Source organism: Nannobrachium achirus (assembly GCF_963921795.1).
Source record: "Nannobrachium achirus genome assembly, chromosome: 12".
NCBI lineage: Eukaryota > Metazoa > Chordata > Actinopteri > Myctophiformes > Myctophidae > Nannobrachium > Nannobrachium achirus.
Genome location: NC_137832.1, coordinates 61,324,835 through 61,395,284, shown reverse-complemented (window position 1 = coordinate 61,395,284; position 70,450 = coordinate 61,324,835). Strand labels below are relative to the sequence as shown.

The 70,450-nt window shown below is 41.5% G+C and overlaps 4 protein-coding genes and 1 pseudogene across 7 annotated transcripts in view; 2 read left to right on the top strand and 3 right to left on the bottom strand.

Moving 5' to 3' along the window:
• The window catches only part of pomt1 (protein-O-mannosyltransferase 1), a 16,493-nt gene extending 7,871 nt beyond the window's left edge, over positions 1-8,622 (bottom strand). The window contains exons 1-10 of the mRNA XM_080738935.1: positions 8,507-8,622; positions 5,758-5,894; positions 5,117-5,223; positions 4,958-5,008; positions 4,002-4,148; positions 2,608-2,716; positions 2,420-2,467; positions 2,191-2,284; positions 1,635-1,790; positions 663-793 (exon numbers count right to left, since the gene is read on the bottom strand). Of these exons, the coding sequence (XP_080595061.1) occupies positions 663-793; positions 1,635-1,790; positions 2,191-2,284; positions 2,420-2,467; positions 2,608-2,716; positions 4,002-4,148; positions 4,958-5,008; positions 5,117-5,223; positions 5,758-5,885 (971 nt within the window). The 5' untranslated portion in view covers positions 5,886-5,894; positions 8,507-8,622. The remainder of the gene's footprint in view (positions 1-662; positions 794-1,634; positions 1,791-2,190; positions 2,285-2,419; positions 2,468-2,607; positions 2,717-4,001; positions 4,149-4,957; positions 5,009-5,116; positions 5,224-5,757; positions 5,895-8,506) is intronic.
• A 2,243-nt stretch (positions 8,623-10,865) lies between these two features.
• On the bottom strand, positions 10,866-27,069 carry LOC308295212 (uncharacterized protein). Its single transcript, XM_080738215.1, has 12 exons — positions 27,017-27,069; positions 21,320-22,580; positions 20,324-20,426; positions 18,683-18,801; positions 17,556-17,744; positions 16,529-16,607; positions 15,405-15,529; positions 13,490-13,697; positions 12,919-13,014; positions 12,264-12,329; positions 11,721-11,806; positions 10,866-11,551 (listed from the first exon to the last, which is right to left on the bottom strand). The coding sequence occupies exons 2-12, from the start codon at positions 22,380-22,382 to the stop codon at positions 11,397-11,399; spliced, it is 2,289 nt and encodes a 762-aa protein (XP_080594341.1). The 5' UTR covers positions 22,383-22,580; positions 27,017-27,069; the 3' UTR covers positions 10,866-11,396.
• Positions 27,070-41,348: 14,279 nt separating this feature from the next.
• LOC308295345 (general transcription and DNA repair factor IIH helicase/translocase subunit XPB-like) lies at positions 41,349-43,710 on the top strand (annotated as a pseudogene). The gene has a single exon. The product of its transcript is annotated as a general transcription and DNA repair factor IIH helicase/translocase subunit XPB-like (transcript).
• A 6,202-nt stretch (positions 43,711-49,912) lies between these two features.
• Positions 49,913-58,102, top strand: LOC308295772 (barH-like 1 homeobox protein; the record flags this gene model as incomplete). Its single annotated transcript, XM_080738819.1, has 3 exons — positions 49,913-50,378; positions 53,923-54,124; positions 57,814-58,102. The coding sequence occupies 3 exons, from the start codon at positions 49,913-49,915 to the stop codon at positions 58,100-58,102; spliced, it is 957 nt and encodes a 318-aa protein (XP_080594945.1).
• Positions 58,103-65,100: 6,998 nt separating this feature from the next.
• Positions 65,101-70,450, bottom strand: part of ddx31 (DEAD (Asp-Glu-Ala-Asp) box polypeptide 31) — a 26,227-nt gene continuing 20,877 nt past the window's right edge. For all 3 annotated transcript variants that reach the window (XM_080738914.1, XM_080738915.1, XM_080738916.1), the window contains one exon: positions 65,101-65,937. In XM_080738914.1, coding sequence (XP_080595040.1) covers positions 65,799-65,937 — 139 coding nt within the window. In that variant the 3' untranslated portion in view covers positions 65,101-65,798. The remainder of the gene's footprint in view (positions 65,938-70,450) is intronic.

Below are 70,450 nucleotides of genomic sequence, written 5' to 3'. Positions count from 1 at the left end.
TTTAGTAGTTACTTAGTTACCTATTCACACTATTTTTAAATGTATTGCTGAAAGGAGGAGATCAATGTCAATGCAAATTAGCCTGCCCAGCACAGCTCCCGGTAGGCGGCACTTTGGATTTAGTTACTTTTCACAGAAGGTAACACTGTAACGTAACGGATTACTTTTTAAAACACATCTACTGTCAAACATGAGTTTCCCCGAGTCCCCGACTTTACATGAGTGCCGAAGTGCCCCGAACATAGTGCTTCCGGGTCTGGGCCGGAAACGGAAAATGATTCTCCATTGACTCCTATTCTAATGCTTGCAGGAAAACACCCATTTCTCTCTTTCACCTTCCTGCCAGACCGCTTCGCTAGGAAATCATGCTAATTCGCTAGCTTGTAGCTCAGGGCCGGTTGGAAATATGAAGATGTCGCTTTTTCTCAGCGGACACGGACATGCACGCGGATCTAGCGATCATGCATGATGGACATGCACATTAAAAGGTAAGAAAATCATAAAATAGCATGGCAGGGTAGACCATTATCGATTATTTATCGTGGCAGTAAATGTGTTATAAATAAAGCTGTAACGTAACGAGTTACTTTTAAAAGTAACATCACCCAACACTGGTTATAGATAACCAGAAGGTTGTCCAGGACCCGGTTAGAGAGCAGTACCTGATTGGGTAGTTGGCCTTGTGGGAGTGTAGCCAGCAGGGGATTGGCTGGGAGGCGGAGCTTCTTAAAGTCACCTGACTGCCATAGACCACTTCTAATGGCTGACCCTGAGTTATTCTGGACAAACCACCCTACAACACACACAATGGGGCTTTTAAGCCGGGACATCATTTTGTAGTCAGACCTCCAAGCAGATTTATTGGAGCTGTGTGGAACACAAGCTCCCTATACGTGGCCGTGTGTGTCTGTGGGTGGGTGGGTCTGTCTGTCTGTCTGTCTGTATGTAGCCTCTGGTGTAGCCTGACTACCCTGGGTGACCAGAGAGGTGCTGTTGAGTCTAGCCTGCCCTGAGCATCAACTGCAATACACACACACACACACACACACCCACCCCCCCCCCCCCCCACCCCCCACACACACACAGGCACCCCTCCCCCCCCCCCCCCCCCCCCACGACCACCGCTCAGTTCACACACACACACACACACACACACACACACACACACACACACACACACACACACACACACACACACACACACACACACACACACACACACACACACACACACACACACACACACACACACACACACACACAGCTCCACTTCGAACAGAGGTTCGATTTATTGTCAATATGGGCAGTGCTGTGTCCCTCGCTATTTCAACAGATCCGAGACAAAAATAACGACTAAAGTATAATTCTACCACTTTCCTGTCAACAAGAAAGAGAAGAAACAATTGTAAATCGTAAAAATAGTAAAAAGATTCAAGGGCGCTGTTGCCATTTGGCACCAAAAGTTCTCCTCTGCCTACAAAATGATGTCAGACTTAAAAGCCCCATAGCAGCACAAGTCGTTATTCCTGAAGTTTGTATCTGCATATAATTATCTTTACGTCTAGTGTGTGTGTGTGTGTGTGTGTGTGTGTGTGTGTGTGTGTGTGTGTGTGCGTGTGTGTGTGTGTGTGTACCTCCAGACTAGCCTGAAACGCGCTGCTCATCAGCTGGTCATGTGGTCCACTGCGGTGCAGAATTGACAGGTGCACATAGAAACACACAACGTACAGCACAACAGGTACAACCAACAGACACACACCCCTGTACACACACTGACCAAACACACTGGCCTACAACACACACACACACACACACACACACACACACACACACACACACACACACACACACACACACACACACACACACACACACACACACACACACACACACACACACACACACACACACACACACACACAGTTTATACATAGAACTCCTTCACTTCCTGTTTTTGAGCGGTGCTAACCGCTCCTACGTCGGGCTTTGTGTGTATGTTTACATTGTACAAGTGTCCGTATGAGCACGGAACTCCATGTAAGGAGATAAGTGACGTCACAGACAGAACGGCACATACAAGGAGAAATGCACGTGTGTCTTGTTTGATACTATGCGAAGTGAGACTAGTGCGGTCTGAGTTCATGTGTAGACTGAAATACTACTGTGATCTGATTGGTGGGGCAGACTCACATGACTGACAGCTCTGTCTCCAATCAGCTGCCAGGTGTGATAGCCAGCCATGCCCAGCAGAAGCAGGTAGGAGAACAGACCCATGTACTTTACCCTGAAAACACACAATGCACCGTTTAACACACACACACACACACACACACACACACGCACGCACGCACGCACACACGCGCACACACACACACAGTCTCTCTCTATCCCTCCCTCTCTCACTCCCTCTATAACTCACCCTACAGCTCCAGCACAGGAAAGTCCAGACAACAGCAAATAGCCAAACCTGAGGAAAGGAGAAGTGAGGAGCTGTAATCTTCCTCATTAGTTGTAAAATGTATATAGTACAAATGCTGTAATAATTGACGTGAATTTCTCCGCTTCCACATGTGTTCTGCAGACTGCAGAATAGTGTTTAGTGTTTACCTGTTAGGAGAGTTGTGGAAGCGCAGGTAGGAGAAGAACGCCAACAGCAGGAAGAAAATGAGAACAGACTCCAGTAACATGAAACGTGACTGGACGATCAGCGAGTTCTCTGGTGGACAACAAACAGTAACATGAAACGTGACTGGACGATCAGCGAGTTCTCTGGTGAACAACAAACAAGCTGTGTTCAAACATATGAACATTCACAGAACAATTGCTTCCATTATAGCATGTTAGCTTTCCACGAATACAAAGCCTGACGTTTCTATTACTGTAGCTTGGATTCCCCATCGTTATCGATGATGTCACTAGTAGGCAGTTTTCTGAATAATTTTTACAATTTTATTACAATCATTGAGGACCAATTATATGAAAACAGGTTGAAAATGGGTGAAGCCGACCTTTAAATAACAGTTAACTGATCATAAATCCTTTTAACAATTGATTATTACTTTCATCTTCTCCCCATTTTAGTTGTGGTCATTGTGCACTGTGGCCCCTGTCCCTTCCAACCCCCACAGGTGGAGGACGAAGACAACCACATGTCTGATCTGATCCACATAATACACACCAGACACTTCTTCTCACCTGACAGTGAGGAGTATTACCAGGAGAACGTAACTAGAGCTGGCCGATACATCATTATTTGACTCCTCGGATCGTGATGTGATCGGCTATTTTTTAAATGTACAGAATAAGGCTTAAAGGAGCTATAGTCAACTTTTTCATTGTAGGGCCGACACTTTGTTTACATACTAGTCTATAGACTAGAATGTAAACAAAGTGTCCGTCTGACAATGGCCAAAATGATTATTTTATCATTATTTTACGCTTTTTGTGGTCATTTTTGAATAGAAACACATATATGAAGCTTATTTTTTTAATAAAATATTTCCGAAACATTATTTTTATTTTAGCATCCGTTTTTCAAGAAAAGGTTGACTATAGCTCCTTTAAGTGGTTCAATAAGATACATTAGAGTTTGTGTCTATTTTATATTTACTGGTTTTCTTGTTCATCAAATATCGGTCAAAACATTGCCAAAATATCTGTGGTCTAGGAGGACTCTCAAAATCGGGATCGGCATCCAACCGAATCATCTGACATCGGCTGTGCTCTAAGCGTAGCGTGCCAGGCGGTTCACACACCATACGTCCCCCAGACCCCCACCCACTTTAGATTTCTTGGACTGGGCGGTGCATTGTGTTGTGAGTACGTACCCAACAGAGCCAGCAGCAATGCCCCCAGGGCAGCATAGTGAGAACAGCCCATACGTACCCAACAGAGCCAGCAGCGCTGCCCCCAGGGCAGCATAGTGAGAACAGCCCATACGTACCCAGCAGAGTCAGCAGTGCTGCCCCTAGGGCAGCATAGTGAGAACAGCCCATACGTACCCAGCAGAGCCAGCAGCGCTGCGCCCAGGGCAGCATAGTGAGAACAGCCCAGCTCCAGCAGCAGTAGGTAGACCAGCGGGACGCACAGAGAGCCACACACTGCTGGCACCAACCGCAGGCTCCACACACACACACTGCTGGGGTACTCTGGAACACAAAACAAACACACGCAGAGTTCTACAGAAATATCAAACTTGGTAATGTACATCAGGGCTGCCACGATTATGACATTTTACATGACGATTAATTGTCACTCTAATAATTGTGATTAACGATTTAATTGAGTTTTTGTCGTTGACAATTACATTTCTGTTTGGCTTGTAGGCTTTGAAGTTGCACATGGCAGATATGACACATAACCTAAATATACAAAGAAATGACTGAAATATTTGACAACTTTATACTTAAAAAAGAACATCGATAGTGGAAATTATGCGAAGCGTTGTGAGCTTGTAGATCTATTTCCACTATTTCTGAAAATGTTTGAAAATATGAAAGCTTTTCAACATGTAAACGATTTTGAGGATTATGACAAAATAATTGCGATTAGACGATTATGTAATAATTGCGACTGCTCTAACTGTACATGTTAATAACATATAAATGTGTAACATCCCAAACTGTCAGTAATGTCATAAAGCCAACTGATTAGGGTTGGGATCTGCAAACAGATGAAACTGAGGAACCCGATATCCAACATTGAGTTTGGTAATGTGTTGATGTGTTCATAACATGGCAATAATGTGGCAATATCAAAAAGAAGGACAAACATCATGCTACTCCACCACTACTCGACACAAAACACATTTTCCACCACAAGTTTGGTCTTCATCAGGTCCTGTTGGGTGGATTTCTCTTTCCTTTTGGTACCTTATTTACCTTATTTGGGCCTAGACCATCGCTAATATGGATGTGCATAATATTCCGTGAGACAGCAGAATGTTTGTTTTTCATACCTGCTCCAATCCTGTTCCACATGAAGTTCCCATCAAAACCTCCAAGATATGCTGGAACACACAAAAAATAACAGACTATGTTAGGGCAACTCAGTGTGTGTGTGTGTGTGTGTGTGTGTGTGTGTGTGTGTGTGTGTGTGTGTGTGTGGTAAAACTGACCTCCGAAGGCTAGGATCATGTGACCGAGAGGGGGACCACTCTCATCGATGAAGAACACTCTCTTCATGTAGAGAGACACAAACTGACCGTAATACACCTCATCAAACCTACACACATACACACACACACATAGAACGGGGACATGAATCAGCTTGTAGATCGGCTATTTCCACTATTCATAAAAAGTACAAGTGTAATAAAGTTATTAAGTTATGTAGTAGTTATTTGTCATATCTGCCCTGTGCAACTTTTGATTATGAAGCCTAAAAGCCAAACAGAAATCTATTTTGTATTCATAATGTTCCAATAATGTTCAACGACAGAAATACAAATTAATTACAATTATTTGAGCAACAATTAATCGTCAAGTAAAATGTCATAATCGGGACAGCCGTGTGTGCGTGTGCGTGTGCGTGTGCGTGTGTGTGTGTGCGCGCGCGCGCGCGCGCGCGCGCGTGCGTGCGTGCGTGCGTGCGTGCGTGCGTGCGTGCGTGCGCGTGCGTGTGTGTGTGCGCGCGCGTGTGTGTGCATGCGTACGTGCGTGCGTGCGTGCGTGCGTGTGTGTGTGTGTGCGTGTGTGTGTGTGTGTGTGTGTGTGCGTGCGTGTGTGTGTGTGTGCGCGCGTGTGCGTGCATGCGTACACCACTGCTCTGGGGAAGGCCAGGTTGGTCATCCTGGTCCAGAATGACAGCACGGTGACCAGCAGCAGAACCACGTTGATCTCTGCTCTGACCACCAGAGGGAGTTTCAGCCAGCTGACACCCAACATGGCTCCACCCTGGAGGAGGACCAGTGCGTTAAAGTACATCTTATATTTACAATTGGCTTAAAGCCGCAGCCCACTTTGGCACAGGGCACAGGACACAGGGCAGTCCACAGTCAACGGACATGTGTGAAGCCTGCAGCAACATTCCAACAATCCCCCAGAGAGAGAGAGAGAGAGAGAGAGAGAGGGAGAGGGAGGAGAGAAGCGCGCACACTTGGGGGGAGAGAGGGGGGCAATGCACATAGAGAGACAGAGAGACAGCAGAGAGAGAGAAAGAGTGAGAGAGACAGCAGAGAGACAGAAAGAGAGAGAGAGAGAGAGAGAGAGAGAGAGAGAGAGAGAGAGAGAGAGAGAAAGACAGACAGGGTTTAGCTCACACTTGGATCACACTTTCTACTTAGCCTAACTGTTTCACCTCAACCGCGCCAATTATCATTAATGTCCTTTTTTATATGCAAATCGCTATTGCAGTATCATGTATTTGAGTGTTTTCTTTGTTGAAAGGTGTAAGTCATAGTGTTCTCTCTCTCTCTCTCTCTCTCTCTCTCTCTCTCTCTCTCTCACACCCCCCCAACTGACACAGTGGGAATGTTACTATTTTGTCTGGATAAACTCCAGTCCCATGCACATACAGTCAACAGTACACATACACTCCATGTATTGAAGAGATAGTCACATTTAAGTAATTAGTGCTTATTATTAAACATAACTCTTTTGCTTCAGTCATCACATCGATTTCAGTAGGCTTACTTTTAGCTAAGTGAAATAATAATATTAGTATTACTAATAATAATAAATAATGTTAATTAATGACACACACACACACACACACACACACACACACACACACACACACACACACACACACACACACACACACACACACACACACACTCAAAATACATGAAGAAACAGTGCTTTTTGTGGGCAACATGGCTTGGAGCAGTTGTGCGTGTGTGCATGTGAGCACGCGAAGCGTGCGAACACTAGGATTCGCCCGCCAAAGGCGGGCGATATTCTAGTAAATATAGATTATGACTAGGGTTGGGATCCGGAACCGGAGGAAACGGATCCAACACTGAGGAACCGGAATCGGTATCACACTGTTAAGGCCCCTTTCCACTGACATGGCCCAACACCACACCATTCCACACCGCCCACTTGTGCCAGGTTTTCCACTACAAGGACCTGGGTAGAGTGGTGGTGTGAAAGTGGTACTAAACGTACTAAAAAGTATCCAATCCAGAGTAGGTCTGAGCTAGGCCAAACAGGGCCAAACGCACCAAACACGATTACTCACTGACTTTCCATTTAGCCCACCAGGATATATTTGTAATACATGATAATATATTCTATTGTGTTATAATCACTGTTATACTCTATTATAGTGTATTATAATTATCATAGTAATAGATTATAATAATTTATAATGTATCATAATCACAGTTATAATCCCATTATATAGGCTAATAATTAGGATAGTTGTAATACAAATATTGTATAATGATATTGTATTATAATCAAAGTTAAAAGGGTCAATTTGTTTCTTACCGATAGGGGAACTTTTGTGTAATGGAAAATTAAGATATTTTTATGTGGTGCGGTGTGGTGTGGTGTAATGTAGTGTCGTGTAGTGTGGTGCTAAAGCTGAAGTGGAAAGGGGGCTTTAGAGCTGGTGAAGGACAGACATCTACAAGTCATTTATGACTCTCTACATCAGAATGATGTTCAGGTACTAGATCAGCAACATCAACAATCAACTAAACGTGGGCCTCTTATCTTTTAAATAAGGATAACATGCCCACTTAACTCCACCTTTTGTTTTGTCCATTTTATTTGTATTTTTGTTCAAACCAAAAGTATTTCAGACACAATCATCAAACAAAAAAGCCTCTTTATCTTATATTTTTATTTTATTTTTGGTCTCTGTATAGTAGTATATATTTTGTTGTTGTGTAGGTGATGGGTTTTTGCACTTAAAAAAAATGTGCTTTTTGGAAGATATGTTACATGTTGAATGACTTTAAAGTATAAAAAAAATAAAACAATCAACTAAACGTTGTAAATAATACAATAATACATACATTAATCAACTAATAGGAATGAAATAATCTGATCCTAGATCACTAACAGGATATGTAAGGGGGATGGATGTGTATAAGAAAGTGGAAATTTAATTAGGAAAATGTTTATCACATTAAAACAAGGGACGTCACCTGGTTATTTGTGCATCTCATACTAAAATTGTTGTACTTTTTTAACATCAAATGGAAATACAGTATTCCAGATAACCAAAATAACATAACATAATCCAAATATACATAAAATGCAATAAAATACTAAACGAATTAACAAAAACACTACCATAACAGCAACAGTGATCATAATGTAGGGGTTGGGTGACTGGGAGGAGGGGGTTATTTTATTATGTTCTTATTTAAAATATGCATAGCAGATGGCACAAGTGAATTATTGTACCCTTAAACTACATTGTGTAATCTACCCCCTCTCTACAATGCACACTGTTAGCTGCGGCTAAAAACACATGGCTAGTCGTGTAGCCTACATGTATTTTAATCATACCTGTCCCAACAGCAATGTTCTGTATTTAAATGTGTCCTTACCTCTGTTCTGGTTGTTGTTCTACTAATTAGACATCATTACGGAGGTGTTTGGTTAACTTGTTTATGCTTCTGATGAGGATTTCTGTGGTTTGGTTTAGCAGAGCCTGACATGGATCGATGCTTTCTGGGTTGACTGGTACAGTCTGGAATCTCTGGATCCAGTCTGGATTAGTCGGCACTCGGCTAGAAAGCCTGTTGTCACGGAAACGGGTAGCCATAAATCATAACTCTTGTAGAGTGCTTTTATTTTGGGACGTTTTCTCTCTCCCAAAATAAAAGCACTCTACAAGAGTTATGATTTATGGCTAGGAAACAGGTAGCCTTATCCAGACAGAGCCTTGTAAGAGAGTTCTGCATTTATTTACACTTTCGCCAGCCAACCAAAAAGTAAAACAATACAAAAAGCAGATTACATGATTGCTTTGCACAATAAATAAATACAATAAGTAGACTATAGTTTACATTTTGTCAGTAACTGGCTGGAACAAAATGTGTTGGCTAATATTAATAAGGTGGGAAAACATGTTTTCTGTGATTACCGGTAATAACAAAGGTCTCAACAATGGTCACCACAAATTGAGTCCCTATCGAATCTCGTCTGTATTCTACTACATTTCCTTTTTCTTAAGTGGTCTAATAACCATGGTCCAGATAATGATCCAACAGAACTGCCTTCAGCTCCCCCTTCACCACGGCACCTGGGCTCCATACTTCATGGTAGCTATGTGGGACCTTTCCTGTTAGATTGTTAACATCACCTCACCTGTCCCTGAGCTTAAAACCAGGTGTAGATAGATAGATACCTTTATTATCCCAAGGGGGAAATTCAGTTGTCCAGTTGTAGCATAGCAGTATACAGTATTTACAAAGTTACAGAGAAGTAAGAAAAAAGATAGATAAGAGTAAAAGGGAAAAAAAAGAGCAGTACAGTACCAATAAAGAGAAGGTGCATCAATAGACCACAGTGTGCAAAGGACTTTGTTTTAGCTACCTACTGTGGGACTGAAATGGACCTAATAATGTAGACATGTAAATCTAACTTGCAAATGGATCAAAAACATTGAGAATGTACTTTTTATTGTATTTACAATACTTTGCATAGATTTGTAAGATACAAATTGTAACTGCCAAAAATATGACTGGGTGTGAAATAAATGTGTCTCGTCGTTCTGCCTGCTCAAATAGAAGTTGCAATTCATTCATTCTTAATACGATTCCTACAACTGCATGTTAATGTACAGTCAGGTTGTGGAACAGATTATTCACTTTGAACGATAATAGGCTAACAAAGAAAGTATTTAATTGGGACAGACAGCAGAACGGACCCTGGATAGAGGACATGCATGCTATGTTTTGTAAATATGGAGTGGAAGACGTGTTCCTCAGATTAGAACAAGTTGATGTTGTTGCTCTAAAGGAGATGATTTTTGATCAGAACAAACATACCTGGGCAGAGGAGATTTGGAGTAAACCAAAATTGCGTACATACAGAGAAATTAAGTATGATTATTATACAGAAAAATATGTTTTATTTAACCTGCCAAAGAAAAAAAGGTCACTCTGTGCTCAGATTAGAGGAGGTATTCTGCCACTCCATATTGAAACAGGTCGTTATGTTGGGTTAGATGAAGAAGAACGTATCTGTCAATTGTGTGATCTTAATGAAATAGAAAATGAGTATCATTTTGTTCTGTATTGTCCCTTCTATTCAAGACCCAGAGAAGAGTTGTTTAATAATATTGACTATATTTTGGATGTCAGTGACTCACAACTTATTAACTGTCTATTTGAAAAACATGTATTTAAACTGGCAAACTACTTTGAGAAAGCTTGGGACTTGAGAAAAAAAGCATTGTACAACCAGTAGGGGTTAAGTACCATAATGCTCTGTTTTGCTTTATTTTTCTTTACTTTTCCCCCCCCGCTGGTATCTATATTGTAGCCTATACTGGTAACGGATGTATAGAAAAAAGAAAAAAAAAATAATGTACTTAAGAAAATTGTAACCTTGTTTGAAAAGGTGTCATATAATCCCATAAGGGATGGGCCACGAGGTGGCATGACACTCAAATAAAATCATTCATTCATTCATTCATTTATTTTTCCCACAATTTCCCTTAATTTATTTTCTTCTTACAACCAATTTGCAATATGTATATGTTCATGTATTTATGTTTTGTGCATGTAATTTCTAAAGGTATCCGATGTATAAATGTATCATCAATAACCTATCTTTCAATTATCCCATCACTTCACCAGGTGGGGCTGTTTCCTCATTGTTTTATTATTCACAAAATAGTTCAAACATACAGAAACCAAAATAGTGAACTTATTCTGGATGTCATAACAAAGGCAGTTATAGGCTCTCACTCGAATCCTCCAAGGGAAGTGTCCACATTCAGCTATAATAGATCTAGTTGAGCTTGTAGATCTGCTATTTTAAGCAAAGGTATTTGGTGTAAAGGGAAACATTTATGTGGTCTATTAAAGATCCCAGGAGGACTCAGGTCAGTGGTGGTAAAATACAAATTTCTTAATAATGAATTGCTTTTTAGCTATTTTCTAAGTACTCAAAGCCTTTTACAATGGTTCATTCATTCATATTGTATGTTGGGAAATGAAGCGGCAAGCAGTGGACGACAGCGTCCTCACTTCACACCAATGGTGGCAAGCTACCACAGACCGACTCAATGTGGGGTTCAGTGTCTTGCCCATGGACACTTCCACATGTGGACAGGAGGAGCCGGATTCGAACCGCCGACCCACGGATCATCTTAAGTTAAAGTATCAACACTGCAATGTAGAAATACCGTATTAACATGTAAAAGTAAAAAGAAAAAAAAAAAGGTTATGTTGGTAGAAAGGGGGCCTCTGTGGACTGATGTTCTCACTAGGCCACAGTGAGACCAGAGTCCTCCTCGCCTGACGAGAAGATGTGGGAGAGGTAGTACTTCTCTGGCGGGGCGTCTGTGTCTGTCTCTCCTGCCTCTTTCAGATGCTCCTCCAACTTGGGGAGAACCTTCTCTTGCAGGAAATCGATGATCTCTACAGGAGGTAGGATGAAGAGAAGAGGAAATTCGACTGTTCAGTTGAGAGGTGTACTATGTGCAAATGTAGGCCACACACTGTACGATATAGGCTGCAAAGCACCTCATAAAGTTGAACCAGCAAAAAAGGTGAAGACGTGACGTGAGTGCATAAAGTGTATACTGACCAGGGTAAGACAACTCAGACCACCTGGGGACAGATGTAACCTTGAGTCTGTGGAAACTCCTCTGGACGTAACGGTCATTCACTTCACTGGAAAATAATACTTCACATCAATACTACAGTACATAGTACTACAATACACTGCATATTAATACTAAAACATGAAATACTGCCTAGTATTACACAACACCACTTCAGTCCCTGCCTCCCCTACGTAATATTTTGTTGCTGTCGGGCAGAAACTCTCATCTCAATATTCAAACTTTGTTTTGAATATATATATATATATATATATATATATATATATATATATATATATATATATATATATTTCTTTTTTTTTTTTTTTTTTTTCATAAATGAATAACTACTAAGGCCTACTTGATCATACTACAGAATCACACAAAATAAAGGCATCAAAAGTAGAAGATCTGCAAGTAACAGATTTTAGCTTGCGGATCTGGATTCTCTCAAAACAGAAAATCGGCGGCAGCGCCTGTATTGTGTACTGTATGTATTTACTGGGTCAGTGAATGAGTTAAGTTACCCGATAGTGAAGCCGACCTCATCCCAGTCGATGAGAGCTGGATCCTCTACGTCCATGTTGTACAACCTAGAAGATAAATCATACATGTTTAGTGCAGCATTGTTAGCATCGTCACGATCATCAACTTGTTTCTGTTACCACCGCGCTCTGCCTCTTCTGGTGCGTTGTCCAAATATTTATTTTATTTCCTCATTATACCTTATATCACAAACGCTTCGGCTATCCAGCATTACTCAGTGACACTGACTGACACACAACATGCAAGCTCAGAACCTTCTAGCAAATACTGTGTAGTCGTACATACTTTGCAGCCTAGTACATACTAGGCTGCTTTATACTGGTTAATGGTCATTCACACCAGGCAAGATACAAAAAAAAATAACATTCTCAATTTTTTATCTTGCCCGGTGGGAATGACCTTAAGTCGAGTGTCAAGAAACACATCACAATGTGATGGGAGACATCTCCATGGTAACAAACCCAATGCTGCCAGCTAGTTTGAGTACAATAAGGAAAATATGGCCACTTTAACTCTCTTTAACAGTTAAGTTCAAAAGACTCCAATGAATGAGTGTGAGGTTGGAGTAGCCTGGTGCAGTGTGAGGTTGGTGTAGCCTGGTGCAGTGTGAGGTTGGTGCTATTCAGATGGCCATACACGTTAATGAGCCTGACTTTAGCCCGGATGGCTTTCACTCCTCCACTGAATGCCGGACATTGGTCGGAAGCCATCTTCTTTGTTAATATTTTAGACCTGGGGAGACAGACAGATGGGATAATGTGAGACAGACAGACCAATGCTAACTGGATAGTAGTCTCGTGTATCCAGCCCTACTTTTTCACTCTACTCTTTGCACTATATTTTCGTCCATGCCTTACCCCTCATCCCTAAAATTCTTTGCCTTTTTTTTTTTTTTACTATTTTGAAAAACATTTTAAAATACTTCAAATAGCCGATCTACATCGAAACGTTGTGAGCTTGTAGATCAGCTATTTGAAATATTTAAAAAAAAAAAAGTAAAAAAAAAAGGCAAAGAAGTTTAGGGATAAGGGGACGAAAATAGGGCCCCAAATCTTGGAAAATGTACAAGGCAAGCCCACAACGTGTCGCAACGTTGCAGCCTTGTAGATGTTCTATTTTTGGTGAATGCCCCCCCCCCCCCCCCAATAATGAAGATGGCAGGGCTCAAGCCGTTACACAACTCATTTTTAAATAATTGTTAACTGACCATTTCTCTCTGCACTGAGTCCAGCATCGTGTCTGGACCTTCTTGCTGAGTCTTGTCCAGGGCAGGTTCTTAAACAGCTGCCCACTGGTCAGCCAGGGACCTGAAGCAGAGCCCGTCTGGTGTGGACCCACCCGCCTCTTCAGTATAGGCCGGATGGCCTTCTTCAGCCTCTCCTCCTCGTCACTCTCCCAGACACCATGCTTCTCAGCTGATACAGACAAATAGAAAGGGACAAGACAGCTGTACGCATTAATAACATTTTTTATTTTTATTTTTTTTTACGACCAAGCAGATTAATTATCTATATTAAACTCAATGAGTGCCAATCACGAGATATCTCGGGATATATCATCGCATCCCATAGTGCCAATCACGAGATATCTCGTGATTAAAAAAAAAAAGAAAAAAAAAGAAAAAAAAATTTTTTTGAATTTTTTTTTTTTGAAATTTTTTTTTTGGACCCCATCAAATCTAGTGAACATGATTTCAATCGCGATTTTGCATGTTCCACCCCCATACAACCCCATCTAACATACAGGGCGGCCATGTTTGTTTACATAACATGTAAAACATAATGGCTATTATCTCAAGAATGCCTGAACGGATTTCCAATCGGATTTTTTTTGTTTGAAAGCTGTGAACAAACTGCACAAATCCACTCCAATGCAATCCAGGATTGCATTGGATTTTTTAGAGCTCATTCTTCTCTGTTTTTTTCCCATGCATGAGGTGTGCAAGGTTTAATCATGGCTAAGTTGACGAAAATAAGGCTTTTAAAATGCTTGGTAGCCAATAGCTAACTTCAAGCTAACTTCATCCTCTTCCTGTACATGCACAAAGGAAAGTGTTCAGGCAAGTCATGGCTGCAGGGCTTCTGCATATACCAGCATATCTCTATGGGATTGTCTATGGCACTCTGGGCACCCTCTAGTGGTGAAAGGGTGGCATTAAATGAGTTAACATTACATAGGTGTGTTGTTGTATACAATATGAGTTTTTTTTAAATATATTTATGGGGCCTTTATAGATAGATATACAGTAGACTGACAGGAAATTGAGAGAGAGATAGGGGGGTGACACGCAGTAAAGGTCGGAGGGATCGGGATAATAACTCAACTACTTTAATGGGGTCTCCAAAAATAATCCCTCAAAATATGGGGTCGTGCTAGAAAAAGGTTTGAGAACCCCTGCCTTAACGCTATGTCACCCGCAGGAAAGGCTGTGCACCCTCTCGTCTGTAGTAAAAAAATAAAAGATACCGCTACACACCAAAACAAAGATGGCTTTAGGGGCTTTCAATATCTTACACATTTCTGTGTCTTTGTTTTGATGAGTAGCGAAAGTGTATTTTTTATTCTTACTGAGCCTGGGCTACCATGGCTGTGACATGGTAGCAAAGTGACAAAAACCCCACACCAAAGTGACAAAAACTTTTAAAAATGTTTTACTTAAGGAGTCAGCTTAGGTGGTTCGGGCATCTAGTACGGATGCCCCTCGAGCGCCTTCCTAGGAAGGTCCTCGATGCACGTCCCACTGGGAGGAGACCCCGTGGCAGACCAAAGACCAGATGGAAGGATTATATCTCCAAACTGGCTTGGGAACGCCTCGGTATACTCCCTGAGGGAGTGGAGGAAGTTGCTCGGGATAAGGAAATCTGGAGGTCTCAGTTGGAACTGTTAACCCCGCGACCCGATTCCGGATAAGCGGTTGAAGATGGATGGATGGATGGATAGTTTAGAGAAGCCAATCATTTGTTTACCCTACGTTTTCCTACCTGGTTTAGTGGTTATGCCAATTGATTCCTCCCCACACACATTTCTGTGTTGTCACTGTTGTGTGTGGTGTGTGTGTGTGTGTGTGTGTGTGTGTGTGTGTGTGTGTGTGTGTGTGTGTGTGTGTGTGTGTGTGTCATTACCGATGTGAGCGAATCGTTTCTGCAGAGCGTAAACACTCCGGTTCATGCTCTTTGAGATCTCTCGCCAGTTGTTACCATGGCGAGTTTGGAGCCTCTGCAGCATGTGAACTTCCTCCTCGTCAAACCTTTCATGGCAATGGAAACAGAGCAATAGAAAATAAAAGATCCTTCCATTAGGGCCATAGCTAGTAAGAGAGCTGAGAGAGAGAGAGACAGTGTAGGTGAGAGAGACAATAGGACAGCAGAGAGACAGACAGTGTGAGAAAAAGACAGAAAATAGTGTAGGAGACAGCAGGGGCTTATATGGGGGAGATTTATAGACTTGTAAGAACACAATGTAATGCAAATATATACATGATATATATTTAATATATATAATGACTAAGATGGTGTATATTGTTGCTGTTTGGCAGAAAACCTCCATATTTAAACTTAAACGTTGAAGTAAGGAAAATAGCCCCTGTACAAAATACAATACAACACATTGTAGCCACGATTTGTTTTGTCTCTCCGCATCACAGTCTGGAAATGATTCTGTTGACTCGTATTTCTGAATGTCCGTTGTGACGTAACGAGGTCGTTACTGATTGGGTGTTGTTCCAACGAATCAGAGTAGGGTTAAGGTTAGCTACGTCATCATTTGTCCCGCCCCGCACCACAGACCAATCGGAAGCCGCGGTGGCTGGAAAGCCACGTACTACTGTATGTCCCATCTCCCCCTGGAGATACGAGGCTTTCCAGACTGTAATGCGGAGAAATAAAACAAATTGTGGAACGGAGCGAACAGGCTGGCACCCAGGCTAGGCACATTGTGAGCTTGTGATTGTGTCTTTTCACTATTTAATTATTATTATTATTATTATTAGTTAACGTGGTTAAGTGTGTCTGTAAAATATGAAAAGTATTAAAACGAGCTAGTGACTAAATAATAACTACAATGGATCCTTTGGAATACAGTTCCTGTAGAAAGAAAAATTAGTCACAGAGCTACAGTTACAGTGGTTCTGTGAGATGGAGAGTATTGTCATTAAATTGTTCTTGTTCAGCACTTTGGTTGGATCTTGGTCGTTGGATATGTGCCATATGAATAAACTTTGATTGAAATGACGGAGATGACCTCTGACCTGCCCAAGTGGTTGAGCTCGTCAATCATCTTCTTGGCTAGGGTATAAACCTGAAAACATGACCTGTAAAGACCCTCCGCTGGAGAGAGAGAGAGAGAGAGACAAAGTCAAATATCTCATGTCTGAAAGTGTATTGATAATGTTTAGGTATTATCATTCTAAAGGCCCATTCCCACTGGGCCAGATACAGATAAAAAAATATCTGTGACAGATATTTTGTATCTGTATCTTACCATCCACTTGAATGGAGACAGATATTTTGTATCTGTTTATCTGGCCCAGTGGGAATGGGCCTTAAACCTTATGTTGCTGCTGTTCAACTTTGAGCCTGGGGTCCCTATTTTAGGCCTGTCATTATAGGTATAACTTTTCTAAAATAATAAAACATTGTGAAAATAGCAGATCTGAAAGGCAAATTGTCTCGAAGCGTCACTTCGAGCCTGGTTCCTTAATGGAAAGTCACTTCAAGGGAGCTTCAAGGGAGCTACAGTGTGAGGTCCTGTTTGAAAATAGCAGATCTACAAGCTCATAGCTCTGAGCTTGTAGATTCGCTATTTTTACATGTGTCTTAACTCATTTGCTTTGCTGTCCTTTAAAAAGTGCCACTTTGAGGCTGAACTGCCAAATTCTCCATATACTTCCATGCAATCCATAGTGTGCACGCCGTTCACAGCTTTAAAAAAAAAAAAAAAAAAACATTTGGAAATCCGCTGCCATGTTTGAAAGATGAGGTTGGTCTGGGGATCAAACATGCAATTTCGCGCTTGCGATCATGTGTAGTAGATAATAGGAAGTTAAAAAGAAATTCAAATTCAAATTCGGCTCCAACTCGGTAAACTCGAGCGTTGCGGTGTCAAACAACGGGAATAACTCAGGAAACTCGTGACAGAGCAGTCAATGAGACAAGGTATATATGGCTTAAGTGGTTAAACATTTTTCATGTGATAAAGGTGGATATAAAGACAGTGATTTAACTATTAAATGTACCGAATGTCTGTCGACAGTGATACTTGTGTAAGCATCTTACCCATCGTCTGCATGAAGTTGTGCTGGATTCGGAGCTTCTTTATGGCTTTAGCCCGCTCATGGTTGGTCCGCTGGGGGAAGAACAGGTCCTGCGTTGAGGAGATGCCGGTCAGAACCAAGAGGTCATTGATATTCCTCCTGATCAGCTGCTTCTCCGCAACCGTGCACCTTCCCCTTCGCAACGAGATCCCTGTGGAGGAGAAGGTGGGTGTGTGGTGGGGATGGATTGGGGTGGAAAAAGAAAGAAGAGCCATTTACAGAATTGGTTATTTATTAAGGGTGTAACGATACATTTAAATACGATACGCATCACGATACATGGTTGACGATACGATACATGGACGATAGTGGTTCATGTCAATAGTGCAGAGTTTTAAAGGGAACATTTATTATTATGGATATAAATAAATAAACACTTTCATTCTCTAGCAAATACAAGGACATTACATTTCAACACATACATGTATGGACAAATCCGTACCTTGACATGAACACACAGATTGCACGCATTTATCGATAGACCAAGAGTAGCTATATGGAATGGAAAAGTAATTAGAACTCCTTTTTTAATTTTTCTTCTTAAAATTGCTAAATACAAGTCAGAAGTACTTCTTCAATAGATTTGATCATTTGCATTGTAAAACGATACGATATTTAGCTGTTTGATTATCGATATAGTAGATCGTTGCAAATTAAAATTAATTTTTCGGTTCAGTTACTATATGGTTACACTGCCATTATTTATCATTCCAGAGTGACTTGATTATAGGGCATAGCAGTTTGCAGCCATATTGTGGTTCCACAAATTAAAAGCCCATTCATTTTTCCCACAGAGATTTCTGAAAATGTTATTATATTAATATAATATAATATAATAACATATTAATTATTTCAACAGTACATTTGGCTCATGTTAATCACATTTACTAACTACTTGGTTCAAGGTTTACGTTTCTTTATCGTTATGCCTTAGGAGTAAAATATATTTTAGTTTGGCTCCTCCGGTTTACTTTTTCTGTAGTCTGTCTTTGCTTTGCTTTAATTTAGTTATTAGTAATTGTTGTCTGTCAGTTTTCTGTGTCATTAGTTTGTATCTGTCAGTAATCTGTCAGTTTTCTGTGTCAGTACCTTGTTTCTTGAACTCTCGGAAACGGTGCAGGTCATATCTAAGGAGTCTTTTGATCACTATGCGAGATCTGACGCCAGGGTAATATTCCAGGACTTCCTTCACATCCGGGTCATTTAATCTAGACAGTAGAGACATAGAGAAGAATTATAGCAATACAAACACAATATTCATATTAATAATAACTGATATGTTCAGTTTATTGGCCAACATGTTCACATACTGTTCAGGGCATTTTGTCTTGGTGCATTGCTCTCTGACACAAAACTTAATTATTTGCAGTAAACAAATCAAAAAGTACAAAATATAAGCGTAAGACATAAGATTAAAAAATATATATATTATATATATTTAAGTGTAAGTACAAAAAATAGGAAAATCAGGAACATTACCAAAACAGTTACATTTCATGGTTTCAAATAAAAAAATAACAAAAAGTAGCAGATCTATAAGCTCAAAACGTGTCGCTTTGTACCGCACTTTGAGCTTGCAGATCTGCTACTTTTGATGCGTTCGTGTGATAGTATTGACTGTAGTATGATCAAGTAGAGCATTAATTTACTCAAAAAGTTAGAAGTTAAGAGACAAGGTATATCATCACTACAGAGTAAAGTATTCAGGGTTCCCACACCTTTTTACCAATTAATTTCCAAAACCTTTCCAAAACATTTTGTACATGTTATACCTGTACATGTTTTCGAAAATGTTTTTAATTATTAAAATCAATAGTCAAAAACTATGAATAGTTGAATACCTTGATCAATCCCCAAACTTTTCCAGAGCTGGAAAAATATTTTTCTAATTTCAAAATATTTCATGACCGTGGGAACCCTGAGTATTTTATACAAGGTATTTCATGGGGTGGCAGTGGCACTGGATGTAGAGAGGCTGCTTAGGAAACAGAAGGCTCCCGGTTCGATCCCCGGGTCTCCCCATGGGTTTGTGTCAAAGAGTCCTTGAGCAAGAAGACACCAATGCTCCCGATGAGCAGGTTGTGCCTTGCATGGTTTCCTCTGCCGTTGGTGTGTGAATGTGAGTGCACATTGTAAAGCACTTTGGATAAAAGCACTAGCACTATTTACCATTTTAACCAATCCATAGGCCAGTTAGAAATATAGCAACACAATTGCACACTGAATGTAGTGCAGGTATTAGATTAGGGTGGCCAAAACTGAACGGGTACAGAAGCTGACACGGAAGCCAAAGGTCAACACATATGCTCCTTCCAACGTTTCGGATGGGCTTCAACTCTGACCTTGCCCTACCGCTGACCTTTGAAAGCATCAGGTGCCACAAGTATCACTGTATTCATCCCAGAATAGGAATGCTAGGGTTTATGTGGTTCAAAATTTGAATAACAATGATGAATTAACAAATATGAAATAAATAAAGAATAATAATAATATTGATAACAATAATCATTATGAATTCAGTTCCATTTACAGTCCTCCGTGTTGTTTTGCTATTTTAGTTATCTTTTATGTTGGAAATGGTACATCTTGTACATCTGCTATTTTTTAAATTGTTTTTTTAACAAACTTCTTCTGGGGGTCCCTTGCACAAACAAATGTCAGATGGGGGACCGTGGCCAAATACATATCAATGTGTTTCTCAAAAGGTTTGAGAACCACTGGTCTACTCACAGGTCTTCTGGCAGGTCTGTGGGGTCTATCTTCTGGTCTACCTTCTCACGTGGCTTCCTCTGTCCTCTGTCTGTCTTCTTCTTCTTCTTCTTCTTCTTCGCCTCTGAAATGGAGATAGACTGCTAGGATCAGAACAACATAGACTTTATCACAGCATAAGATTCATTTCATTTTAATGAATGCCTCAACTCATAAAGATTGGCGATCCGAATGCAGATTCTTCCCAATTCAATCAACAGAAGTAGTATTTTTTTTATTTAAAACAATTTATATTACATATTCTCAGAATGTCCTTTGTCTGTGTTTGTTAATATGTGCTAAAAGTATGACTTTGAGACCTCTTTCACTGTGCAATATGAGTTAATGGGGAGAATTTGTAATCAATATCAATAGACCCTCGAAATAGCCGGATGCACCACAGTGGATTGGAACCCCCAGACTTTGCGGTGGTGGGGCAGTTACTTTACCACTGCGCCACAAGTACGCCCGTAAATCTCATCAACAGAGGATCTCTACTAGTGACCGATATATCGGCCACCGATATGACCTTTTTGGCTATATCGGTATGCACCGATATGCGACCATATGCACCGATATGCGACCGATATGACCGATATAACCGATATGTGACCGATATTCGACCGATATAACTTTTTTTAGGGGCTAGTGAAAGTTACAAGTATGGTTTGTGCGATGTGAAAAGTGATAATCACAGTAATCCTTAATCATATTCCAACATATTCAAGGGCTTTAGGAGAGAAATGAGACTCCAGTCCAGTTAGAGCACAGCAGATTGGAGGTCTGTGGCTCTTTAATAAAGACTAAAAGGCCTGTTTTATATATATGTATATATCGGTATCGTATCGGTATCGGTGATGGCTCCCCTCTCTAGAATCGGTATTGTATCGGATCACAAAAAAGTCTATCGGTCGGTCACTAATCTCTACAGTACAGACTCATTTTGTGGTGCCTTGCTCAAAGACACATGGAAATCACCTTGTGTTGTTCCAGTCTTCTTCTCTCCACCAAGCTCCACCACTCCTCTTCTACTCTCTGCCGGTTTTACAACCTTCTTCTTTTTCTTTTTCCCGTCTGCGTTCACCAGGCTCTCCTCTACCCCCTCTATCGTTTCCACTGCTACTTTTTTATTTTTCTTCTTCTTTTTTTCCTCCCCTCCGTTCACCAGGTTCTCCTCTACCCCCTCTATCGTTTCCACTGCTACTTTTTTATTTTTCTTCTTTTTTTCCTCCCCTCCGGTCACCACGTTCTCCTCTACCACTTCTATCGTTTCCTCCACTACTTTTTTCTTTTTTTTCTTCTTCTTTTTTTCCTCCCCTCCGTCCACCAGGCTCTCCTCTACCACTTCTATCGTTTCCTCCACTACTTTTTTTTTCTTCTTCTTTTTTTCCTCCCCTCCGTTCACCAGTCTCTCCTCTACCACTTCTATCGTTTCCTCCACTACTTTTTTCTTTTTCTTCTTCTTCTTTCTTTCCTCCCCTCCGTTCACCACGTTCTCCTCTACCACTGCCATGGTTTCCTCTACTATTTTCTTATTTTTCTCCTCTCCGTTCACCACATCCTCCCGCACCCCTTCTATCGTTTGCTCTCCTAGGTTATTCTTTTTCTTTTTCTTCTTCTTCTTCTTCTCCTCTCCGTCTTCTTTCACCATGGCCTCCTCTACCCCCTCCTGAGTCCTTTCCTCTCCTAGCTTCTTCATTTTCTTTTTCTTCTTCTTGTCCCCTTCCGTCACAACATCCTCCTCCACCCCCTCTCCTCCTTTCCTCCTCTTCGTCTCTCTCTCCGGCACTTCAGCTCCCTCCACTTCCACACTTCTTTTCCTCTTTGTCGTCTCCTTGTTTACGTCCACCTGGGAGACCTCCTCCTGTCCCTCCTGTCTCTTCTTTTTCTTCTTCCTCTTCTGTTTCTTCTCCTGCTGCTGCTCCTCCGGGTCCTCCTCAGGCGTGTCCACGTCGACTGGTGAAGGAGGTCCAGCCTCCTCCAAGCTCCTCTTCATGCTCCTCGCAGGAGGAGCAGTTCTGATGTCAACAGAAGGCAACATCGAACCGAACCACCGGGAACTTCACCACAGCAGAGGAGGTGGGAACTTTACCACAGCAGAGGAGGTGCGCTCAGGGAGAGTTGTTGAGGAGGTGTGGTACGTTGAATGAGGAGGTGTGCTGAGGAGGCGCTGTTGTCTCCGTTCCAACGACGGTACGTCACCGTGTTCGCTCCGTTGTCAGCCACGTTATACACACACCTGGAAAACAGTCAACTTACAGTTACTCTGTCTTTTTGTAAATTAACTTCCTACTTGATTATACTACAGGCTATTTTTTTATTTGAATCCTGAAAAGTAACAGTTTTGAACATAATGAAGTTTCCACCCGACCAAGACCATAGTAAGACATGAACCACTTTCAAAATGACATGCCTATTTTGGGCCTGTCATAGGAGAAATATCCCATCTACAAACTTGGTTGTTTTTACAGTTTTTGCACAATACTTAAAGTTATACCATGTAACTTTTTTTATAAAACAAATCTTAAAATTGTCCTAACTGTTAAATCGCTAAAGTTTTAGAACACCCACTCCGTTATTTTCAGCTTCTAAAGCAGGGATGTCAAACATACGGCCCGCGGGCCGGATCCGGCCCGCGAGATGATTCAATCCGGCCCCAGGCTTGTAGAGCATACATTTCTGAGCATTTAGGAAAAAAAGTAAGTCTCTAGCCCATTCCTGTCAAGAGTTATGATTTTTTAAAAGAAGTAACCAACTAATGCTCTCTGCAGTCTAGCTTTCTCTCCACTCAATCAGCCACCAGGTGCTGGCAATTGAGTTGATTGATTGGAATGTTAAGTGATCAGCAATCTCTCTCTTTGAAGATGACAGCATTGCTAGGAATGGGGGGAGGGTGGGTCTGGCTATGAATATACCTGAACATACCTGCAATATCCGAACTCTACTCAAAGATTACACATATTAGGCATGAAAATTAATGTTGTTAAGAAAATAACTTATTTTTCAAAACTTTGAAAAATAATATTAAGTTTTATTATTCACTGATATTTTCTGAATATTCCATTATTGTTCATTACTCAAAATAAAATAAAATAAAAATAATTATTCTATTATCAAATGATATATTCTAATTGGCACTTAAACAAAATAGCATTTCTCGTACCAAATTTCTTGTAGGCTGCAACTGTAACACCAATAATCAAAGTAGCTATTTTACTTAATAATGAACACGATTTGGAAAATGATATACTGCTATACTGCTAGCTATAGCAGTGACTTGAGACAACAGGAGTTAGGGTGTGCATGCCATCCGATCCGCGGCTGGTTATACCATTGCGGCCCTCATCAAGTCACCTTTCGTCCAATGCGGCCCTCACCCCAAAATGAGTTTGACAAGCCTGTTCTAAAGCCTTTTCTTTATATGTTTTCTGTGATCCTGACCGGGCCCCGGTTTTCGCGGAAAAATTACGTCATCACACTACCGGCCAATCACAGCGAGGGTTATACACTGCCGGCCAATCACAGCGCATCTTGAAGTGGGGTCGCTATGGCGGCCATATTTGTAGTCGCCCGTGTGTCTCTATACTCAAAAGGTAATCTCGCCTACCAGGCAGGGTGAAGGAGTCCTTTTCTCCGGAATGCCTGAACGCACAGGAACCAGGGACCCCTCTAAAGATAGATCTCGGCGAGGTGGAGGCAGACGCGGGGGTGTGAAGGTACGAAAACGGCCGAAAGACGCAGACGCGACCGCGGTTTGCTATAGGGCTACTGACCACTAGTTGAGCATCTTACACAGTATAGCTTTAAGTGGTTTAACTGACCACTTCAGAAAAAAGAACAAAAAAGCCTTTACAAACAATCAGCTAATATAACAACAGAGATGAACGGTGTAGCAAGCAACTGCAACTCATAATGTAATAATCATCATACAATTTATTTCGGTTTTATTACATTATGGGTTGTTGCTACAGCCATTAGGTTGAATGTCAAAAGAAACAGACTGACTGCTGACTAATTTACTTATTTATTACTTCTGGATCTGTGCAGTCAGAAGTTGAACGACACTCCAGTTACGCTCAATATATACTTTTAAAAGGCATCAAGTTTTATGTTTATTTTGATTATTTTAAGAGACTTAGGTGTAACTTTAAAATAGTAAAGACCAAAATATATCAGCTTCTCTTGGAGCAGCCATTATTGTAAGGTAAACAGTGCCTTCCATTAACAATCTGCTTCTAAATTTGCAATGAATCAGAACAGAACAACGATCACACACACACACACACACACACACACACACACACACACACACACACACACACACACACACACACACACACACAGAGCACGGTTTTTTCATTTTATTTTTCTTCAAAAATGTGTGCTAGGCTAGGAGCGTCTTAATATAAGGCTATGTCTTTGTTCACGTGTTATAAGTGATATGTTACAATGTACCCTACTACTACTATCAGTCAAAAGTTTGGACAGCTTCTCATTCAATTGAATTTATGTGAAGCTGTGTCCTAGCCGCAAATTGCAACACTAGATTATTTTATAATCGGATGAATCTAGGGTTGCAATACCTCCCATAGGCAGCCAATGCATCAAAACGTTTTTTTTTGCTATCTGATTGTGTTAAACGACATCAAACTCACCAATATTGCGGCTCTATGGAAAGCTTGGAATTTACTCTTGCTATCTGCAAAGTGTTTGTTTCAGAAAAATCCACAGTAGACATGTTAGAAGCTACTTTCTATCCAAGAAATTTGGTTCAGGTGATAATTTTGTCCAAGTCCTGGAGTTTGGAAGCGCTCGTGGAAAATCCCTCAACGGTCCTGTGACCACCTGGTTCTAAATGTCACATTATGCAGGATGCAGCGGGACATGGCGTTATAGAAGACGAGCGCTTCCGAGGTTCAACACTTAGAAAATAAACCATGTCTGCTCGGATTTCTTGACAGAAAATAAATCATAACAATTCTATGGTGGATTTTTCAGATACAAACACTTTGCAGATAGCAAGAGTAAATTCCAAGCTTTCCATAGAGACACAATATTGGTGAGTTTGAAGTCGTTTAATACAATCAGATAGCAAAAAACTGTTTTGATGCATTGTATCCCTATGGGAGGTATTGCAACCCTAGATTCATCCGATTATAAAAAAAATCTAGTGTTGCAATTTGCGGCTAGCTGTGTCCTAACTTTTGACTGGTAGGGTATATGTGCACATTATGCTAAGAATGTAGATTGCATGTTGTATAAGCCCCTTTTCGACTGTAGCTTCAGCACCACACTACACCACACCACACCACATAAAAATATCTACATTTTCCATTACACAAAAGTACCCCTATCATTAAGAAACAAATTGACCCTTTTAACTGTGATTATAATACAATATAAATTTGTATTACAACTATCCTAATTATAATGCACTATAATGGATTATAACTGTGATTATAACACACTATTAAGTTTTAATGTATTACTATGATAATTATAATACACTATAATAGATTATAACAGTGATTATATAACAATGGAATCTAATATTATCATGTATTACAACTATATCCTGGTGGTCTAAATGAAAAGTCAGTGAGTGATCAGTCATTATGAAGTGTTTGGCCCTGTTTGGCCTAGCTCAGAACTACTCTGGATTGGATACGTTTTAGTACCACGTTTAGTACCACTTTCACACCACTCTACCCAGGTCCTTGTAGTGGAAAACCTGGCACAAGTGGGCGGTGTAGTGTGGAGTGGTGTGGTGTTGGGCCTGTGGAAAAGGGGCTCTACTCTAGACATGTCCATGAATAGCCCTGAAACATGACGCCCGTGCATGTTTCAGGGTTAGTGTCCATGAATTGACCCCCGATGTAAACAAGACCGTAAAGGACTTATTTGGGGCGTTCCTTTTATGCAGGGTGTTTAACTGAACTACATTGTTTTGTATTGACTGTATACTTGTACTGTTCTTAATTGTTGTCTAATAAAAATATTCAATCAATCAAACAGATAGGCCTACGTTTGATGTTGTTTACCTGCTTAGAACTTAGAAAGTTTGCATAGGGTGACCAGACGTCCCGTTTTACCCGGGACAGTCCCGTTTTCAAGCTGCGTGTCCCAGTGTCCCGACAAATATCTCTAAAACACTAATATGTCCCGGTTTTCAACATTCACTGCAAAATTGTCCCGGTTTTCACCAGAATTAAAATAATAGTAGCTGTTTCAGTGGTTGCATAGACATTTATCATGTTCTTTTCACGAAAACATGCTCACCTAACCAATCAGAAAAAGGAACAAATTCATTGCGTGTCTGAATTCAACGCTGAGGCTGTTTGTCAATCACTCACTGCCTGTTTGCAACCCTGCGGTGCGTGTGTGCGCGTGCACGAACGTTAGAGAATGGGCACGCGCGTGCGCGGTAACGTGCGCATTGCTTTTAGGGTCCCAGTTTTAGGCAACAGTGTTTTGCGTCCCGGTTTGAGTGGCTGAAAATATGGTCACCCTAAGTTTGCACTATATTTTTATGGCATTTTAGTGACAATATTGTTCATGCAATGTACTCTAATGTTGCACTTTTTAAGTAACTGACTCTGGATGAAAGCATCTGCTACTTAACAACATTGTAAATTATACTTTTATAGATTTATAAAAGGACAGAAAAGGACTCACGTAAGCAGCGTGGAAAGCGTGGATCTTTGTTTACTTCCTGTATTCCACAGCACATGCGCGTCAACTCACCAACTGTTTGGGTTAACCGTGCTGCTGCCGCCTGCTGGTTGGAGTGTGTAATTACTACATGTTACGTTTAATTGTAAGTAGACTAACGTTAAAATAACGCAGCATTGTTGATTAATTTATAGGATGAACTATCGGGGAAGTGTTTTTTATTTGTGTGTTTGTTGTAATATGTTCTTGTGTTGTTGTTGTTCGATCTTTTCTCACAAAAATTAAAAGTCAACTTCAGTGACTTTGTCATTGTTTAGCGTCTGGTTCCCATAGCAACACCAAAGGAGCAGCAGAGCCACACTACAGGTAGAGTATAACGTCTGGACTTAATTTAACTGATGATAAAATAAACTAGCCTTTATGAAATCTAATCTGTTAATTCAGTTTGGAGTTGTAGAGCAAATGATTCATGTGTAAGTTAGGTTACTCTTGCTGAGCTGTAGGCTAGATGCTTATAGTAGGTGAGGTTAGGCGATCGAATTCCAAAACAAACCAAAAGCTAAACAGAATGCTGCCCATTGCTTCAAATCTGTATCATCATCATCATACTGACATACTCACCACCACTATTCTTGATTTAGGCCAGAGTAGGCTAACTATAGCCTAATGGAGCAACTTCTACTTACTGTTGTAATTATTTAAATCTAAACTAGATGTTATGAAAGAATACAGGGATATGTTTTGTGACTTTTTTTCGGAACAAAGTTCATTGATTGATTGATTGATTGATTGATTGATTGATTGATTCATTGATTGGATGGATGGATGATTAGAACATGCTTAAACATTGGACAGGGTCTAATATTTGTATAATTGCTAGAAATTGCTACAAAACCTGCATATTCAGTCATTTTTGGCGCATAAATAAGAAGTTGAAGGATAGAATTAAGACTGATAATGATGATGTACCGTGCATGTTCACATCATGTCTAGCCTATTTTCGAATATAACATGTTCAAAATATCCAGAGATAGTTGTCCCTATAGTAGTGCCCACTTATCCATCCCTGGCCTGAAAATGAAGAAGAAAGGTTATAGCAGCTTTTTCGGGTGACTGATAGATAGCATATACTATAAGCCTATTCATAATAACACTCTTCTCATTCATCAGAGAGGGGAGATGCATTCTGCTCATGTTGGCGTGGTCAGAGATTCCATGCTGAACAATCCACTGCTGATCAAGGTAAGAACCAAACTAAACTAGTGATTATTTTAGTCAGTATATTTGATGTATGACAGCCTTTTATCCACTAGATGGCAGTGTGAAACTGTGTAAAACTGTTAAACTGTTACCACACTGTAAGATAATTCGCTGTAAATTTACAGTAAATTACTGGCTAATAATTGCATTACTTTCACAGTAATTTTCACAGTAAATATTGCGCAGTAAATTACTGTAATTTCACAGCTGTGAAATGTTAGTAATTTACTGTGATTTAGCAGTATGTATTGCAGTTATTTACTGTGATATTACAGTAGTTGCCTGTATTTTTACACTATTACTGTGAATGTAAGGCAGCTCAGTAGGCAGTAATTTACTGTAAATTTACAGTAAACTGTATCTAATACAGTAAAATGTTGTAAATTTGAATTTATAGGCCCATTCCCAATGGGCCAGATAACAGATACAAAAAAAGCTCTTTCTCCAGATATTTTTCCATTCAAAGTGGATGGTAGATACAGATAAAAAATATCTGCCACAGATATTTCTTTTATCTGTGACAGATATTGTTTTATCTGTATCTAACTATCTATCATCCACTTTGAATGGAAAAATATCTAAAGAAAGAGATTTTTTTATCTGTTATCTGGCTCAGTGGGAATGGGCCTTAACTGTGATTTTACCATACATACACAAACATGCTAAAAGAAAAAAAGAAAGGAAAAACAACTTCATTCATTTAAACTTTTTATTGTACAATTCCAATACAAAGTGCAACATTTCAAATGGACAAAGAAGAACCACACATGAAGCCTTTACTCAGTAGAAGTGTTAAGTCTACAAACACTCCTGGAGTTTGGTCTGGTGTCTGGAGGCCAGTTTGAAAACTGGTTGTCATAGACTTTAGTTATTTAGGAGGCTGCAACACTGTTTTCCTGTGAAACTCCAGGAGTGATTTTGTGGACTAAAAAAACTTCACCTGACTTTGTATCAGCATGGTGGTGAGTAGATACAACATTTTCACTTTTGAGTGAACTGTTCCTTTAACTGCAAAATAACTCATCTACTCACCCTCATGCCAGCTGGAACAGAGGTGAAATGTGTCCATATAACACAAATGGAGGTTGCCTTCACAACTTGGGGAGAAATCTGGCAACCCTCCTGCGTGTTATATGAACACACTTCAGCAGGCACGAAGTATGTGAAGTACACCTCAACTTTGCACTCAGTCACATGAAGGTATAAAGCAACACAGTAGTGGTAAGAACAAAGCAAACTAATGATTACAGTATGCACCTTGCTAACATGCAGGCCGAGACAGAAGAGGCGAGCATTGCTGAATGAAGTGACAGGGCATCAGCAAAGAATATTGGCAATTTTACATATCCAGATAAGAATAATGGCTGGTGGAGTTGGACAAACAAGAGTAGGGCATCTGAAACACGTATGAGTGTGTCTCATATTCGAGTCCTGAATACCATCGACCATTCAAAGTCCACAAGTTTTCTCAAATGCGTATGAGTGTGTCTCATATTGGAGTCCTGAATACCATCGACCATTCAAAGTCCACAAGTTGTCTCAAAAGTGTGCTCACGTGTGGGTTGATACGCCACGCTTCTTCGATTTGGAGCCTCTCTCAGGGTTAATGCCCATGAAGCACCTGTAAACAATAAGACAAGACAACAACTTTTACTTTCACATAAACATATATTGCATCGTTTATACAAGGCACATGCAGCAGTTCCCCTTTCCCTTAAGCAAACCCTACACCGGGTTCCCAAACTTTTTTGTCTCAGGGTACCCCATAAATATCTTTTTAATCCGAAGCACCCCTACATTATAATTTTCACTCCCAGCACCTTATATTTATAGCATATCATCGTTGTCGGGTGGAAACCTTTTATGTCCAAAACCGTTAGTTTTGTATTTATCATCCATAAAATGTACTAAACTAGTGAAAAGTGATTAGGTTGAGAGGAAAACGTTGAGATAATAGCCATTTTGGTTAGAACTGACTGAAAATAACTGTACTTCAAGTTTAAATGATACTAAATATTTGTCCAAATAAATACATTTCAAATATTATCAAATGATCTCGCGGCACCCTGTCACCCACTTTGAAAACCCCTGCCCTACACCACAGAAAGAAAGTAGTACTGAGAGTAAGTAACATTCAAGTATCAATGTTGCAAGCAATCCAGTACAATGCTTCAGTACAATTTCAGTGTTACAATACCTCCAATCCAGAGTACACACACCATCCTCAGGAGCAGATTGAAGTTGTAGTAGATCGCGAAAACCACAGCTATCCAATAATGATCCCATCGTGTTGTCCCATCACACTTGCTCTTCAATGGACAGCATCCAGGCCATAGACTTCATTAAATCACCTGAAAAGAGATACCCATTATGTGATATTGTAGAGGTGAAATGCTAATTGAGCAAGAGTAGAATTTCAATGATCAGCAACATCACAAACTGTGACACAACTCACTTTATTTTGATCTACCTTGGACAATCAAGCAGGGGGTGCTTGGTAATTTCTCCGTCATCTGCACATCAGTGGCTGTGGCACACAGCTGTAAAATAAATAAGACAAGACAACAACCACCTCAATGATTGACCATGCCCAAGAGATCTCAAGCTGACACCAAACTCTCTCCAGGACCTCTAAAACCTTATCTAGAACCTCAATCAATCTGTCAATCACATTAGATCTACTTTGTATTATTCTATGCCAAATTCTATTAGCAATGTTAAATTCAGTATAATACATTTTCAGTAGCCTATAAGTATAATACCTTTGGATAAACTCCAGAGTACAAGTGCCATCCTCAGGAAGGATACTGCAGATTGAAGTTGCAGTAGCCATCACGTGGTCCCATCTTATTATTCAATGGACAGCATCCTTCATTATATCACCTGAACAGAGATACCCATTGTGTGATATTGTTAAGAGGTGAAATGCTAAATGCATTCCACAATACACACACACACACACACACACACACACACACACACACACACACACACACACACACACACAATGTATTTATGCCCACAGAGTGGCTTATCACTCTGTGGCATGTACTGTTTTGGTACAGTTTAAAATAAATGAAATCTTTCCAAAATGTTCAGTTTATTTTACTTTAATATTATTTGATGAAGATAATATAAAAAATAAAATCTCTATTCAGACACATTCCAGTATTTTTCTGACTTACATTATTTTCTAGGTATGCTTACATTATGATATTAAGGGGAAGAAAATCACCCTATGTCACCCTAATGACCATAATGTCTCACATGTGGAGGAAAGGGGAGGGGCGACTGGGCGAGGAGATTCCATCAAAGTCAAAACAAAGTTTTAATGTAGGCAATTAAATATATACATTTAATCCATGCATAAAGATTTAAGGACATTATACTTATGACGGGATTTTTGACGGAAATTAAGCTCCTACTGCAGTGGACACCACAGGTAGGCTAATGATCAATCATTAATCTGATGGTGTCACCCGTCGAATATAGACCATCTCTACAGCAGTGGTTCTCAAAACTTGTGGTTCCACAAACCCCAATTTAACACTTATCAGCCAGTGGACGTCCATTTGAAAAGATATACGCCAGGGACCCCCATAAGAGAAGATTTTGAAGGCTCTGTAGTGATTCCATTTTAATTTCAAGGACCCCCAGGACATATGTAATGGTATTTCTATCTCTGAGATGATATATGTTAATTTAACTCTCAGAATGTACAAATGGAACAAAATGGACCTGTTATAATTTAGCCAGGGACCCCCTGGAACTCCCTGAAGGACTCCTGCGGGGTCCCGTACCCCACTTTGAAAACCAATGATCTACAGGCTCCCATTTGTCGTGACGCTTGGCTTGTGGATCGGTTGCTTTTACAACAGCAACTTTTAGCCACACTGGAGCATAAAACCTCCCCCGGTGCAAATATTATCATTGATATAGTTGAGAAGAACCAAATGGACCCGGCGTAAGGATACGTACAACTGACACAAGGATTGTCTGTGGTTCTCAAAGTAGTGTCCGGTCATTATCGCGTCCGAGTGATGGAGTTCCAGATGGTCCACAGCTAAATGATAGATATAGGAACCAAATGGACCCGTGTGGGTCTGTAACTCGTGCGTCGCGGGGAGTTCTTCCACGCGCGTCGGCCGTATTGAACCGGGCAGGGAACGTTCTCTACCGCGGTCCGCAAGCTAGTAAGCAGCCGACATGATATAAATAAGCCCCGCTGACGTGCAGCCTATCGGCGGCAGAAACCACACAAGCACACTGGTGAAACGGCTTGGCGTATACACCGAGCGACGCGCGCCAATATGAGCTTGTATATCTGCTATTTAGTTGAAGCAGTTTGTAAGGGAAATACACATTTAACTCGACAGTTTAAATGTGTGTTTCCCTCACACACCGCTTTAACTAATAGCAGATATACAAGCTCATAGTGGCGCTCGGTGCCGGTTCACCGGTGTGCTTGGGTGTCTTCTGCCGCTCGACAGGCGCACGTCAGCAGGGAAGCAGTGCTGCTTCAGAGCCTGCAGCACACATACATTGCTGGAGCAAGACTGAACCACACGCGAAAGCACAACTAGTTGTCATTAAGGTGGAGGGGGTAAAAAAGGAGCGTGACTTACCTTATCAGAGCAATGTTATGAACTTCACATGACTTCTGAAAGTTCCTTTGAATTGAAATTGACTTCATAATTTCATAATTCCATCTTCACCATCAGTTCACTGCTTTCCCTCTCACAATGGATATAAATTTGAAATGTAATCCCACAATGCAGCACAGTACAAGTAATTTGTTGTGATATCACAGTAACATTCTGAACACAATATTTTATTGTGAGATATATTGTAAAGTGTTGTGTAATCCTGATAACAATTTAGAGTACAGTCATTTGTTGTGTTATCACAGATGATGGTGTGATTACACAGTAATATTCAGAATACAGTATTATATTGTGAAATAATAATGTAAAGTATTGTGAGATCCTGGTAATATTTAACAGTGCAGCGTTGGGCAATATTACTCGTGAGAGTGTGTTAATTATTACACATTACTCCTTAAAAAAGTAATACTATTATATTACTTATTACTTTAAATCAAGACGAATAATAACAACACGTGTTGTTTAACCAGCTCCTTTTAGAACTGAATCCAATTTTTGTGAATAATAATAAGAGTCAACATCAGCCAAAACGACTATAAATAAAGCAACAATCTCTCTTGACCTTTTAAACGAAATATTTTCAAAAGGCAACCAACAAATTGTAAAAAAAAAAAAAAAAAAAAAAACTTTCTTTTACATATTAGGCCTCTGTTTTGGCAGAGTAATAAGTTACACTACTCGTTACTGGGTAAAGTAATATTACAGTAATATATATTACTAAACAACGGATGGACCACATTAAACTGTGTTAAATAGCGTTACGCCGTGTGTTAAAGGTGTTGCAGGCAGGGCCAATGTTTTGCTATTTTAAGGATGCACCTTTGCGCCGAGGCGCTATATGCAGTAAAAGGCCCTGAATTGGTCACACCATGGTGCCATCACTAAATTCAGGTATTTTACCATCCTCAAAATAGCAAAACAGCATTGGCCATGCCTCCAGGTCTTACGTTAAGACAGGGGTCTTCAACGTTTTCAGGCCAAGGACCCCTTAGTTGAGAGAGAGATGAAGCAGGGACCCCCACAACCTGTTCAATTCCATATAGTTTAATCGTTTGACTGCACAATCATCAGTGTATTTTGGATTCATGTCAATTTGTGTTTTCAGATATTTAACCACTTGAACCGTCAATACTTAATAAACGTGACCTTTCACTCTGTACTCTGCTCTTTTTCGCCTCTACACCAAAGCTCTTTGCCAAAAATAGCCGATCTACAAGCTTGTAGATCTGCTATTTTTAGCTAAAGTTCTCAAAATATGGACGCTAGGGTTCAAGTGGTTAATATTAACAAATATATAGAATATAAAAAAAGTCACTGAAAGATTTGGAGGACCCCCTGTAGTAACTCTGAGGACCCCCTAGGGGTCCCGGACCCCCTGTTGAAGATCCATGCGTTAAGACATAAGGGAGCTCTATTTTCGTCTGTGCCTTAAACATTTTTGCAACGTGTCGATGTAGATCGGCTATTTGAAGTATTTTAAAATGTTTTTTAGAATAATTTAAAAAAGGCAAAGAAGTCTGGGGATAAGAGGTAAGGCATGGACGAAAATATAGCTGATGATCTCTATAGGCCTTTAAGACACGCAAGTATCTCATGGGGTCATATGTTCCCTTGATTTGGGGTTTGGGGTTGGGGTTAGGAGAGGAATTGGGTTAAGTTTCATGGTCCAGGGAGCATATGGCTAATGGCTCCTTGTTTATGTAGCTTAGATGCTACAAGTGAATTACTTTAGTAGCATATTTTGTTCTCATTGCATCCTACAGTAATCCCATGGGGTTATATTCTGCTCTGTTGTGTCTTGGCTGTCTCATGTGAAACTTGAATCAAAATCTCAGTGTTGATAAGGAAAGGCATGTGAAAGGTATGTGATGTTGTTTTAAACTTCAGGGGATGTAGTACTGTACGTACTGCATACTGTATGTACTCCAAAGACTGTCACATGAAAGGTATAAACGAATGAACAGTAAACATGGAAACATAAGATGTTGATGTCTCTGCAGTCACATCTGGGTCAGAGTCGGTCCAGAGGTCTGCTCTGTCCTGATACAGGATTCACTTATGGAATCAGAACCATTGGATCTGATGGAGGAGTGGCACAGGGTAAGGATGGATGGATGGAAAGACATACTGCAGACACACGCGCACGCACGCACGCACGCACGCACACACACACACACACACACACACACACACACAGTACCAGAATAAAAGTAACTGTAGACATTTGACAATTGTTTTATCACATTTACCGTGCTAAAATGTGGGGCATGCGTACGCATGGGGGCATGCGTACAAGTGGCTAAATATGTATTTTTAGATACAATAAGCCAGCAGTTTCTTAATTGCTATTTACAGTAACTAGCCCCCATAAATCACATCCAACCATGAAAGGTTGCCTTGTATCCTGGGAATGGGCTGTGTAAAATGACATATTTAGCCACTTGTACGCATGCCCCCAACCACTGAAATAAGAATCTCTAAAACAATAGAAAGAAGTAAATGAAATCAATTTAACACTCATCTTTTATGTTCTTTAATTACAATTTAAAATATGAACCCTTGTTGTAAAAAACTAAAGTTGTCCTTTAATCGAGTAAACGGGTTGAGACAGGCACACATAACATCATCAACACTATAGGTTGGAGGAGTAAACCTCACTCCATCTGTCTGTCTGTCTGTCTGTCTGTCTGTCTGTCTGTCTGTCTGTCTGTCTGTCTGTCTGTCTGTCTGTCTGTCTGTCTGTCTGTCTGTCTGTCTGTCTGTCTGTCTGTCTCTCTCTCTCTCTCTCTCCCAGCTATCTCTAGTTGGAAGGCTCATTCACATGGTGGAGGCAGTGTGGCTGAGGGTGAGACAGACTGGGTGAGGCTGAACAGGGAAGCTGTGATGTCGGGCGTAGCGACGACCAGAGAGCTGTCTGTGTACCGAGCACAGCGCCTCTCCCAGGGGAGCGCTCCCTCCACATGCCCCCCCCGGCCACACCCCCAGGCCCGCACGCACAGGAGCAGCCATGGGAAAGCCGACGGCCGCGGGACCTCGGACAGGATATATGGCATCTCCACACGGTCAGTACAATGCAGGGGTGTTGCACCAAATTCTGAGTCCTGGGCCTGGGGACAAGGATTCACTGCGGGCCCCTCATGAATGTTCTTCATAGGGGAGGGGGGTTAACCCATTTAGACTGGAAACGCATTATTTTGTGCTTTAACTATTGAAAAATAGCAGATATACAAGCTTGTAGATCTGCTATTATTTGAAAAATCTTGAACATTTCTTTGAATATCTTTGCCCCGATTCTATAAATGTCTTCTAAATCCTTCTAAGGTTTTTTGAAAATCACACTCGTGTGAACTGAGCGGTGGTGTGTGTGTGTGTGTGTGTGTGTGTGTGTGTGTGTGTGTGTGTGTGTGTGTGTGTGTGTGTGTGTGTGTGTGTGTGTGTGTGTGTGTGTGTGTGCAACAGCGCCCCTCCCTTAACATGTGTGGTCAGAAAAGGTTACTGCAGGCTACAGACCCGGAGACAGACAGACAGACAGACAGACAGACAGACAGACAGACAGACAGACAGACAGACAGACAGACAGACAGACAGACCCACACACACGGCCACGTATAGGAGCGTTGTGACCACCGCTCAAAAACCTATGTTTCTATGTCAGTGGTGCTCAAACCTTTTCATGTCAAGGACCCTCAAAATGATATGTATTTGGCCACAGACCCCCATCTCAAAACATTTAGTTCCAGGCAGGGAGTGCCAGGGAGGGACCCCCCAGAAGCAAAACTTTGCAAAGATTTGTGCACATTTTCAGGACTTTTCAAATATAGCAGATCTACAAGAGTGCCGTGCTGTGAGCTTGTATATCTGCTATTTTTCAATAGCTAAAGTATAAAATAATTAAGGCCATGGTCACCTTGGGCCCTAGTAACTCAGTCCCACTTTTCCCCCTCTTGTGACGCCCTTGGTACAATGGAACACAACACCGACCGCAACACAGTATGTATGGCAAGCAATGGCAAAATAACACCCCACACTAAGACACACCACATTAGTATGTACTTATGTAAATAAGGATTATTATATATATTTTTAATTTATTTCATTCACTATGGACCTTTTTAACTGTTAACTGTTGAGTCCACATGCAGAAATAGAGCTTCAGCCTATGCCTTTTCGATCAACCAGACAGAAATGTTGGATTACAGAGAGAAAGGTTTTGTTTTAATTGTTGATGAAGATTGAAATAAACCAACTAAACTAAACTACACCACAGCAATACACCATGCAACACCGCTCCACAACACAGCACAGTGAACGCGCCGCGCCACACCATGCCACGCTACACCACGCCACACCACGCCATGCCACGCCACGCCACACCACACCACGCCACGCCACACCACGCCACACCATGCCACGCTACACCACAACACAGTGGAAGAATGGCACAACACGGTGAGCCACCACCACACCACAATATAAAGCCACAAAACAAAAGCACATACAGTGACGCACCACTGTACAATACAACGGCACAACATAGAAACACACCACAACAGGGTGACACACCATGCCAGAACGCAATAACACAACACTGCGACACACCTTGCTACACCACGCCAACTCACAAATGCCAGCCAACTACACAATGACATTATATACTGCATAATTCAATACAGGAATACAATAATATGTTTGTATGTCTATCTCTCTCTCTCTGTCCGTCAGGGCGTCATCTCCTATCTCAGACTTGATATCTCATCAGTATGCTGAACGTTGGTTGGAGGAACAGCGAGAAAGAAGCAACACACAAAGTCTACAGAACAAACACAAGGTGGGTCTAGAAGGGGACACTCAGTGGAGCCGCATCCATAACTCCTCCAGGCCGGGTGGCCTACCCTACTGATGTCAGTCCAAATATGGAGATCCACACAGCTCCAGACAGGGGCAAAACATAATCTCCACCCCTGGCAGAGATAACTACAACCTAGTCTCTCAAGACAGGTAACTCTTCCATAATCTCTGAATGCTACAGAGAATCTGTAATTCCGTCCCATAAAAGTTGAGAACAGGAAGTCCCAGCCTTTGAATAACAGTCCTTTCCTTTAGTAGTATTTTTCAGTATTTATTTGACCAATCATGACACAGTGTTCTCGAAAATGTTATTGTTATCTAACAATTAATTTAATGTCTGTCTGCCGTCCGCCGTCTGTCTGCATGCTGACATCACTGATACTAAACAGTGTTGCGTTACCCGTTGAATGTTGGATCTCCATATATGGAGATAACCGACGCATCTCACTAAATCTGACCTCACAAGCCCCATATTTGGACTAGGACAACTTATAACTCCATATATGGAGTCATCTAGCTGCTGACATCAGTATGACATCACACTGCTGACATCAGCATGACATCACACCGTACACAAATGAGCCTTATTAGTCGAGGACCCACATGGCCAAAAGCTCAAAGAAAAGAGGGGTACCTGTGATTTTCTGCCGTACTTTTTATTTCAGTTTTATCTATTAGGTTGGTCATTAAAGTCCACAGAATGAGAGGCCTGCTCTGCCGGAAACATCGCGAAAAAAATTATGTCCATTTGTATATTCACTGTCCCATTGACTCCACTAGAAATATAAAAAAATCACACCCGTGTGAAGTGGAGCTGTGTGTGTGTGTGTGTGTGTGTGTGTGTGTGTGTGTGTGTGTGTGTGTGTGTGTGTGTGTGTGTGTGTGTGTGTGTGTGTGTGTGTGGATCATGTGTACCGATTTTTGTGACATTTGAAGAAAATATGTAGGAAAAGGAGGAAAAAGGGTGTTTTGGAGAAAATTCAAGATGGCGGAAAATCTATCATGGCGCAAATGGGCGTGGCCTATATGGGGAGATGCGTCATGACCCAAGGAATCCAGGGAAAAAATATTTTTAATTTTCCGACCTACGGTTCAAGAGTTACAGGCCAAAACGTAAAGTGGGGTGTTATGGCGCCACCATGCGGCCAAATGACACAATTATTTTTTATTTAATCCTTGAAATCATTATGAACCTCCTCTCCAAGTCTTGAAACTCTAGCCCCTATGGTTTGCGAGAGACAAATAATTGAATGTGAGGTTTTGCGATTCCCATTATAAGTCAATGGGGAAAATTAATTCACTAATAAATTAATATCAATTAAACTATTGAACCTTTCTCTTAGCAAGTTCTAGCCCACGATTCCCGAGTAAGCCGGTCGATTTGACATATGGCGCGAGTGTGTGGTGGCAAAACTGTGGGACTAGTAGCGTGCCGAAGTTTAGGAAGTTCAGGCTACATACACACAGACACACACACACACAGACACACACACACACACACACACAGACCCACACAGCCACGTATAGGGAGCCTGTGCTTCACACAGCTCCAAAAAAAGAAGAAAAGTCTGCTTTAATTAGCATGTGAGGGGTCAAACTAGGGATTCTTCGTGATTCTGAATCCATTGCAAGCATTTGTTTTGCATGAAAAACTTCCTTGGGCTAGATATCAACCCCCCAAAACAGTCATAAAGTGATGAGTCATCACTTTTTTTCCACTTTTCACAGTTTTGGGCTGCCGAAAAGTAACCCAAGCAATGTTTTTTATGCAAAACAAATGCTTGCAATGGATTCAGAATCATGAAGAACCCCTAATTTGACCCCTCACATGCTAATTAAAGCAGATGTTTTTCCTTTTTGGAGCTGTGTGAAGCACAGGCTCCCTATACGTGGCTGTGTGGGTCTGTGTGTCTGTCTGTCTGTCTGTGTGTCTGTGTGTGTGTCTGTGTGTATGTAGCCTGAACTTCCGAAACTTCGGCACGCCACTAGTCCCACAGTTTTGCCACCACACACTCGCGCCATATGTCAAATCGACCGCCTTACTCGGGAATCGTGGGCTATTACTTTTCTAAGAGAAAGGTTCTATAGTTTAATTGATATTAATTTATTAGTGAATTAATTTTCCCCATTGACTTATAATGGGAATCGCAAAAACTCACATTCAATTATTTGTCTCTCGCAAACCATAGGGGCTAGAGTTTCAAGACTTGGAGAGGAGGTTCATAATGATTTCAAGGATTAAATAAAAAATAATTGTGTCATTTGGCCGCATGGTGGCGCCATAACACCCCACTTTACGTTTTGGCCTGTAACTCTTGAACCGTAGGTCGGAAAATTAAAAATATTTTTTCCCTGGATTCCTTGGGTCATGACGCATCTCCCCATATAGGCCACGCCCATTTGCGCCATGATAGATTTTCCGCCATCTTGAATTTTCTCCAAAACACACTTTTTGCTCCTTTTCCTACATATTTTCTTCAAATGTCACAAAAATCGGTACACATGATCCACACACACACACACACACACACACACACACACACACACACACACACACACACACACACACACACACACACACACACACACACAGCTCCACTTCACACGGGTGTGATTTTTTAAATATTTCTAGTGGAGTCAAAGGGACAGTGAATATACAAATGGCCATAAGAGGCCAAAGCAGGCCTCTCATTCTGTGGACCTTAATGGCCAAACTAATAGATAAAACAGAAACAAAAAGTACGGCAGAAAATCACAGGTCCCCTCCCATTTTGGGGACTGGGTCCCCGACTATATATAAGACCGGCATTATCTACAGAGAGATTAGATGCGAGCAGCAGCCTGACTCCGACACAACTTAACAGCTCACTAGCTAGTTCTCATGGAGAGAGCCCATAGCCTTCCCCACGAGTTGGGATATCTGTCGCCACCATGGTAACAATGCCCAACTGACATCAACAAAGCCCAACTGACATCACTGAATGACATCACTACAGTGTCCAAATTTGGAGATGACATCACACGGAACACCATATATGGGCATAAAAGAGTGCCAGACAGACAGACGGATACAACAGATTCTGCACAACTGGACATGGATGGCGACTGTTCTGCACAACGGGCACCAGTCTGGGTTCTCCAACATTACTTCTGAGACTCCTACATTCAGTCCCTCATCGCACACCCCCGGTCACAGGACTAGTTTTAAAGGTTAAAGCACTTAGGTTAGGCAGGTTTGGTTAGGCCCTAAAGGATAGGGCCTAACCAAACCTGCCTAACCTTCTTTAGGGCTTAACCCAACGTCACCATGACAACCATAACCAGTCATCAGTACATCACCATGATGACGCAAACCTAACTTGACTTAAGCACGGTGACCATAACCTAATCCACACTTTGATAACTTTGTTAGGTGGAGTGTGGGATTCATGGTTGTGATGTTAGTGTGACTGTGATCACAGCTGGGCTTTGTGGAAATTCTTTCGAATCCTAAAGTTGTCAGCTATTTTATTACATTATTTCAATTTCAAAAGCTAAAAGCGGTTTATTCAAACGCTGCTGAAATGGGGAACAGGGACAAAGGAGATCGAGACAAGAAGTCCAGAAAGCGTAGCTATGAGGAGGAGGAGGAGGAGGAGGAGGAGGCAATGGGCAGTGAGTCTGAGGAGACCCTACCTGCAGCTGCAGGGAAACAGGTGGATGAGTCTGAGTCTAGCATCAAACAAGATGATCTTTGGGGCAAAGACTACCGCGCTCAGATGCTCCTGAAGAATGATCACCACGCACGTCCCCTCTGGGTGGCTCCAGAGACACATTTTCCTCGAGGCCTTCTCACCCGTTTATAAATATGCGCAAGATTTCTTAGTAGCGATTGCGGAGCCTGTATGCAGGCCTACCCATGTCCATGAATACAAGCTGACAGCTTATTCCCTCTATGCAGCCGTCAGTGTAGGACTGCAGACCTCCGACATTGTGGAATACCTGCGGAAACTCAGCAAAACATCTGTGCCTGATGGCGTTGTGCAGTTCATCAAGCTTTGTACAATGAGCTATGGCAAAGTGAAATTGGTGCTCAAGCACAACAGGTACTTTGTTGAGAGTGCCTTCACTGATGTGATTCAGCGCATCCTGCAAGACAATGTGATCCGTGAATGCCGTCTCCGTACTGCCGAGGGAGAGGACACTGAGCTCATCACGGAGGTTATCCACAGTAAATCTGCAATCTCTAAGTCCATACAGGACAAAGGAGGGGCATCCACTTCCCAGCAGACTGCTGAAGATCCAAGTTCAACACCTCAGGTTCCCGAGGACATTTTCAGCTACTACGAGCAGATGGATAAGGAGGACGAGGAGGAAGAGGAGACGCAGACTGTGTCCTTTGAAATTCGACAGGAGATGATTGAAGAGCTGCAGAAGCGTTGCATCCAGCTTGATTACCCTCTTCTGGCTGAGTATGACTTTCGTAATGATACAGTCAACCCAGACATCAACATGGACCTGAAGCCCACCGCTGTGTTACGGCCCTACCAAGAGAAGAGTCTGTGCAAGATGTTTGGCAATGGCCGCACTCGCTCAGGAGTCATTGTGCTGCCTTGCGGAGCGGGCAAGTCTCTGGTGGGTGTGACGGCTGCGTGCACAGTGCGTAAACGCTGCCTGGTGCTTGGCAACTCCTCTGTGTCAGTAGAACAGTGGAAGTCCCAGTTCAAGTTGTGGTCCACCATTAGCGACTCGCAGATTTGCAGATTTACGTCGGATGCCAAAGACAAGCCCATCGGTTGCTCTGTGGCTATCAGCACTTACTCTATGCTGGGCCATACGACCAAGCGGTCCTGGGAGGCGGAGAGGGTTATGGAGTGGATGCGTAGCCAGGAGTGGGGACTAATTATCCTAGATGAGGTTCACACTATCCCTGCCAAGATGTTCCGTCGTGTTCTGACCATTGTGCAGGCCCACTGCAAGCTGGGTCTCACCGCCACCCTGGTCAGGGAAGACGACAAAATTGTGGACCTCAACTTCCTGATTGGACCAAAGTTGTTTGAAGCCAACTGGATGGAGTTGCAGAACAACGGCTATATCGCCAAGGTCCAATGTGCTGAGGTGTGGTGCCCAATGTCACCTGAGTTTTACAGAGAATACTTGGCTATTAAGACCAAGAAACGCATCCTGCTCTACACTATGAACCCCAACAAGTTCCGTGCCTGTCAGTATCTTATTCGCTACCATGAGAAACGCAATGATAAGATCATCGTCTTTGCTGATAATGTCTTTGCCCTGAGGGAATATGCCACCCGCCTAAATAAGCCCTATATCTTTGGCCCCACCTCCCAGGGGGAACGCATGCAGATCTTGCAGAACTTCAAACACAACCCCAAGATTAACACCATCTTCATCTCCAAGGTTGGAGACACTTCGTTTGACTTGCCAGAGGCTAATGTTCTGATTCAGATTTCATCTCACGGTGGATCCCGCAGACAAGAGGCCCAGAGACTTGGCCGAGTGCTCAGAGCCAAGAAGTCAATGGTGGCAGAGGAGTACAATGCCAACTTCTATTCCCTGGTGTCCCAGGACACCCAAGAAATGGCTTACTCCACCAAGAGGCAGAGGTTCCTGGTAGACCAAGGCTATAGCTTCAAGGTGATTACTAAGATGGCAGGCATGGAACAGGAGGAGCTTATGCTTTCATCCAGAGAAGAGCAGTATGAACTACTACAGCAGGTATTGGCTACTTCAGACCAGGATGCTGAGGAGGAAGTGGTGACAGGAGAGGCGGGCGTACAACCACAGTTCTCAAGACGACCAGGCACCATGAGCTCCTTGTCGGGTGCAGACGACACCATCTACATGGAGTACCACCACAGTCGGAGTAGCAAAGCCTCCCTGGCAAACAAGAACATCCATCCACTCTTTAAGCGCTTCCGCAAGTAGAGGCACAGGCACATCTCAAAGGGCTGAAGGAGGATGAGAGCAGCTGGAGATGATGCTGCGAATGATGTGCCTCCAAGATAATGGTGATCTAAACGTGATTGCTCTTAAACTGACAAGCTCTCCATTCCGTGAGCTTTATGTCCTGTAACTGCTGCTTGTAATTATAACTACACTGCACTCTGTTGAGATGCCAACTTACGCATTGTGCACTCGTGGCCATATAGTCAGTGTATGGCCTGCAGAGCGCCCAAGTACTACTTTCGGTGCTGTCTAAACAGTGCTCCCTCATTGGCTAATGGCCCTGCCTTTGTACTGTCAACCAAAAACAGACGGCATCGAAAGTAGTACTTGCGCGCTAGACAGGCGCATATAATTAAGCACACATAATCTGTTCTGGTATAAATAACCTAATGTTAACTAGAAAGGTGCAATTCTGGGGGTTACAGAAAATGTCCTTTTAAATCGATGGACTTTTGGGATTACAGAAAAGTTAAATGAAAACAGGTTTACTAGGTGACATACAGGTCCACAGAAAACCGGTTTAGGTGACATATAAATGTTTACAGAAAACAGGTTTAGGTATAGCCTATAGCAACCACACTAATTAATGACATAATATATTCTGATATTCTTGTTTTTTGGCCTCGAACGATATTGTCTAGTCATCGTTTCTAGAGATTCTTTTCTTCTCCAGCGTAGCTCTGAGAGGTAACATAAGCATCTATAAGAGAGTCTAAGATAAGTATAAGAAAACTAATTGTTCTTCAAAATAAAATCCAGAGGCTGCCTATAAGAGTAAGATATTGGGGCTTAAACCTTTATATGGAGTCACGCGTCATAGTATGTCATAGACAACAATTCACACTTCTACTTTTTAGCCATATATGGTAGAAATTCAGGAGATTTTGGCATACTGGATGACATCATGGGCATGATATCTATAGAGCAGATGTGCAAGCTGGTAATAATAACAGACTAGAAAGCTGCAATTCTGGGGAAATTGCAAGTGTGCTTGCACTGACAGGAGTCGCGAGGAATCCACTGGGAACTTGCCATTTATATGATATGTCATGTGAAGCATGAAAACAGTGAAGCACTTTTACATCTGAGCAAACGTTTACAAAAAGCAGGTTCACGTTGCTGGCACTATTGTTCTCGGGCCGAGAACTATAGTGTGTTGCCTATAGCAACCACACTAATAACTAGACCAGGTCAACCTGGTTGTGCCAGACCCCCTGTCTGTCATCATCATTTATGACATCATGCCTTTTGTAGGCATGTCATCATCATGTCATCATCATATATACCCTTTATATAGAAAACCCGGACAGACAGACCGACATTTGCTTATGTAGGCCTACCCATTTCATGGGTCTGGCAATAACTTGCGCTTCATAGCTCAGGGGTAGAGAAACCGTTATTAGAGCACGAAGGGTTCCCGAAGGGTTCCCAGTTCGAATCCGGGCTCCCCCTGAGTTAATGTCGAAGGGTCCTTGGGCAAGACTCTGAACCCCACATTGCTCCCGGTGAGCTGGTTGGTGCCTTGCATGGTTTCCTCCGCCACCGGTGAGAATGGGTGAATGGGTGAATGCACAATCTCTGTAAAGCGCTTTGGATAAAAGCACTATATAAATGCACCATTTACCATTTACACACAAGTACAGTAGGCCTACTTGGTCCCTCATTGGCTGGTAACGATGACGTTGCCAGAGATGCTGGTCCCTTCAACAAGAGGAGACACCGACATACACACATACACACCCAGACGATTACAGTACTTGCACGCTCTGCTTGCGCAAGTAATGATCTCTATCTATATTAGTCTGGGATCACTTCACTTTTTGGGGCTGTAACCGGTCTGGAGCGGAAACCACAACACGTCATGTTGTAGTACTCAAAGGACTACAATTTGCCGGAAAGATCAAACCGGATTCAGTTTTAACCCAAAATATTCCCCATGCGCTCATGGACTTACTTTTAGGGCCTACCTAATAAACTCCTTGATGCGGAGTAGTTTTGCTTTTGAAAAAATCGTTTGGTATATGCATCTTTTAGTCCAACTGTTAGCGACTGGCAAGACTACACTAGGCTACGCAAACATTTTAATAGGGATTGGGGAAACAAACGGAGGGAACCAAATCAAAGCAAAGCCACTTCTTCAAGTGGTTTCCGCGCTTTAGGCAGAAACCAAACAGCCTGTTGTGAACGAACACCATTAATACGGGGTTGATTGTGCTTTGTTGCGGACTGTGTCGCACACAGAGGGTGAGCTCACAACACGTTTTGTGTTGTGGGATCAGCTGTTTTTGGTACGTGACGCCAATATACAACTGATTATTTATTACGGTTTAGTTCTAACCTGAATGTTTGTGTGTGTGTGTGTGTGTGTGTGTGTGTGTGTGTGTGTGTGTGTGTGTGTGTGTGTGTGTGTGTGTAGTCTAAGCTAGGTCACATTTCAGAGACAAGGACCAGTCTGCTGAGGAAGAGTAGACCTCTGCCACACACACCCACACTGTGGAAGATGCCACAATTCACACAGGTCGGCACACACACACACACACACACACACACACACACACACACACACACACACACACACACACACACACACACACACACACACACACAGTCAAGCTTAGTAAAGTAATTATAGTTACATTTAATTTCAGTGATTTTAAAGTTCCATCTCTAAGCTGCAGTGTGAACATTGTGAGATTGATCTCATATAATGCTCACACACTGTAGACGGACGGTATACTTTAAGACTCTGTTTCTTTTGATATCACTTCTCATTTCTCCGTCTCGTATCCCCTGATTCAAAGCAATGCTTGTACCTCGCCACACGATTTGCAGCTGCTATGTTCTTCCATTCAGACATATAGAAAAGTTTCTCTCTCATCTTGATGTTCATAAATACTGTTTACTGCCAACACAAGCAAACAAACAAACAAACAAACAGAAAAAAAAACAAAAATGCAATCCAAAGACAAAATAAGCGCTAAGCGTTTTCCTCTCCATAGAAACCTGTTATAAGGAAACAGCTTATCATGGCTTAACGGGCTAAAACTCTGACCCGAGAACACGCGCTTTCTCTCACTCATCTTTTACTGGTCATAAACACTGTCTTCAGTCAAAATGTGAGCGTGTGTGTGTGTGTGTGTGTGTGTGTGTGTGTGTGTGTGTGTGTGTGTGTGTGTGTGTGTGTGTGTGTGTGTGTGTGTGTGTGTGGGCTTGCAAAGCTATCTTTGAGGGGACCTCATGTCCCCACAAAGATAGTACAATCCAGGGAAAAAAACGTGTGGGGACAAATTAATACGTCCCCACAAGGTCTTTAGGGGTTAGGTTAAGGGTTAGGGTTAGGGTTTAGGGTTAGGGTTAAAATGAATGGAATGTCCCCACAAAGATAGTAGACTATGTGTAATGTCCCCACAAAGTAGCAATTGCAAACCTGTGTGTGTGTGTGCGCGTGTGTGCGTGTGTGTGTGTGTGTGTGTGTGTGTGTGTGTGCGTGTGTGTGTGTGTGTGTGTGTGAGAGAGAGAGAGAGAGTCAGCATAGCGTTATAGCCTCATGAAACATTTATCAGTTCATTATCCCAGGGAGGATATGCTCTCCTCTTCCCCTTCTCCTCCTTTCATGTGCTCATCATTGTGTTTGTTTATCTTGTCATCTCTCCCTCTCATCCTTGTTACTCTTCGTCCTCAAACACAACAAACACAGAGCAGAGTCCAGCAGCGGCACGCTGCCGCGCACACTTCCTGCTCGCTCCAACAACTCTCTTCTATCTATCGCCGTCTTTGTGTGTGTGTGTCTCTCTGTCTGTCTGTCCTGCTCTGTTGTCTCAGATGTGTACTGTATGTTCTCAGAGCTGTCAGTAATAATCTCTCAAGACTTATCTAGATTATTCTGCAATAGTAAAAAGTGTAAAAGAATTCTGGTTTGCCAGCCAAGGAGTGTGTGTGTAAAGTATGGCATGGATAGGGGCAACAGTGCCGGAGATAAGAGTAGGGCCAAAAGTGTGACGTGACGTGATGTGACGTGACGTGACGTGACGGACAGACAGACAGCCGGTGGAGGTTTTCATAGTAACTTGAAGGGATCCCAGATCCGAACAGCTTCCAGATCAGTTCACAGATACGTCTGTCTGGACAGACAGACAGACAGACAGACAGACAGACAGACAGACAGACAGACAGGCAGACAGACAGACAGACAGACAGACAAGACAGAATTCTAGAAAGAACAACTTGATCAGGAGAGAATCATGTATCGTTCTTGTTCCCCTCATAAATGGTAAATGGTGCATTTATATAGCGCTTTTATCCAAAGCGCTTTACATAGATTGTGCATTACATTCACCCATTCACGCACACATTCATACACCGGTGGCGGAGGAAACCATGCAAGGCACCAACCAACTCACCGGGAGCAACTAGGGGTTCAGAGTCTTGCCCAAGGACCCTTCGACATTCACTCAGGGGGAGACCGGATTCGAACTGGGAACCCTTCGTGCTCTAATAACGGTTTCTCTACCCCTGAGCTATGCTCTCTCTCTCTCTCTCCCCCTCCCTCTCCCCCTCTCTGTCCTCCAGGTTGCTCCAGCATTGAACACCTTCAGGAATAAAGACGCTCATCTCAGATCCACCGGAGAGGAACAAGCCAACACGAGGAGAGAGGATCCTACGAGTCCAGAACGTTCTTTGACTGCTGTAGATGCAGCATCATAGCATGCACACTGTGTGAATGTGCCTCATTAGACAGAATAAACAGCACATAGACATGTTGGCACCAAGCGTATCTTATTCACTGCGTTCTACTGCATGTCTCCTCAACTCAATAAAGACTGACCTGAGTACAACTGGAGTCAAAAACACTTTTACATTCTTTCAGTACTATCAGTCTGTTTGTCAGTCTGTCCACCCGTCCGTCCGTCCGTCCGTCACGGAGTTGGGATCAGAGGTAAGCCCTGAATAATTCTCAGAAGTAAGAAAGAGAGCGGAAACCAGGACTACAGGTTAGGTAGTCACCGGGTGAGAAAAATGGGTTGCAAAAAAACGTGGGATAAAAAACATTAAAAATAAAAAGAAGTAAGAAAGATGAGCTCAGTTCAATACATTAGTAATTTAAATTTGCTTCGTTTGCATTAAATATTAGACCTACACATATTTGTTGCTGAAACAAGACAATCGAAAATAAAAACATAATAAAATGAACAATTATTGTATTATAATTAATCTTCTCAGAATGACTAGCGTTAAGATGATATTATGTTTACATTTTAAATAATGCATCTAAATTTGTGTGGAGAAGATGTCCTCCTCGGCTTGACCAGCTGGTGATATTGATACAAACAGCTGCTCCAAAAGACAATCATGTTTTCAACATGGATACAAAGTTTATTGTCAGGAAAGAGACTTACACGACTACAGTATAATTTGTGAGAACAGAGGAAAGGTTAACTAAATCTAAATTAACAGTGTAAAACAAACAAGTCAATGTGCCAGTAATTATTGTACTTATTTATACTGAAAATATCTAGTAGTGAATGTGTGTGTGTGTGTGTGTGTGTGTGTGTGTGTGTGTGTGTGTGTGTGTGTGTGTGTGTGTGTGTGTGCGCGCGCGCGCGCGCGCGCGTGTGTGTGTGTGTGTGTGTGTGTGTGTGTGTGTGTGTGTGTGTGTGTGTGTGTGTGTGTGTGTGTGTGTGCGCGCGCGTGCGCTTCACGTGGTGTTTCCTCAGAAGCTGCGCGAGACCGTCTCTGTCCAAGGTGCTGAGAACAGCTCGCGACTCCCCGGAGCAATGGATTATTATTTAGGTCATGATAATATGCAGTAGCGGCTTTTATTAATAGTAGGCTAGGTCTAATAATAACAATAATGCTAATAATTAAAACCAAAACGGCCTGGATACATTAATATTAGCAAAAATAACCCTTTTCTAAATGTTGTGTTTTGCCTACTTTTCCGTTTTGTTTCACAAGTTTCTTTGGAATTCAGAAACAAAAACCTATTTAGGGAACTTTCACAAAAATTCCCTGTTTGTTTGTTTGTTTGTCTTTAGTTGTTTTCATGACGCAAAACCGGGTAAGAAGTTTCAAAATAACTATTTGCATTCTGGAGGACATCTGAACTTTTGGAACTCTGTATGTTAACTTATAAAGACCGTCACATCTGAGTGGTATATCATCCTCTGCCTCTGGTCGGTCCATGGAGGTCTCCCGGTTCGGTATCGACACTCTCCTGTCCCGCCGGCCGGCCGGCCCGCTCCTCTCCCGGGGAGACTCGGCCGGGGAGAACCGCTCCTCCTCCCCTCCGGAGCTCAGCCCGCGGTCGGACACATCATCATCAGACAGCAGCGGCTGCTCGGAGAACAGCGGCTCTCCGCGGGGGAGAAGGCGGCGACCGTCGCCTCCTTCTTCCCCGCGGAGAGACGCTGTTCTCCGGCTGGTCCAGCAGCAGCAGCAGGCCCCCCGGGCGGCCCCCTCCATGGCCCCGTCCTTTCTGATCCGGGACATCTTGGCGGACTGTCGGCGGCCTTTGGAGGCCTGCGGTCCAGGGTCATACTGTGACCCGGGACAACCCGAGGATGCGGAGCCGTACCACCGGTCCAGACTGGCGGAGGATTACATGGAGAGAAATGACAGCAGCTCCTCATCCGACGCGGAGTCCAGGGGTAATTCATTTTGATCTGATTTAAAAGACTCTATGCTGGATTTGTTTGTAAATGATTAAATCACAGTTGCAAGATGCCTGATTAAAAAGTCTTATTGTCCTAATTAATTACTGAATGAATAAATAAATGAGATAGGGCCCTAAATGTAGCCTAAATGTAAATTGACTGAGAATTGCTATTTGATTTAGAAGTTTGCCTATTTTTATTTTGGACACCAAAATGGATAAAGCCTACTACTAGGCATACTACAATAATAATTAATAATAACCAGTAAGACTCCCTAATCGGGAGATAAGCGACCGTTGGTCTCCTGTCACACTGCTGACATCAGTATGACATCACACCGTACACAAATGACCCTTATATAAGACCGGCATTATCTACCGACAGATTAGTAACAAGATGTCAAAATCATTGAAGGTTTACCCTACTAACCAACTGTTTACCATAGCAACCATGTTTTTTACCTTAGCAACCAACTGTTTACCCTAGCAACCAACTTTTTACCACAGCAACCATGTTTTTTTTACCCTAGCAACCAACTGTTTACCCTAGCAACCAATTGTTTACCATAGCAACCATGTTTTCTTACCCTAGCAACCAACTGTTTACCCTAGCAACCAACTGTTTACCATAGCAACCATGTTTTTTACAGGGCCTGGGATTGATGACATCAGAAATCTCCATATATGGGCATGAAAGGGATTTTGTTTCTGGAAATATGTCTGTGGGGTGCCACATTTGGAATAAAACACTTACATCACACATCTGGATATCCATACAGCCCATCTAGTTTGCCTGTGTCCATTTATGCCCATATATCTGATGACATTGGGACAATGATCTCCATATATGGGCATAAAACTTATGTTAATTAGTAAAGCCTGGGGATCTCCATATATGGGCATGAGGGGTACCCTAAAAGGGCATCATCTGGGAATAGCAAATATAGTTATCCTAGAAAGTGAAAATCTTACATCAAAGGCCATAACTACCTACCTACCACCATACTGCATTCCTCATTAAACTACCTACCAGTAAGATGCCTAAGGGAGAAAAGCAAAGGGCGAGGTTGCACCATTTCTTGGTCTTCTGGCCAGTGATGTATATCGGACCATTTAACCATATATGGAGACATCTGGTACCCAAAGATATTCACAGATATGGGCTTAATATTGATGACATAAGGGATCTCCATATATGGGCGTAAAAGGGATTTGGTTCCCCTGGCATCACAGGGATCTCCATATATGGGCATAAAATGGATTTGGTTACCCTGGCAACACGGGGATCTCCATATCTCCATATATGGGCATAAAAGGGATTTGGTTCCCCTGGCATCACAGGGATCTCCATATATGGGCATAAAAGGGATTTGGTTCCCCTGACATTACAGTGATGTCAGTGGCTGGTTCTACAGAGGGGATCTCCATTTATGGGCATAAAAGGGAATGTATGTATGATGATGTCAGATATCATAGACGTCATAGGACTTTCACATAACGAATAACTGAGTAAGCATGTAAACCCGTAAAATCTATATTTGGGCATGGCTGATTTATGACCTCATCATGATGACACGAGCAAACACAGCTGAATTGTATAAATGATCAGTGCAGAAACCAACAGAAGTATTTGACCAAGACTCTTCGATTTAAACATCAACAAAGGTGTGACGTTTGTTGATGGTCACGTGTGACGTGTGACGGACGGACGGACGGACGGACGGACGGCCGGTGGAGGTTTTCATAGTAAACTGCTCCCTGACGGTCGCAATAAACAATTATATATTGATAAATATATTACTTTGGATTGATTGATTGATTGATTGATTGAACTCTAAAAAGAACATATTTTCAGCAACAAAGTTTGTTTTCATTCACCCCCACACTAGTCCACTAATGATCAATAATCTGTTAGATGTGGTGACTGCAGGCGTGCTAACAATAATTAAAATGTTTTGTTAATTATTAATGATGAAATGATGCAGGGGCCATGCAGTCAACTACCTGATCTAGAAAGAAATCAACCATCATCAAAGACAATATCAGTGTCAAATCCCCTTGAAGTAATTAAATAACATTAATACATAATCTATGTAGCCTATATATAATGCCATCAAATACAATTAATATGAATATAATGCCATTAAATAAAATGTATATATATAATATAATTAACCATCAATATAAAAAACACAATTAAATTACATTTATATATATGTGTACGTGAGATACCTGTTCAATATCACAGGATATTTTTTAGGAGATAAATTGTTAATAACTTAAATGAATAGAATGTAATTGTGTCCAATCTGTATGATAGACATAGACTAGCCTATATGTTAATACAATATGCAATTGGGGGTGATTGCATTTTGTCTCCCTGGTCTTCTATTGAAACATTTAGATCATGGTTATTTCTCACCTAGACAGGATCTGACACACATTTTGACTTGATGCCTGGTCAAGAGTCAATTTATCCCCTGAACAAGCAAGGCAGCTCTATTAGCCAAATGGCAAAAAAAAAAAAAAAAAAGCTGGTTCAAATCCAGGGTAGAAGTGGAAAGTTACATATAGTGCAGCTTTAAGTCTGAATCGATGGTGTAAATGGAAACATTTACCAACATGGAAAAATTAACATGTCATTAAAATGATACATTATTGTTGTGTTATTTTATTTATGACAAGTTAATGAAGACAAAGGTTTAGTTTCAACGGCTGTCTGTCTGTCTGTCTGTCTGTCTGTCTGTCTGTCTGTCTGTCTGTCTGTCTGTCTGTCTGTCAGTGTCATGTGATTTGAACAAAGTTGTCTGGTTTGATAAATCAGTAGATGCTGGTTTGATCTCAGAACTGTCTGGTTAACGAGTCCCTGATGACTCAATTAATCAGATTAACAAGTCATGGTATCAAAGCACGCACGCGCACATGCACCACACACACACACACACGCACGCAATTTTACAACACAGTTATTATAGGAAATATAAACCTTTAATAATGACCCCATGACCTTCTGAATGAAAAGATATAGGAAGCACGTTTATTGCTTCATAAGTCAAAAATATAATACAGCGTTAATAAACCTCAGAGCAGGAGAGACGTCATTGTATATTATCTTATCTAAAACACATGAACCCCAAATAGCAGATCTACAAGCTTAAATCATCGATATTTTGTAAACTTGACCTTTCAATACGTAGGCTATTGGTCTGCTCTACACCAAACCTATTTGCTGAAAATAGCCAATCTACAAGTTCTCTGCGAGGCGTTGAAAGCTTGATCTGCTATTTTTGACCAAAGTTCTCCTTGGAATAAGGATGCGAGGGTTCAAGTTAATTTAAAAGAATTGTCCCATCACACAAGGATTTGGCATCCCCCCTGTAGTAACTCTAAGGACCCCCTAGGGGTCCCGGACCCCTGTTGAAGACCCCTGGTCTAGACTCTTCTAGACCATCCATAACATAACGGATCTGTTTCTTATCTGATAATGATGATGATGATGATGACCACGACGATGATGGTGATGTGTTTTTGTGCTCCAGTCAGGGATGAAGATCAGGGCGCGGGGGGTTCCAGGATGAAGAAGCCTCGCAAGGCTCGCACGGCGTTCACGGACCACCAGCTGGCTCAGCTGGAGAGGAGCTTTGAGCGGCAGAAGTACCTCTCGGTGCAGGACCGCATGGAGCTGGCGGCGTCGCTGAGCCTCACCGACACACAGGTCAAGACCTGGTACCAGAACCGCAGGTGAACCAACTCCTCACTGAACCCATTCTATACGTCAGGGGTTTTCAAAGTGGGTGACGGGGCACCCTGGGGTGCCGTGACGGCAGTCCAGGGGTGCCGCGACATAATTTGATAATATTTGGAATTTATTTGGACACTTGAAAAAATATTTAGTATCTTTAAACTTGAAGTACAAAGTCAGTTCTAAGTCTAACCAAAATGGCTGTTATATCAACGTTTTCCTCGCAACATAATCACTAAAATATCGTCACTGTCGGGCAGAAACCTCGTATCTCCAAGTTTTAAATGTGTACGTTTTTTGCCCTGCTTCATCATAGGCTAGAAGACTGTCTCACAAAACCGTGGCCGATCTACAAGCACACAACGCCTCGCGATGCGAGGCGTTGTGTACTTGTAGATCTGCTGTTTTCACTAGTTTAGAACATTTTATAGATGATAAATACAAAACGGTTTTGGACATACAAGGTTCTACCCGACGATATGCTATAAATATAAGGTGCTGGGAGTGAAAATTATAATGTAGGGGTGCCTCGGATTAAAAAAGTATATTTATGGGGTGCCCTGAGACAAAAAAGTTTGGGAACCCCTGCTATACGTAAATGTCTTCTGAATCCTAGAAGTTTTCTGAACAACATGTTGCTATGTGTCAGTGGTGATCAAACTTTTTTAATTCAAAGAGAATTATATGTATTTGGCCGCAGACGCCCATTTCAAAATATTTAGTGCCAGGGACCCACCAAAAGCAAAGATTTGAGTTACAAATGTTTGCTTTAAAATATTTTGTGCAGATGTTCCTGATTAAAAGAAAATTGCAAATCTGCAAGCTTGTATAGGCCTATCTGCTATTTTTTAATAGCCAAAGTATATAAAATAATGGTTTAGAATGGTTAAAATGTAATGTGACACAGATGCTTCCCAGTTTTAAAAGGCTTGGTTAAAATACGGAGATGAGAGTTTCTGCCCCACAATAAGGATGGGGTTGATATGACTTCTAATCAATATCATGAGTATTTAAAACGTTTGCCTCGTTTATGATTAATGAACGATTATAAAAAATCTAAGTAAAATGGAAATAGCAGATCTACAACCATTCATTGGTATCTGATATAAAACCCTAACCCTAACCCTATATATCAAGTTCATTGTCCAGCCCTTCTATCAATCAATCAATAAGTCTTGGTCTCGCTCTCCGTCCAAAAATAGCTCTTACTTATACAGTATATAATAAAATGATATAATATCCATATTTACAGTCTCAGAGTACATTTTATGTTTATGTTACAAGGATGTTTGGTTTTAGATTAAAAAAATGAAAGTACACATTTCTATTTTTATTTTTGTATTAAGACAGATCCTTTATTAAAAATCTAATCATGTGAATCTCATGATCCATATGGGAACGGCATGGCTTCAGCGTGGATTTTGGACTTCACGGATCTATGGGCAAGTTTGGACAAGGTTTCACCCCGATCAGAGCCCCATTGTCTCCCATTTTGATCAATTTTAACTATTTCAATAAATATAAAACATACAGTATGTGAAAATAAAAGTATTGGAGGCCATTCGGCGGCCTACTGCCATTGTGCACAAGAAATGTGGTGCTGATCAGTTTGAACGTTTATAGCACACACAGATGATACGCGGACAGTCGTACAACACGTTTATAATCCTGCAGAGATTATATTTGAATATGAAGATTGAAACTTTGTGGCAGAAGAATATTAACACATGTTTATGCTGTGACTCTGCAGGAGTCTATCCATCTATAAGAGGTCTGTGTGTCTCTGTGTCCAAACAGATAATCTCACAACCACTGGACCAATCAGCACCAAATGTCTTGTGTACATTGTTGCCAGTAAAGGTCACAGAAGTATACCTCATTAGATGTCTTTCACATAATATGTTTTATGCTATTTAACTTTAAGTTTATAATGGAAATAAATGGGGTTCTGATTGGGCCTGAAATCTTGCTCAAATTGGAGTCATATAGGTTAATAAGTTTGGTATTTGTAGTAGTTATTACATGGACGGACAGACAGACAGACAGACAGACAGACAGACAGACAGACAGACAGACAGACAGACAGACAGACAGACAGACAGACAGAGCCAGATAGGACAAACACACACACACAACCCACAGAACACAAAACACTAGTTTTGTCGCCTCAGGGCAACATGCTTGGCCATCTGGCCAGTGATGTATATATCGGACCAGTTACGCATGGAGACCCCTGGTACCCATATATGGAGATCCATGTACTGTATATAGTACATCCCTTTTATGCCCATACATGGAGATCCCTGTCTGAATCAGCCACATATGGGCTGTCTTCCTCCATATATGAGCATTCCCATATGGAGTCCTGTTAGATATGGGCTTGATATTGATGAAAACCTTAACAAGAACGTGTAGAGGAGAAAATGGTACAATTGTCTGGGGTAGTGCGAGCGGGGCATCAAGGCCACTGTGGCAGGGGTCATCAATAGACTTGGTCTTGTCTGTGGCAACTTTTAGATTCTCAGTTTTAAGAACCACTATAATGTTCTTATTTTGTCACCATGTTTTCCTCCGAATATACAATATATGACACTGATTTACTATGACACTAATATGGCACATTATGAGACCACTAATAGCACTAGTGGTTCTCAACATTTGATTTGCAAGGATCCCCATAACTCTCAGAGTTACAGACCTGTTATGATCATTCAGAGCTATTTCTTTATATGTTTCTGGTCAAATTAATGTCCACTCATTTTATATGCCCGTGGAAAAAATGGAATGTCGACAAAAATGTCTGCCACAAGCCAAGACCATGGTGATGACCCCTGCACTGTAGCCTCAGGGCATATGATTTTCTGAGGGGCAGAAGGCCAAACTGAGGGCCAACCGCGGCCATGGCCTTCATGGCCTCTCTGAAATTCCTGCCCTGCAATATATTATCATCTCAATATCGATATCGAGGAATTTTGTCAAAAGATGTCACAATACTTCGTTTGATTTTGTCCATATTTGCCCAGAGCTACCACCGTTCTGTCTCCCTCACTCCATTGCTCCACCTCTCCATTACCCCATCTTTCCATCTCTCCCATTTGTATCATAATGTAGAAATTTACGCACGAGACATTTACGCATGAATAATGGAGCACGTGGTGCGGTGATCAATAATTCACGGCGCGTGCTGTAATTACACAACCGACTCTCTAATGATCAATAATTTAACCCCTATCATAATGATCAATAATTTAATGTGGTCAGCTGCCGGGTGCTCCATAAACAAATGAAAAGCTTTTAGCCTTGAACATATTATAAACACAACACGTTTTTTATAGGTTTCACTCAACGTATATTTTGTCCTGAAGGTTAGAAGGAGCACAACTGTTGTGCGTGGCCGTTTATTATTATGTCTATTTTATTATCATCGCTGTTGTCGTACTGAATGCTAAAGCGCTTTAAGGCAAAACATGAATAAATAACTGCGCTATAAAATGTAGCGATTTCAAATCTCAGCAAATTTGATTTTCCTACTGAAATGAAAGAAACCATAATGTGCTTTGGAAATTCAATGCACTAATAACAAACAAACTGGTATGGTCATTTATAAACTATTTGGCAATTAGGTACTAATAACTGGGTCCCATTTTTATTTTTAACACACTGTATATTTATTGTCTCAACATGCCAGGACCAAATGGAAGCGTCAGACGGCGGTGGGTCTGGAGCTGCTAGCGGAGGCAGGGAGTTACTCTGCCTTACAGAGGATGTTCACATCGCAGCAGTACTTCTACCCTCACCACCCTTCTGCTTTCCCCGCCGGCGTGGACCCGTCAGCCTCGGGACTTTACCTTTACCAGGGCCATCCGGCGGCTACACAGCCCGCCCAGAGGCCCCTGATTCCTCGGGTACTGGTCCACAATGAGACCGGCGGGATGGGTTCGATACCCTGGGAGGTCCATCCTGGACCCGGGAAATGAACAAACGGACGTTAGTTAACAGAAGAATAATTAGTACTTGAAAAGACAAGTGATTTTTTTGGGGGGGACATGAACAGACAGTTCAACACTTTACGTCCAAGTGATACACCAATCTGTCTAGAAAGAGCCTAAACACAATGTTTACATGGTCTTAAGGCAGGGGTCTTGAATGTTTTTTCAGGCCAAGGACCTGTTAGCTGAGAGAGAGAGGTGAAGCAGGGACTCCACACCACATCTTGTATAAAATTGTGCTGCAGATTAAAAAATGTCATAGATTTCAGATAGCCTCACTGACTATCAGTGTTTGTGTAAGCTCCTTTTTCCCAAACCACTTTGCCGAAAATAGCTGATCTACAAGTTCACAAGTACAACGCCTTGCAGGCGTCTGCTATTTTAAGATTTGGTTGCCCCCCCTGTAGTAAATCTAGGGGGAGCCCCTTTTGAGTTACATCATCTGACGTTTTGGGGTATATTTCAGAAATTGTGTGTGTTGATATGTTTCAATGTAACATGAGTTACAGTTCCTTTGTTCTTACATAGACAGCACCACACAGCTCCATAGAAGGTCTGTGAGTAGATCCTATATTTAACTGAATAAAACAGTGAGATATTTAGTACTTAACCACACAGCCTGTAGTTCTGTATGTTTGAACCGTGGAAGAATCTTTAGTTTCAGGTTTTCATTTTAGTACAAACAGTTTTAGTACAGCTGAAGTTTGCCTCGTCTACCTCGTTAAAGTCCATGGCCGTTTGTTTTGTTAAAATGCTAAAGATCATTGTGTAGAATTTGAAAACGCCACAAGAGCTGCATCTTGTCAAGTCAGCTCAATTGTATTTATTCATGATGTTATCAGGTACTCTGCTGTCTGATATTGTACTCCTCCTCGCTGTTGTAATGATGTTGAAACAGAGCATGATTCTATTGGTAGACTTGGTCTTTCTGTGTAAAAGTGAGGAGATAAGTTGACTTTAAAAGGAGTCATGCATCTCCATCCACGGAGGAGAGAAGCCATATTGTTCTGAATTACCACCGTGACACCTGCCAATCAAGCCAAATCAAATGATATAGACTAAAAGCAAGGCCTATGCTGTGTGTGTGTGTGTGTGTGTGTGTGTGTGTGTGTGTGTGTGTGTGTGTGTGTGTACACACACACACGGGTGCAGACTGTATATTGTTATCAGAATGTGAGAATTTGCTATTAAAAAAACAAGTCATGGTGTCATGTATACCAAATATTATCTTTTATTTTATTGTTATTTTAGGACTGACAAACTATAGACTATTAGCTAGAATAGAAATATCATGAATGACCAACCTGAATGGACTGCCATGCAGGACAGGTGCATTCAAACTGGGAAGAAAGAAAGGAGTTGATCAGTCAAATGCGTTATGATTTTTGTTCAACATGTTCACACTTTTGACTACATGGAAAAAGACAAGGCCTCTGTGATTTTCTAGCATCCCCAGAGGGGGGCTTGACCCCAGCTTGGGAAACACTATAGGGCATATCAGTCATTCATTGTTTCATTTGTGGCCTGTTGTGATTAGCTTGCATATTTCATGAAAATTATTCACGGTTAGCGATTCCTTTCTTATGAGGATCTAGGGTTCTGGAGACAGTAGGGCGGACAGTGAGAGGATGTAAAGAAGAGACAGCTGAGAGACTGACAGAAGGACAGAGCAGTGTTGTTTTTGACAGCAAATTTAGATTTAGTTTTAGTCGTAGTCTTTTGAATAAAATGTCATTTCGTTTTAGTCATAATTTAGTCACCTGAAAAGTATTAGTTTTAGTCTAATTTTAGTCGACTAAATATAATAAGATTTTAGGCGGCTAAATCTACGGTTGATTTAGTCAAGTGAAATCTATTTTGTCAGGCCTTGATGGCATCGTAATGACTGATTTTACACTGGTTGCAGATAGCAGATCTACAAGCTCACAACGCGTCGCGCTGCGAGCTTGTAGATCTGCTATTTGCAGCAGGCAACACCTGAAAGCAACCAAAAATAAAATGACTCTCTTCTCCACTATAGTCTCTCCCTTTAACGTTTTAGTCTAGTTTTTTTGTTGACGAAATTGTCAATATATTTAGTCTTAGTTTTAGTCATCACATCTTAGTTTTTATTGTTTTCGGCAGTGAAAAAAAAAACGCTGTCGACGAAATCAACACTGGGACAGAGAGAGACGGACAGACAGACAGACAGACAGACAGACAGACAGACAGACAGTATACAGAACAATATAAAGACATCAGTGCAACCAGAGGGAGATTACTATTCCATGATTCTATTCATGTCATGTAAAGAAAACACAAACCCTCCCTTTATGTACAATGTCAGTCTATGTGTGGACATTTTGTCCATAAAAAATGGTAGACATAATAAAACTGTGGACAACGGTGGAACATTTAATTGTCGACCATAGATTTACCAAAAGATCAGATGATAAAATATGAAACATTATTTATTTATCACATAAAATATTAACACAGTTAAAAGGAGAGATTATACATTAGAATGAGCAAATGCTCACTATCCATCTCTCTCCTTAAGTGGAGGAGAGGAGAGGGGGGAGAAGGGCGGGGTAAAGGAGAGAAGGGGGTGGTTGAGCTGAGGACATCAGTTGTCAAACCATCCTCTTTTCTCAACAACTAGAACTGATTGTAAAGAATTTCTGCATGAAAGGTTTAGAAATGTGATGAGAAACAGACTGGGAAATAAATAATTGAATTACATATTTATTTTAAGAATAGGCACATTAGATTTAGACATTAGTAATCATAATGTTGCATCAATTCAAAGTATGGAGAGAGCACTCACCTTTTTGAGCGGTGGTCACACCGTCTCCATAGCGTGGCCGTGTGTGTAGGTATGTTAGTTTGTTTGTATGTGGGTGGGTCTGTATGTAGCCTCAAGCCTGTGTAGTACCTTTTCTGACCACACATGTTAAGGGAGGGGCGCTGTTGTCCAGGCCCCCCACACACACACACACACACACACACACACACACACACACACACACACACACACACACACACACACACACACACACACACACACACACACACACACACACACACACACACACACACACACACACACACACACACACACACACACACGGGAGGGGGGGGGGGGGGGAACCACCGCTCAGTTCACACGGGTGTGATTTTTATTTCATCAGCTGTATGTACCGGTATTTATATTATACATTTTCTTCACCGATTCTCCATCAGCTATGGCTGCCACTTGCCACCTGATGTCATCGTCAGCCATGGCTGCCAGACGTACCAGATGATCATTGGGTGTCTGATCCTTTAAATCCACCAAATAGGAGGACACAATCTCCCACCGTGCAACAGCAGCCCTCACTCATCCAAAATTAGTCTTAACCTCCTTCTAGGAAAAGGACTCTGGAATGAATTTCCACAGATCATTTACGGCCCACCTGTCATTGTCATTCTCATGTCTCATCATCGCCCAGTCCTCACCACCAACTACGTACAAGTCTCCATTGTAGGCAAGGCTGCATGAGTGGCGCGTTCATCTGGAAGAAGCCGTTCAGAAGGAATGTTCAGCCAGCATTTGGTCTCTGATGTGTTGTAGCCTCCTGGTCCCCATCTTCACCAAACGATGGAGACAGAGCGCCATGATGAATCAGGTGATGGAGTACCTCTGGTGTTAATTCAGAACGGGTACACATTATTGTGTATCATTATTTTATGCTTTTAAATGCTATAAGTGTCTTTTGAATCCTTCTAAGGTTTTTTGAAAAACCTATGTTTCTATGTCAGCAATCTGGCTAGCCATCGTCAAAGAAAAGGTCCTTTTCACTTCAACTGGAGCTCAGTTAGTCTGTTCTTGAGAGACTACTGTGTCAGCGGTTCTCAAACCTTTTCATGTGAAGGACCCCCAAAATTATATTTATTTGGCCACGGACACCCATCTCAAAATATTTAGTTCCAGGGACCCCCCAGAAGCAAAATTTGAGTTTCAAGCGTTCGCTTTGAAAATACATATATTCAAAGATTTGCACGTACATTTTCACGACTTTTTCAAAAATAGCAGATCTACAAGCTCGCAGCGCGGCACTCGGTGCCGCGATGTGAGCTTGTATATCTGCTATTTTTCACAGGTTAAAGCATTCAATAATTCTAGGCCTAAATGGGTTTAAACCAGAGACCATTGTGGTGGTGTCCAACTTGTAGATGTCATTAGTGTATGCAGTCAGCCGGTGATCTCCTCTATAGACATACGTACACGTCACGACCTTCCCCAAGACAAAGGCTTCCCCAAGACACGACCTTCCCCAAGACAAAGGCTGAGTGGCCACACCTCACCTCTGGAACCGTCCCAGAAACCTCAGAATTGGGACATCAAATGCACGTTGTTGCAAAACTCTCCATCCTCTTCCATCCCCCCCCCAGATGTAGACGATATCTTCAATCAGCACACCAGTGTGGTAGATGCGCATGCAGGGAACTTCAAGGGGACGTTTTCCTCTTAGTAGTTGTCACTGGGGATATCCATCTCAGAGCCTCTGTGTTGTCATAGAATATCTACCGTATATCTAGATTTTTTGCAGATTTTCAACCCAAACATGGAATGTAAATTATTCTAAAAAGAGCAATATTAAAGATCCTGTAGGAAATTCGACAGAGTGTGGAGGGGGGGGGGGGGGGGCAGATAAATTGATGTGAGCTGGAATTGTACCGAGGAGGGCCTCCATAGTCCGAGGCAGGCTCACCAACCATTCAGCTATGGCCACCCCAAATTCCCTGGTCAGACAATATGCACTGTTTGCCAGTGACAGTGATATACACCAAGGGTTTTCAAAGTGGGTGACGGGGCACCCTGGGGTGCCACGACGGCAGTCCAGGGTTGCCGCGAGATCATTTGATAATATTTGGAATTTATTTGGACACTTGAAAAAAATATTTAGTATAATTATAAACCAAAATGGCTATTATCTCAAAGTTTTCCTCGCAACATCACTAAAATATCGTCACTGTCAGGCAGAAACCTCTGTCGCACAAAACGATCATCGCGAGGCGTTGTGTGCTTGTAGATCGGCTGTTTTCACTAGTTTACTACTTTTTATAGATGATAAATACAAAACGAACGGCTTTGGATATACAAGGTTTCCACCCGACAACGACGATATGCTATGAATATAAGGTGCTGGGAGTGTAAATCGGATTAAAAAAATATTTATGGGGTGCCTTTGAGACAAGAAAGTTTGGGAACCCCTGATATACACATTGACAGTCGGCTCAGTTGACATTTTCCAAGTTCACTCACTCACTGCAGGGTTTCTGTTCATCCCAAATGTTATCGTCCCCAACCTCAGGATGATGTTAGTATCAAGCCAAGCTATTTGTCTTCAATGGCCAGCAGCCAGAGGGGTTACACCTGAAGAGTACTTGATGCTGTTTTGCCAAAGGGTGTGCAATATTTATGACTTCTCGCCTTTCTGGAGTAGAGCATGTATTATGAATAAACACTAAATTGTTAGTAAGTGCCAATGGTAAAAGCTGGATACAGGGTTCCCACACATTTTTACCAATTAATTTCCAAAACCTTTCCAGAATATTTAACCCAATTTCCAGGACTATATAACAATAATTCAGCTCAATAACAAGTCGCTTACTCCTACTCGCAATGCCCAAAGACAGGCAGTGTATGCCAGTGGTTCTCAACCTTTTCAGGCCGTGACCCCCAAAATAATCATGTTTTAACTGGGGACCCGGCACCCCGACGACTCGACAAGCATTAAGAGTTGAGTAATTTTGCATAACACAGTTCTATTGTGAAAATAGCAGATTATTTTCACAATTTCTGCCTCTATATATTTGACAATTTGGCCGATGTTAAATTTGTCATTTCAGAGTTATTAACAAAATCAATAACCAAAGACAATGCATAGCTATTTTTTCCAGGACCTTCCAGGACTCTTGATAAATTCCAAAACTTTTCCAGTACTGGAAAAATATTTTTCTAATTTCAAAATATTTCCAGGAATTTCATGACTGTGGGAACCCTGTACACTTGAAGAGTACTTGATGCTGTTTTGCCAAAGGGTGTGCAATATTTATGACTTCTCGCCTTTTTGGAGTAGAGCATGTATTATGAATAAACACTAAATTGTTAGTACTGTAAGTGCTAATGGTAAAAGCTGGATAAAAATCTCTGAGCCTTGTGAAACAAACAGCTTATCGTTATTACTCATCATGTTTACTTATGAAATATTTTCTTGCTGAAATGTCCTGTTTTTCTTCTATTCTTATTCTGGGATGGACAATCACAAAGTTTATGACCAAATAACTCAACATCAATAGTATGAGATAGATACTGAAGATAATATCATCTTGTAAAGATATATCAATTTGAAAATCCCCTCAAGTCAAACCATGACTAGTCAGATCTGGCCTATACTAGAATATCACCTGATTTCAACCAACATAAATCCTGCCCACAAAAACGGACGTCCTGGAGTAATCAGAGAGGGTCCGATCGAGGCCAGATAAATACCATAACTAGTCAGATATGTCCCACAATATAACCTTATATGCTCATATTTCAACTAACATTACAAACAATAACAATAATCCTGTCAAATGAAAAAGTCCATATGACGTCCTGGTAATGACGTCAAGATCATCCCCATATATGGGCTGTGATCTGGCCTTGTTCTGAACGTCTCCGGAGTCACCGGAGGACGTCATCATAACGTCATTTGGCTTGCTGGGTAATAACGATATATCCCAACCCTATTTTGAGTTACTTCGAAAAGTGCTATATAAATTCCAGGCATTATTATTATTTAACACACAAATCAACTTTTTCTATAGCAAAACCACAAATAGCTAGAAAACATTTTGAACCAATAGAATATGTGTATTGTTTATTGCAATAGATAAATTTTTGTGCACGCCTTGGAGTTTTGGTAATAATGTAATATAATACAAATACTGTATACAAAGTTATGCATTGTTTTTAAATTTACTACATCAGTACTTCTCATTTGCACAATAATGTCTCAAATAATACAGCAACAAATTCTATACCCGATCCCTACATTCTTTTTTTATAATATTACATTGAAACCACTTTCAACCTGATGTCATTATCTTGGGCATGTCATTATAAGCAAAAATTTGCGGCCCAGTGTCGCCTGAAAAAAGCGGTTCTCGGTGATCAATGCATTTTTGGAAGTAGATTCCGAGATAAAGCCGTTTTGTTTTTGCAGCAGTGAATAGGAGCCTATGAAGATTACATGCTTCCTGGTGCTGGCGGCCGAGTTGCATCATGGGATATGAAGTTTGTTTGCTCACCAGCTGCCACAGCAGCGCCTGTTTACCTGGTAACCATGGCAACCAGCTAAGACGTCTCTGAACGTTTTAAAGGGGACTTGGCACCAAGACGTCTGGGGACGTTTAGGCACTTAATGTGTTAAATCAAAGCCCTACTTCATCATACAAGAGTGTTCCACAAAAGTAGTGAAAATATCTGATCAACAAGCACACAACACCTCGCGATGCAAGGCATTGTGTGCTTGTAGATGTGTGCTTGTAGATCAGCTATTTTTACTACTTTCATTAGTTTTCAAAATAATACTTAAAAAAAAGGAACATTTTTTGACATACAAGGTTTCCACCCGACAACAAGGATATTCATGTGCATGGATGGACACACTGCTCACTCCAGCTCCTCCTCAGGCTCCTCCACCTGACCTCCAGTCGTCTTCTTCCTCCTCTTCTTCTTCTTCTTGGAGTCCGTCATCCCACTGGAGAACTCAGAGCGCAGCAGACTGGATTCTCTCTGTTTCACTGAAGACCTGAAGACAAGAGACAAGGTTTTACAACGGCAGTTCACATCTGAACACCCGGTTCTGTTGAAAAGGCAGTCAGAGTAACAGACAGACAGACAGACAGACAGACAGACAGACAGACAGACAGACAGACAGACAGACAGACAGACAGACAGACAGACAGACAGACTACACCAGCGGTTCTCAATCTTTTCTGGATCAGGATCATTTTCAAAGCATGTTTATTTTAATGATCAATCAATCAACTTGGATCAACAGAACTAGATAGATAGATACCTTTATTATCCCAAGGGGGAAATTTAGTCTAACATAATGTATAGTAACATAGTATACATTATTTATCTATTTTTATTAGTTTATTTAGTTATTAAAATCTTCATGTTTTGCCAGTTGTTTGGGGGCCACTTGCAACATCCTCCCGCCCTACTGGTGGGCCCCGGCCCTTAGAATCACTACACCATCACAGCAGACAGTGTGTGTGTGTGTGTGTGTGTGTGTGTGTGTGTGTGTGTGTGTGTGTGTGTGTGTGTGTGTGTGTGTGTGTGTGTGTGTGTGTGTGTGTGTGTGTGTGTGTGTTCAACTGCTGTCAAGGGAGAGTCATTTTCTGCATGTATATCTTTCTCTGTGTGTGGACTGTGACTGTGACAATTTTAAAATCAATCCTAAAAACAACCGGGAGCCAGTGTAGCGACACTAAGACTGGAGTAATATGTTCTCTCATCTTAGCTTTAGTTAAAACTCTGGCTGCCGCATTTTGAACAAGTTGTAAACTGTCAATTGTTTTCTTTGGCAGACCAGAGAGAAGTGCGTTGCAGTAATCAAGCCGAGAGAAAACAAAAGCGTGGATCAGCGTTTTTGCATCGTCCGATGTCAGATAGGGAGTATTTACTGGATAGTCAGGGACCCAGTCCCTGATAATGGGAGAGGACCTGTGATGTTCTGCCGTACTTTTTATTTCTGTTTTATCTATTAGTTTGGTCATTAAGGTCCACAGAATGACAGGCCTGCTCTGCCGGAAACATCGCGAAAAAAAGTTATGGCCATTTGTATATTCACTGTCCCATCGACTTCACTATACAGGAAAAGAATACAAAAAATAAATGTGCTTTAAGTAGCATGTGAGGGGTCGAACTAGGGGTTCTTCATGATTCTGAATCCATTGCAAGCATTTGTTTTGCATGAAAAACATTCCTTGGGCAAAATTTTGGCCCCCCAAAATTTAAAAAAGTGATGAGTCATCAAAAAATCTTCACTTTTCACAGTTTTGGGCTGCCGATATTTTGCCCTAAGAATGTTTTTCATGCAAAACAAATGCTTGCAATGGATTCAGAATCATGAAGAACCCCTAGTTTGACCCCTCACATGCTACTTAAAGCACATTTATTTTCTTTTTTTAATATTTTTCTTTTCCTGTATAGTGAAGTCGATGGGACAGTGATATACAAATGGCCATAACTTTTTTTCACAATGTTTCCGGCAGAGCAGGCCTGTCATTCTGTGTACCTTAATGACCAAACTAATAGATAAAACAGAAATAAAAAGTACGGCAGAACATCACAGGTATCACCCCTATTCCTTGAGCTTTTGGGCTTGTGGGTCCCTGACTAGGAGGCCTACTGGAGGCCTCTGCAGCAGGGGCAATTACTTTTACTTCTTCACCCAGCAGATGTCTGCTAGGTGAAGGCTCAGATGAGCACATGTGCAGGGAGGGGGCAGTTAGAGGTTAAGTGTCTTGCTCAGGGACACTTCACTGGGCGAGCCGAGGATCGAACCGGCAATCTTCCGATTCCCAGACGGCCTCTCTACCCACTCAGCCACGACCCATTTAACTACAGTCTGTCTGCTCCCCTCACTGCAGGGAGCCATGTTCAACCAGCTGGCTGATCAATACACACACACACACACACACACACACACACACACACACACACACACACACACACACACACACACACACACACACACACACACACACACACACACACACACACACACACACACACACACACACACACACACACACACACACACACACACACACACACAGAGCCTTGGGGCAGAGTAGACTGGTTGAGGGTTCAGCTCCCTGGGGGACATTTTACTTTACATCTTTATTGATCGCCGGCATCAACGAACCTCATTTATCTGTAGTGTATCCCTCATGTTACTGTATGTACGCACTGTGTTATGTACATACTAGGGGTGTAACGATATAGTAACTGTATCAAAATATTGTTTTTAACTTAAAAAAATCAAAGTATATCGAAATGAAAACAGGTAAAATCGAATCGTATCGTTTGAATTTATATCGTATTGAATCGGCAGTGCAAAGAATCAATTGTATTGCCACTAACTACTTGTGCATTGTATTTAGCATTTTTAAGAAAAAAAAATTAAAAGGAGGGGTTTAATTACTTTTCCTTTCCATATAGCTACACTGGTCTATCGATAAATGTGTGTAATCTCTGTGTTCATGTCAAGGTGCAGGTTTGTCAATATACAATGTCCATGTATTTGCCAGGTAATCACTGTGTTTACTTATTTATATCCATAATAATACATGTTGCCCTTAAAAACCTGCACTATCCACACCTTTCACACAGATTTAATTTCTTTGCTAAATTAATAGTTTAAATCATTGAATCGAATCGAATCGTATCGTATCGCCATGAATGAACCAATACCGTCCATGTATCGTATCGTCAATGATACATGATGTGGTTCCTGTATGGCAATTCCTTCCTTCTTTCTCTTCTCTCTGGTATGAGCTTGGAGTTCATTATAACTACAGCAAATTAACACCATCTTGCTTTCCCGTGGTATATTAGAGTAAACAAGCTGATTTAAACTGTCCTTCTGACAGTTGGTTAACTGGTAAAACAAACCTGTAAAATGTTTACTACACAAACAAGCTGATACAGCCATTTGATTTGTCAATTCATCAATCAATTGGTGGGTACATTTCTTGCTTTATTTATCCGGGGTAGGTATGCTGAGTACGAGTGCTCTTTTTGAGCAGTGCCCTTGACTGAGTGTGTATGTCCCGTATGGCCGTATGCGGACGGTGTATGTATGGGGACGGCCTCAACAGCTGCAATACCGCTGGGTGACCAAGTGGCACTGTTGAGCAGCCTTGAAATTACAGTTTCTCCACGCAAAACACAATTGGCAAAACCTTCACTTCATACCCATCGCTCGACCCAATTTGGGTCGAGCTATTTCACACTCTCTTAACTGCATTAGAATCTGAATTTCCTGCTTTACACTCTGATGTCAATTACACATCACCCTGTTGTCTTAACACTACACACAATGTTCAGTTGTTGCACACACTTCTCACGTAAAATCTCTAAGTATCAACCTACAACACACAAATGTTCAAATCTCAAATTCAAATTCAGGTCTGATGTCAATTACACATCACCTTGTTGTCCTACACACACTCACAAAAGGCAAACATAGCCAAAACTTCCATTTTGTGAACACAGTTACCGGTAAGTGATTTGCTGGCAAAGAGTCTTCTTGGGAAGGGAGAGGGATCGTGTCAGGATTAGCATTTTGTGTGTGAGGTTTTCAGTTTTGTGTGTGCAGTTTTGAGAAAGCCGTTATTGTACTGAGAAACGTGTGTTAACAGTTGTGAAAAACTGTAATGGACAACACAAGAATTCATATACATAGCTTAATGAAATTAACTACTCAAAGCAAGGCACCGCTCATTTCACACTGGGTGTGATTTTTCAGCAACACCCTGCTCCACATTCACACAAAACATTTAAACTATTGTTGGCTATCAGTCTTTCCTCATGTAGTCCATCGGTCTACTAAAGAGAAGCTTCACAGCATCTACCTGACAGAGATGCTTGGATCAACATACCTCTGTGAGTAGGGCTGTTATAATTATTACATAATCGTCTAATCGTGATTATTTGACATAATCGCGATTATTTTTGTCAAATATGTCAGTAATCTATTTGTATATTTAGGTTATGTGTCATATCTGCCATGTGCAACTTCAAAGCATAAAAGCCAAACAGAAATGTAATTGTCAACAACAAAAACACAATTAAATCGTTAATCGCAATTATTTGAGTGACAATTAATCGCCATGTAAAATGTCATAATCGTGACAGCCCTATCTGTGAGTCTGTATTCTTTCACATGAAGGCTTTCAGGTCACACACAGTGACATGTGACCACCTTGTGGCCTCTTTGACAACTGCAACTAGCAGTTAAACACCCTTATTATGGACGGGTACACTCTAAAATAATTAGTGTTAATCTAACACTGTAAAGCGTAGAAGTGGAACCAAATATGGACCTGTAAAACAGGGGTTTTCAAAGTGGGTGACGGGGAACCCTGGGGTGCCGCGACAGCAGTCCAGGGGTGCCGCAAGATAATTTGATAAAATTTGAAAATTATTTGGACATTTAAAAATATATTTAGTATCAATTTAAACTTGAAGTACAACGTTATTTTCAGTCAGTTCTAACCAAAATGGCTATTATCTCAACGTTTTCT

Bases quoted from the DNA above. Each gene is read 5' to 3' on its own strand.
- LOC308295212 (XM_080738215.1), bottom strand. From the start codon at position 22,382: ATGTTGCCTTCTGTTGACATCAGAACTGCTCCTCCTGCGAGGAGCATG. The intron at 17,745-18,682 runs GTACTGACACAG...TCTCCTCCACAG, and splicing joins CCGAGAGTTCAAGAAACAAG to GGATCTCGTTGCGAAGGGGA. The intron at 12,330-12,918 runs GTATGGCCATCT...TTTATCTTCTAG, and splicing joins AAAGTCAGGCTCATTAACGT to GTTGTACAACATGGACGTAG.